Here is a 72,089-nt window from a genome sequence, read left to right on the forward strand (position 1 = left end):
TGATTTTCTGGATGAACCTTGCACTCATTCATGACTGTGAAGCAAATCCAAACATTATTCAAGTTTAATGTTCTTCCTCAAAACAAAACAAAACAACAACAAAAATGTAATTTCTGTCTAATTTTCTGAGAAATGTGTTAAAATAAAATGTTGTCTCTGAATCGAAAAAATACTGATTTTAAAAACACAGTTTGTGGTTGGAGATCGCCTTATTCTCCAAGTCCAGTGAAAAATAAAACAATCTCTCTTGCCTACATTAGTTCTTTCAAGTCCAGTGGTAAATTACTTTATTTGACCTAATCATTGTACACTGATGTTTTGCTAATGTAGTGGAACTGCATCAGTCATAACATCATAGCTTTTGTTTGGTAGTGCAGAATATTTACTCAAACCAATGGCTACTGATATCTGGGCAGCTTTACTGTTATTTGACTCAGTTTGTTGTGGTGCTAAGTACTTGAGTTTCACATCTTCTGTAACATCTTGTTTTCATCTTATGTTATTTTTTATGTTCGAACAGCTAAAGCAAGTAAAAGAAGTTTATAATGTGTTTTCTAGAGGATAGTTCATATGAATCATTCTACTATGCTACCATTGAAAAAATGAATTCTTGAATGGTACTGTATTTAGAGTTGAATTTTTCTTTCTGTTTTAGGATACATAAAGATGCAATAAAAAACAAAATCTGGTTGTCCCTGTTTTCAGGCAGCTGAAAATAACTGTGAAGGGTCCAACTAAAAGCATAACATAACTTTGCATTCATCTGTTTGGATTTTAGATATATCTGACTCAAAGATTGTGAAATGCAACACTATTTTTGGCATAAGCTGAAAATAAACATCTAGTGTGCAGGGTTCTGGTGCTGCATATCTGGAATTGACAGGAAATGCTAACTTGGCAGAGCAGAAAACAACTGTTGTCAAACACTTAAAAATATCTCAATCTTTAAAACATATTGATTAAATTTCAATACTATGATTTCCTCATTCCATAGTGTAAAATGTTTCAGTCAGAAATGCTGATCATAATGGATTGATTGAATCGGGAAGAGACAAAAACATAAATCAACAGATTTCAATCAACATATATAATATTGGATTGGACTCCTGTTCTGATCTGAGACACAATTAATAAAGGATACAAGTCAAGTCATAGAAAAAATACTAGTTAGAGCACGTGGATGGTAAACACATTTTAGCAAAATAATTGAAGCTTTTTCATGAAGCTGAAACTTTGACTGATAATACTGCTGTTATGAGATGTGTGAAAGATTTATGACCTAGGCAGGTCACCATTTATTTTTACCAAAGTACTAAAATCATAAAAAAGATAACCAAAAAAACAAACCAAACCAACCAACCAACCAAACAAACAAACAAAAACACCTTATCACTTAAGTTATACGTTAAGTCATATGTGATCACTTATGTTAAGTCATCATTTATGTTAAAGCTTATCAAAAGCAGACATCAAAACTCATTTTCAGGTGCAGAAATACCACCAAAGAGTTGTACTGTATGTATTAGGTTTTTAAAATAACTGGATGTTATGATTTTTAAACATTTTTATAGTCTGAAGGAAAATATAAGAATTTGTACTTTCTAAATATAAAAATACATGATAGTGAAACATTTATTTATTTATTTATTTATTTATTTATTTATTTATTTATTTAATTTTCAGCTTGTTTTAAGGTCATGTTTCAGTTCAAGAATTTCCTAGGGAAATAAAGTATACTTTTGGAAATAAATCACATATGATTCGATGAATTTAAAAATTTAAAAATCCTTATAAGCATCTTAGTACTAAAAGTATCTTCATAGAATCATAGAATATCTCAAGTTGGAAGAGACCTACAAGGATCATCAAGTCCAGCTCCTGGTTCCACACAGACCTACCCCAAAATTTAGACCATATGACTAAGGACACAGTCCAAACACTTCTTGAACTCTGATAGGCTTGGTGCTGTGACTACGTCCCTGGGAAGCCTGTTCCAGTGAGTGACAACTCTTTAAGTGAGGAATGTCTTCCTCATATCCAGCTTGAACCTCCCCTGTTGCAGCATGACACCATTCCCATGGAACATATCGCTTGCCACTAAAGAGAACAAATTGGTGCCTGCCTCTCCACGTCCCCTCGTGAGGAAGCTGCAAACCACAATGAGGTCTCCCCTCAGCCTCCTCTTTTCCAGGCTGAACAGGCCAAGTGACCTCAACCACTCCTCACATGTCTTCCCCTCTAGGCCCTTCACCATCTTAATAGCCCTTCTCTGGGCACTCTCCAATGTAAACACTGATGGATCATATTCAGCTTGCCACAGATCCCTCTCTGTGGGGCTGCTCTCCACCAGCCAGTCTGTACATATATCTAGGGTTGCCCCATCCCAGGTGCATGACCCAGAACTTGCTCTTGTTAATCTTCATGCAGTTGGTGATTGCCCAGCTCTCCAGTCTGTCCAGATCTCTCTGCAAGGCCTTTCCACCCTCAACAGAGTGAACAATTCCTCCCAGTTTAGTGTCATCAGCAAATGTGCTCAAAACACCTTCTAGTCTTACATCCAAATTGTTTATAAAAACATTGAAGAGAACTGCCCCTAAAATGGAGCCTTGGGGGACCCCATTGTTCACTGGCTGCCAGCCTGATGCAGACCCTTACCAGAACCCTTTGAGCCCTGCCAGTCAGCTAGTTATTCACCCATCCTATGATGCTTTTGTCCAGCTGTATGCTGGACATTCTTTCCAGTAGGATCCTATGGGAAACTGTGTCACAAGCTTTACTGAAATCCAAAAAGATCACATAAGCTGGTTTCCCTTGATCAACTAGATGGGTGATCTTATGATAAAAGGAAATCAAATTTGTCAAACTGGACCTACCTCTTGTGAACCCATGTTGGCTGGAGCCAATAGCTGCATTCTCCCCCAGGTGCGCTACAGTAGCTTCAAGGATCATCATCTCCATAATTTTACCAGGCACTGACATGAGACTGACAGGCCTGTAGTTGCCAGGGTCTTCTTTCTTGCCCTTCTTGAAAACTGGTACAACATTCACCAGTTTCCAGTCAATAGGGATCTCTCCAGATTCCCAAGACCATTGAAAAATAATTGAGAGTTCCCACAAAGACATCAGCCAGCTCTCTGAGCATGCTGGGATGAATCCCATCTGGATCTATGGACTTCTATGGATCCAGGTGGAGCAGCAAATCCAACACACATTCAGGGTTAGTTGGAAGTTTAACATTCCCACCATCATCGTCCTCCAGCTCAGGGTATCCAGGGTCTCAAAATCAGCATTGAAGACAGAGGCAAAGAATCATAGAATCATAGAATTATAGAATATCCTGAGTTGGAAGGGACCCTTAAGGATCATCAAGTCCAACTCTTGACACCGCACAGGTCTACCCAAAAGTTCAGACCATGTGACTAAGTGCACAGTCCAATCTCTTCTTAAATTCAGACAGGCTCGGTGCAGTGACCACTTCCCTGGGGAGCCTGTTCCAGTGTGCAACCACCCTCTCTGTGAAGAACCCCTCCTGATGTCAAGCCTAAATTTCCCCTGCCTCAGCTTAACCCCGTTCCCGCGGGTCCTGTCACTGGTGTTAATGGAGAAAAGGTCTCCTGCCTCTCGACACCCCCTTACGAGGAAGTTGTAGACTGCGATGAGGTCTCCCCTCAGCCTCCTCTTCTCCAGGCTGAACAGGCCCAGTGCCCTCAGCCGTTCCTCGTACGTCTTCCCCTCCAGGCCTTTCACCATCTTCGTAGCCCTCCTCTGGACACTCTCCAGTAGTTTCATGTCCTTTTTATACTGTGGTGCCCAGAACTGCACACAGTACTCGAGGTGAGGCCGCACCAGTGCAGAGTAGAGCGGGACAATCACCTCCCTCGACCTACTAGCGATGCCGTGCTTGATGCACCCCAGGACACGGTTGGCCCTCCTGGCTGCCAGGGCACACTGCCGGCTCATATTCAACTTGCTGTCTACCACGACCCCCAGATCCCTCCCTTCTAGGCTGCTCTCCAGCGTCTCATCGCCCAGTCTGTACGTGCAGCCAGGGTTTCCCCGTCCCAGGTGCAGGACCCGGCACTTGCTCTTATTGAACTTCATGCAGTTGGTGATTGCCCAGCTCTCCAACCTATCCAGATCCCTCTGCAAGGCCTTTCCACCCTCATCCGAGTCCACAACTCCTCCAAGTTTGGTGTCATCAGCAAACTTGCTCAAAATATCTTCTATTCCTACATCCAGGTCGTTTATAAAAATATTGAAAAGTACCGGCCCTAAAATGGAGCCTTGAGGGACCCCACTGGTGACCGCCCGCCAGCCTGACGCAGCCCCATTTACCATAACCCTTTGGGCCCTTCCCGTTAGCAAATTGCTCACCCATCGCATGATGTTTTTATTTAGCTGTATGGTGGACATTTTGTCCAGTAGGATCCTATGGGAAAGCGTGTCAAAAGCCTTGCTGAAGTCCAAAAAAATCACATCAGCTGGTTTCCCTTGGTCCACCATACGGGTGATCTTATCATAGAAGGAAATCAGGTTAGTTAGGCAGGACCTACCCTTCACAAACCCATGCTGGCTGGGACCAATGAATGCTTTGTCCCCCAGGTGCGCCTCAATAAGTTCGAGAACCATCTTCTCCATGATTTTACCAGGCACTGACGTGAGACTGACAGGCCTGTAATTGCTAGGGTCTTCTTTCTGACCCTTCTTGAAAATTGGCACAACATTTGCCAGCTTCCAGTCTACTGGGACCTCTCCAAATTCCCAGGATCGTTGAAAAATAATTGAGAGAGGTTCCGCGATGACGTCCGCCAGCTCCAGAAGACTTTAAATGTCTCTGCTTTGCCTATGTCCTTGCCTGTGAGGTGACCTTCCCCATCAAGTAGATAACCTAAGTTTTCTCTGGTCCTCTTTTTCTATTCATATAATTTAAAAATACCTTTTTATTGTCTTATAGCTAAAAGAACTCCTATACCATTGACAGCAAGATAAGAGTTTCTGTAAATTTTTTAAGATTTAGACAAGACAAAGACAAGAGCACTATGATACAGGAATCTAGACCAGATTCTATATTATATACTACTAGGAATGTAAGTTTACCATACATACTAGAATTTTTCTTCATAAGTCTGGAAAAAAAAAAATAGAAAGAAAAAAAAAAAGTAGTTGAGAATATTTTAAAATAGATTAAAAAGACAAATATGAGCTTCAGAGCACAGCTATGTCCTCAGTATGAGGTATATAATACTTCAAGCATCCTCTGTTGTAGGGAAGTATGTTTCTTCTGATGAAGGCCATAAAAAATTATTTTTTACTATATTTTCCCTCTCCTTCCTAGTATATTTGTTATCAAAACAATAGCAAAGAGTTTTCTTTTGAATTCAAATCACACTGCTCTGTTTCTGAATCAAATTCATTTTCTAGCTTCTTTATTAAATAACAACAAATTATTTTCTCAGTGAAATAGTTTTCAATCTCAAAGAAAGAAAGAAATGGGAAAGACTATAAATTCTTTAAAGAAGGTAGTTTCTAGGATAGTAGATCTAATTTTACATTGTAAGTAAATGTGGATGGAAATTAGTGAAGATAAAGTGAAGTAAGAATGTGAGAAAAATATTCCTGGATTAGATTGCAATATTGTATAAAGAAATCAATAGAAAATTGGTTTTGTGCACAAAAACAAAAAAAAAAAAACAAACAAAGAAAAAATAAAACAGTAAAGAGAGGAGAGGGAGAGGAGGAGGGAGAGGGAAAGGGAAAGAAAGAGGGAGAGGGGGAGAGAGAGGGAGAGGGAAAAGGGATTAAAGAAAAGTCCTTAAAAACACATATTAATCGATACATTTCCATTTAAAAAACAGTGGTCTGTTTTCCAAATCCCCTACATTTCTGGAATGAGAAACAAGTAGTATAGGTCTTGCAAAGATCCTATCTCATAAACAGAATGGAGGAAGCACTGAGTGTATTAATTCGTGATTGCCTCCGAAGATGTAAGTATAGTATATTTTCTCTTATTGTACTGGGTCTGTCTGGGATGGAGTCACCTTTCTCTGCAGCCATCCCACACAGTGCTGTACTCTGCACTTGTAGCTAGAACAGCATTGGTATCACACCAGTGTTGTGTCTATTGCTGAGCAGTGCTGGCACAGCATCAAGACTTCCTCCAAACACCTCCAGAGCCAGAAGGCTGTGCATGGGCAAGAGGAGTGGAGGGGATATCACCAAGGCCACTGACCTAAATCAATCAAAGAGAGATTCCGTACCGTATGGTGTCACACTCAGCAGTAGAAAGTGGGGAAGGTGAAGGAGGTGAGGAGCTCTTGTTATAGAGATATGTTTTTCCAGACAACCACTACATGTAGTGAGGCCCTGCTTCCCAACATGTGGCCAAACATTGCTTGTTGATGTAGAGAGTAATTTCTTTTCTCTCTGTTGTTCCATATAAACTTTTTTTTTTTTCCTCTTTATTTTCCCTTTAACTGAACTATCCTTATATCAACCCATGAGTTTTTGTTTGTTTGTTTGTTTGTTTTTCTCCTTTCCAGCATAATTTCTTCTTTTTCTCTTTTTCTAAGGAGGGGGAACGAGAAAGTGATTGTGGTGGAGTTCAGCTGCCCAGCAAGGTAAAAACACCACATTTAGATATAAGAAAGAGGCTTATTGAGTCTCTGCCTCTTTCAGGACAAAAAAGAAAGAATACATGTTTTGATGTTTGTAATAGCCATGATGGGCAGAACACATGAAGAACTATTTGTCCATAAAAACAGCCATTTAATTTAAATACATCAGCCACTGTAATGAAACTTACTCATTTTAATTGCTCTTCTTTTATTGCCATAGCATTTCATAACCTTATGGAGAAATACAGGTATTATATATTCCAAAGCATCATCTCTGCAGAGAAAAGGTAACCATTCAGCTATTAAAACAAGAGTTATATTTTCTGTAACTGTAAGTTTCTTAAGAAAATATTACACTATTAAATATGGACATTGTTTTTTAAAGAAAAATAAATTTCTGTCCCATTTTTTATTTGAGAAAATATTAACCTGCTTCTGAAAGCTGTCACTGTGATGGTAACAGACTGAAGATTAAAAACAAACTACATTATCCCAAACACATGCTTTGCTCTGTGGTTAACCTAGCCTGAGACGGTAGCTCTTCAATTTCATTCTTGGCACCCCAGCTGCCTCAGAGTTCATGCAGGCACACAGACATTCACAAGCCGAGATCATTATTGAACACATCCATGAACATCCTTTGATATTGATTAAAAAAGTGAACTTTTTCTCCTGTCTCAGGGCCAGGATTTTTAAACCGAAGGCCCTGCAAAAAAAAAAAATAATAATAAAAATAAATAAATCAATAAGGCTGAGTGCTTTGGAAGATCCATGTTTTTTCATGCCATTATTGTTCCCATGTGAACAAATAAAACCCATCAAAGCACAAATATCACGTTGTCTTCACCCTATTTGCACCTGTCTTTACAATCAATCAGCCAGGAAAAGCAAATATTTAAATGAATGGGTACAAAATGACCTGCTTGGAAAGCAATATAATAATATGCTGTTCTAAAAGTCCTGGATAATAATAATTAAAATAAATCACATGGAAAATATTAAGGAAATTATACACCTTGAGTATTTTTGTCTTTTCTGTGAATTCAATGCACATCCCACAACATTCTCCTCAAGAAACTGGCTGCTTGTGGCTTGGAATGGTGTACGCTTCATTGGGTTAAAAATGCTCTGGATAGCTGGGCCCAAAGAGTTGTGGTGAATGGAGTCAAATCCAGTTGGAGGCCGGTCACTAGTGGCGTTCCCCAGGGCTCGGTACTGGGGCCACTCCTCTTTAATATATTTATCGGTGATCTGGATGAGGGCATTGAGTGCATGCTCAGTAAGTTCGCAGATGACACCAAGTTAGGTGTGTCAATCTGCCCAAGGGTAGGAAGGCTCTGCAGAAGGATCTGGATAGGCTGGACCGATGGTCTGAGGTCAACTGTATGAAGTTCAACAAGGCCAAGTTCTGGGTCCTGCACCTGGGGCACAACAACCCCAAGCAGAGCTACAGGCTGGGAGATGAGTGATTGGAAAGCTGCCTGGTGGAGAAGGACCTGGGAGTATTGGTTGATAGTCAGCTGAATATGAGCCAGCAGTGTGCTCAGGTGGCCAAGAAGGCCAACAGCACCCTGGCTTATATAAGAAGCAGTGTGGCAAGCAGGTCTAGAGAAGTGATTATCCCCCTGTACTCAGCTCTGGTGAGGCTGCGGCTTGAGTACTGTGTTCAGTTTTGGGCCCCTCTCTACAAGAAGGACTTTGAGGTGCTCGAATGATTGCAGAGAAGGGTGATGAAGCTGGTGAGGGGTCTGGAGAACAAGTCTTAACGAGAAGCAGCTGAGGGAGCTGGGCTTGGTCAGCCTGGAGAAGAGGAGGCTCAGGGGCGACCTTATTGCTCTCTACAGATACCTTAAAGGAGGCTGTAGCCTCCTTTAAGGACGAGGGGGAATGGGCTAAAGTTGTGCCAGGGGAGTTTTAGGTTGGATCTTAGGAAGAACTTCTTTACCGAAAGGGTTGTTAGACATTGGAACAGGCTGCCCAGGGAAGTGGTTGAGTCACCATCCCTGGAGGTCTTTAAAAAATGCTTAGATGTAGAGCTTAGGGATATGGTTTAGTGGAGGACTGTTAGTGTTAGGTCAGATGTTGGACTCGATGATCTTGAGGTCTCTTCCAACCTAGAAATTCTGTGATTCTGTTATTCTGTGATAATTAAAACATATACATAAGAAATGTAAATCCACTGAAGTCAGGAGAAATTTTCCAGACTAATTCTCCTATAAGTGACCAAAAAGTAACTAAGGTTGCCTTATACAAAACCGACAGTAAACATTTCAATAAATTCATACAGAGGAAAAATACCCAATCTGTAGTGACATCCTTAAATGATTCTTGTAGTTGTCTTTCAAAAATATTCAGGAAATAATAAATTGCGAATAAAATCTCTTGAATCAGAAAATAAGGTCAGAGATATTTGGATATTATAACAATTTCCAAACTTTTACTAGCTATTGTGAAATAAGTTAAACAACCCAGATTTCAGAGAGGTGAGAGGCAGAGATCATCTTGTTATATTGTCAAAGGAATGATATATGCCATCGTCTCCCTTATTTTTATTTTTTTTTTCTTAATACGTGTGTGTATATGGATTGGTTTCCTGGTAATTATTTAACACCATCTGTTTATTAATATCTCCACTAGAAAAAAATAACTTTTATTTCTGCCCAGTTTTATGGATAGATGAAGGTCTTAGATCTTATTGCGTTTTTTAGCTTTTACAGAAATAAGCAGGAAATAAGGTTGACTGCAAATGCTTTAACTGTAAAGAAAGTTGAGCTCATATACTTCTGGAAATGAAAGAAAAGGAGACCTTATAATTGCATGACCCAAGAGTAAAACTTCAGTAGTACACTTCAACTGCTTAGACATAAAAATCAATCAGCTACAGTACCTCTATCCTTAGGAAAGCAGAGTTAATTATTTCTAGCTCTTATAGAACATTAATTCTCTGTAAGTCAGATTTACTGACTATACCTGTACTAATAAATAAAACCAGCCAAGACTTGTTCCCTGTCCATAAGGAACAAGTAGCACAGGTTTCATTGCTTATGACCACAGGTGTCATCAATTAAAAGTTATTTCTTCCCAAAACAGAGTGCCCTTGTGAATAATACTATCTACTGGGACTACTCTGTGCTTTTGAAATTTGTCCATCATCTGCCCAGTTCTGGCTGTCACAGAACAAAGCTGCGTCAGAAACCATGTCAAGAACTTAACAAATTATCCAAGTGCACAGTCATAATTGAGCTGTGTCCTTGGTCTTTATATATGCTGTATATATGCAGGTGTATAGGTTATACCACTGTGTCATACCATGGCAGGAGGGTCTGAAACACTCTATGAACTAATATAATTTCCACATGAGAAATTTGGTCAAATTACTGGATTCAGATTTGCATGAGATCATCTCTCCCAAGTTTAGTTACCTAAGCATAAACCTAACCTATATAAGATCTATCCCTTCTATATTAGAAGAAATTTAATCACTTGATCTAAACTTGTCACCTACAACTCTCCAGTGTTACAAGAAGCTTCAGCTTTTCAACCTTAACTTGCTGACTAATTCTCTTTGACACTTCCTTAAATAAGCCAGTAACATTTTTCCATCCTTAGTGTTTTCTGAGCACAGATGAAGAACATCTCTTCTTCATCATGTTCTTCAGCTTTTTAGAGTGTGCTTGAAGTTTCAAGAGGAATCCTTTTATTCCACATTTTGTCCCACGAATTCTAGAATTGTCTTCCTTCTTTCAAGTGAGATGACCCACCTATGTCTGACTAGTCCTGACTAGTCCTAAGTCTGCCTTTTTCATCCTTTCCCCTTTGCAGCTATAAATCCCCCCTTTAACATTCCCTCATACTTTAAACCCACCAGAAGGCTGTAATCATTAGCTCTTCCCTGTTTTGAAAGGCTGAGATTAACAGTTTTTGTTGTTGTTGTTGTTGTTGTTGTTTGGTTTGGTTTGGTTTGGTTTTGGCCTGCATTTGAAAAAAAAAATGTTTTCCAATTCCACACACAGCAGAGATGCTAATTTCAAGTGTTTCACTATTCTTTAGATGCCACATAGACCTACTTCTGACCTGTATGGGAATGAATTCCCCAAACTGTAGCAGTTACTGTTGTGGCAGTGGGAGTCCTGAAGTTTTCAGAGGTGACCTCAAGCAATGCTCTGTCCAACACCAATATTAGATTATCCGAGGTCTGGAAATACAGTCAGTGTGTCAATCTTCCTCTTCCACTGAAAACAAAGAGTCTTCCTGTGATATACAGGTGTGATTTCAGTTTAATTTAAGATAAAATTTGATGTCAAGTGTTGTGATTGCTTACACATGATCTGCGGTATATGCACATTAATTGTTCCCCTAAAATCCATAGAATGATTAAATGCAAGTATGCATGTGTGTGTTCACTCAGGTCCTTCAAAACATGTTAATTCCCAATTTATGTAAGTAACAATGGTTTTAGCAGAGCTTTTGACACATATTTTGAAAATAATATCTTTTAAAATACATTGGCCACAATTCACATGTAAATTTAGGCTTCTGCATAGTTGTACCTTATATAACATGTTTATACTTATGATTAGTGGCATGTCTGAATGCCTAGGACAGATGATAAAGTAAGAGAGATTCATAAATAATAAGAGAGATAAAGTAAGAGAGATTCAGACTACTTTAATTTCTTTTAAATAGAACCTTTTCTCAGCCCTAAATACATGGTTTAGGAGAATTGATTTTCTCTGGTAAAGTACATGGCTTGCCTCCTAGCAGTAGAAAAGCAGTGCTGAAGTGTAAATTATGGTGAATTACAGTTCTCATTGCCTTAATTGTTTTGGTCTTCTTCTTGAGATGATTTTCATCAATAAATCACTAATTTTGTTTTAATCAACATTTTACTAACCATTTTACCTTGTCTCTATTTAACATTCTATACATTTGCAATGTGAATTTAACTGTTTATTTTCACTACATTTTACATAATGTATTACTGAAGAAATTTTTATACAACAGATGCTTTTCTTCTGTGTGTTGATTAATCATATTTCATATTATCAGCTCCCCCAAAGCATTTCACACTTTATACTCAATAGATGCAGTATATAAACTGTGTTATTGGTGCTCAGATAAACATGTCTATCTTTTACTAGCTATACTATCAACATTTCTATTTGCATTTCTGCACTTATTAGTGCCATTATGAATATGTTTTCTGCTTTCATTGTAGTACTTTCCTTGATGATTTGGAGATATTTTATTTCAACAAGTTCGGATTGCCCCAGAAGTTAGTAGTTTAATGGTGTTTATCTAATTGGTTGTAAATTGTAATAGCATGGCATTTGTAAACATAAAGCTTCAGTGATCCCTAAACATGAACATTTAATGAACATTTAGTATATTCTTCTTTATTGCTGTTATTTTTGTAACTTTTAATAATTTTCCTCTCTTCTTACCCCAGTTTTTAATTTTGTATGATTTGGTAGCTTAGTTACACTTTTTTTTTTTTTTTTTTTTCCCCATCTTTTTAAAATGCTTGGATATGGGGGAAAAAAAAAAAAAAAAAAAAGATCAAATTTCCAAGGTAATATTGTTAGTTCGGGGGATCTTAATGTATTTATTTTGTCTAATAAATAAGTACAAATACTTTCTTTTTTAAAATCTTTACAGAATTTTTATGAGCTTGAGATATTCACCACAAAATATCCTAGGGAATTTCTACATCTGTCACTATGTATTTTGTCTGTTGTTTTTAGTAAGAAAAGAGAAAATGTTGGTTGTTTTTCAAAGTTTATTTTTAACATGCATTTATAATTTAACAAGTGAGCTTTCTTCAACTACAAGAGAGATTATTCAGACCTGCATGGTCTCTCTTACTTGCATTCTCCAGGTTTTGAGCTAAAGTCATTATACTATTATACTGTTAACAGTTATTTCATGGCTTTCAGTACCATTTGGACTAGAGACTAACCCTAGAATTTTTGTTGTTGTTATTTGTATTTTTCATCAAGTAAAGCATGAAAAACCTCATTTATCTATTCAGATATATCTTTTATATATCTGGGTTTATCAGTAAGTAGAAGATATAAGACAAACTGAGGCACACCTGGAGCTGAAATTGGTTACAGATGTAAAAAATAAGAATGATTACAGGCAATGTAGAGAGGCTGAGGTACTCAACAATTATTTCTCCTCAGTCTTCACTGTCAAGTATTCTAGCTACATTGGTCAATTCACAGAATCCAAAGGCAGAGATCCTTGACACCATCTAAGGAACCGAATATGCACAAGTCTATGTGACATGATGACATGCACCTGAAGCTCTGGAGGTAACTTGCAGATGAAATTGTTAAGACTTTATTTGTACTTAAAAGTTGTGGCAATTTGGTGAATTTCCCACTGCCTGGAAAAGAGGAAACATAAACCCTGTTTTTAAAAATGGAACAAGGAAGACCTGGGGTACTACAGGGTAATCATCTAATCTCTGTGTCTCACAAGGTCATGGAGTAAATCCTTCTGGAAATTGTGCTAAGACACATGGATTGACGAGACAAAGGAGGTCATTGGTGACAGCCAACATGGTTTCACTAAGCACAAAGTGAGTCTGACAATGCTGGTGGCCTTCTATGATGGGGTTACAACATTGGTGGATAAGGGAAGAACGACTGATGTCACCTACCTGGACTTGTGCAAAGCATTTGACACTGTCACCATGATATTCTTTTCTCTAAACTAGAGAGATATGTATCTAATGACTGTGCCATTTGGTGGATAAGGAATAGCATAGATCATTGCACTCAAAGACTTGTGGTCATTAGTTCAATGTTCAGGTGGACACTAGTGGTGAGTGGTGTTCCTCAGGGCTTGGTATTGTGACAAGCAATACTTAATCTCTTTGTCAGTGATGTGCATAATGGGACTGAGAGTATCTGTAAGTCTGTAGATGACACGAAGTAGACTGGTGCTGTATACATTCAAGAGGAAAGGGATGCCAACCAGAAGGACCCAGACAGACTTAAGAGGTGGACAAGTGGAAAACTCATTAAGTTCAACTAGTCCAAGTGAAAGCAATCACAAATATGTATACAGGCTTGGTGATGAGTGGATTGAGATCAGCCCCCCCCCCCCCCCCCCCAAAAAAAAAAAAAAAAAAAAGGACTTGGGGATATTGGTGAATGAAAAACCATGTGCTGGTAATTTTGCTTCCTCTTTTTGCTCTCACCACATGCTCAGGATCAGGCTGAGTAATTTTGACCATTCAGGTAGAAATTGCAATACCTGCTGGCTCCCTGGTGCCGTTCCTATGCTTCCAGACTGTTTCCCTGGAGCTACCTTGAACTTTTTCAGGCAGACACTTTGGCTTAATGTCTCTTAATACCAGTACAAGAAAGATAAAATGGGGCTGCAGTCTCTATTTTTTCTCTAAAAAAGTTAAGTTTCACTCCAGGGAAAAAAAGTTGGTAAACATCATAACAGGTACATATTAAACGTTTTTGGCATACCTTAATAAAGATTATTGTTCCTTTCCTTACAATAGAATTGGCATAAGAAACAGGTTGGAAAGAAACTGCTGTGCATGGCTTATATAGATAAAACACTTGCTAATTCAATTCCCTGTCAATTAAAAAGTAATTGTTGAAGGTACTAAAACTGTGAACTGAAGTAAAATAAAATCACTTATTAAATCGAAAGTATAATTGAAGTGACCAACTGACAACTGAATTAATCTGAGATTAGGTACATGCAACCTGACTAATATTTGTTGTTCTGACTAATTGAATTAAGTCACTACAAAAAGATCTAGAAATAATTCAAAAGTAATCAATACACAAAGTTAATATTATTTTCTACTAGAGTTAATGATGTTAACACAAAGCAATATTTTGCTAGCTTGTTGTGCATACAAGATTGTTCATACAATCTTATTGTTTTACAAAATTGGGGCATACAAGAAGATCTTAAAAAAAATCATGAGTACAGGTCCTAAATAAGGAAGTGCACTCTGAGAACTCGAACAATCTAATTTGTATAAATTATGTGCCTGTATTATTATCCCTTACAAAGTAAACAATCAATCAATCAAAAACAAACAAACAAAAACCAACTATTCAATAAATTCAGTTACTTCATTCAGTACTGTCAAGGCACATGCAAGACAAAGAGGTGATCCAAGCCCTTCACATGCTGAACTGTTTTTAGTTATTAAAAATAGTGATTGAACTGTTGTCTCTTCAAATGTGTCCATAAACCCCTTTTCAAAAATATTTAAGTACAAAATAAGTAAATATTATTTCATATGGTTTTTCTCTCTAAACTGTGAGAAGAAAGGAGGTCCCACTTCTCAAAGGGAAACTTTCCAGTATACTTGTGCAGAATAAGGGATTAGAATTTCTAAGACCACGCTGATTTGATTCTCCATGTCTGCTACCTTAACAACATGCCTTCTCTATGCCCTCCTTATGCAGTTTATACTGGACTCTTCCTGTGTTTTCACCTCAGTCATCTGTGTTTAACCTCAGTTGCTGCTTGACTATTTCTCCTTCATTTCTACTTCCCTTCCTTCATCTTGTCTTCTCTTTCATCCCCTTTCCCTTTTTTTCTTCTCCTCTGTGTCAGATCCCTAGCTGAGTTGAAGTGTTCTTTTAAACCCTTTTACAGCTATTTTCTCTCTGTATTGAGAACTATAATCAATCTTGGCTTACCTTAGTCTTATTCCTAAAATATCAGTAATTTTCTGCCGACAACTTTCCACAACTAGGTGGAAAGAAGAAGGATCATCTCTCTAAAAGAAGTAATTTGTCATGTTTTTTAAAAAAAAGACTTCAGTATTGCTCATGAATAGTACTAACAGTATTACATATTACATAGACTCTGAAAAAGGAAAAATAAATCAGTTAGCTTATGATTTACACAACTATTGAAGAAACAGTAAGTTTTCTATCTCTAGTAGAAACTTTTCTTGGAGATTTTGCACTTTGTTTTAGCAATATTTTTCCTACTGATTTTCTTCCCAGTATGTTTTCTATTTTGTAAACTTCACCTCTTGTAGGTCACAGAAGAGGAATCATTCCAGGCATGTAACTTGAGATCTATTATTAAAACAGTGTCTCCCAAAGCAATTTGTACCTTATGATGTGATATTTGGTGAATATGTTCAAACTTTCCACCTTCTTTCAATGCATTTGTTTGTTACACATCATCATTTATTTCCACTAAGAAAAATAAAATAAAATAAAATGCCTGTTCTCTATTTTCAGCTAGAGAGAATGGAGGAATGGAGTCAGGGCAGCCTGCTTTTTCATTGGAGGCATGAGATTCTTTGGGTGGTGTGGACAGTTTAGAGCTGCATTCTTCCTTTGAACAGTCTGAAAATAGATTATGCCAGGTGTTAGGGCTAGTACTAAGCATGTGGTACTCTTTGTACTAAGTAACCTACACTTTGGTCAGATGATTTGCTTTAAGTAACATCATCATGAGATAAGGGGGGAAGATACGGCTTACAAGTTCCTATTTCCTCCACTCCTACCTCTCCTATCTGTACCAAAATCAGACAAGCCATCTGAGGAAGTCTGCTTAGTTTAAGCAAAGTTAAGTATTTTCAGAGAAATAATTTCATATGTTTTTAAAATTGGTTGACTTTTAAAGGTCAAAAGTACAAGTCTCTGTCAAACAGTTGTTTAATTTCTGTTTCTGTTCACACGATTTTCATGAATATAATTAAAGATAGACAAAATGATTCCCTAACCCATGTGCCAGAGTTATGAGTTCTGTTGAATAAACCCATGAAGTTTTTGAGATGTGCACAGAGAATGAGTATAGGGAAATAGAGGAGGAACTAGAGTTCTTTCAGTTCTTCACGGTAGATGTGCTCCAGTCCTTCCATGATCTTTGTGACCCTCCATTAGACTTTTCCTAGTATGCCAATGTCCCTCTTGTACTGGAGCACCCAGCAGTGGACTCAGCACTCCTGGTGCAGTCTCACTAATGATGAGTGAAGAGGAAGGATCACCTCCTTTGACCTGCTGGCAATACTTTGCCTGATGCAGCCAAGAATACTGCAAGTCTTCTTAGGGACGAGGCCACATTGCTGACTCATGTTTAACTTGGTGTCCACCAGACCCCACAGGTACTTTTCTGCAAAGCTACTTTCTACCACCTGTGTATCCCTCAGCAGGTTCTGGTGGCTGTGTTTGCTTCTCCCCATTTGCGGGACTTTGTACTTTTCCTTCTTGAACTTCATGAGGTTCCTGTCAATCTATTTCTTCAGCCTTAGGAGGTTCATCTGGATGGTAGATCGACCATTTGGTATATCATGCATTCCACCCAGATTTTTATAATCAGCAAACTTTCAGAGACTGCACTCTACCCCATCATCCACGTCATTAGTGAAGATTGTAGCGTATGAAAGGTGAAGTAATGACACCAAATTTCCTCACATCCATAGCATTTTAGTCACTATATCTATGTCCGAACTTCACAGGACAGGAAGACATTTCCTATATTCAGAAATGACCTTAACATGTATAATCTGATCTTTGAGATCTGATTTCCGCAAGAAGAAAATATGATTCTAGGCTGGGAAAAGCCCAAATGTAGAGATTTTAACTTTTTTTGATTTGTTTATTTCTTTTTACATGGTATTATGCATACCAGTGTGGTAGTTTCACACAGATGGGCAGCTAAACACCACCACACCACTCTCTCATTCTCCCTCCTCAAAGGAAGAGGAAATAATGAAAAAGGGATCAAGGGTTAAGGACAAGAAGATCACTCACTATTTACCATCACAGGCAAAACAGACTCAGCTGAGGGATGTTAATATAATTTATTGCCTATCACTAGCAGACTAGAGCAGTGAGAACTAAAAGCAAACTAAAAACACTTCCCCACAATCCAACCTCTTCCACCTCTTTCTCCCAGGTGGAGCAGGCAAATAGGGAATGGGGCTGTGGTCAGTCCATAACACTTTGTCTCCATCTCTCCTTCACAGACATTCTCTAATAGAATCACAGTCATAGAATGGTTTGGGTTGGAAGGGACCCTAAAAATAATCTAATAACAATGGCCCTGCCATGGTCAGGGACACCTTCCACTAGAACAGGTGGCCCAAACCCATCCAACAAGGCCCTGAACACTTCCAGAGATGGAAGATCCACAGCGTCTTTGGGCAACTTGTACCAGTGACTCACTACCCACTGAGTAAATATTTATTCCAAATATCTAAACTAAGTCTACTCTTTCTTAGTTTTTAAAACCAATACTCTTTTTCCTATCCTTTCATTCCCTGACAAAGAGTCCCTCCCCAGCTTTCATGTACCCTTTAGGTATTGGAACACTGCCTGTTAGGTTCCCCCCTAGCCTTCTTTCCTCCAGACTGAAGAATTCCAGCTCGCCTAGTCTTCCTCCATAGGTGAGGTGCTCTCTTGATCATCTTTGTGGCCCTCCTCTAGACGTGCTCTAGCAGATACATATCTTTCTTGTGTTGGGGGTTCCAGAGCTGAGTGCAGGGCTCCATGTGGGGCCTCACAAGAGCAGAGTAGAGGGGGAGAATCACCTCCCTTGCCCTGCTGGGCATTCTGCTTTTGATGCAGCCCCAAGTATGGTTTGCTTTCTGGGTTATAAGTGAATATTGCTGGCTCATGTTGAACTTCTGGTCAACCAAATCCCTCATGCCCTGCACTTCAGGTCTGCTCTCCATCCATTCTCTGCCCAGCTCATATTTAGGTTTGGGACTGCCCCTGCCCAAGTGCAGGACCTTGCACTTGGCCTTGTTGACTTCATGAGTCTTGCACAGGCCCACCTCTTGAGCCTATCCAGGTCCCTCTGGATGGCGTCACTTCCCTCCAATGTGTAGACCACACCACATGGCTTGCTGTCATCATCAAATTTGCTGAGGGTGCACTTGATCCCTCTGATTGTGTCACCAAGAAAGATCATAGAATCATAGATCATTACAGTTGGAAAAGACCTTTAAGATCATCTGGTCCAACCATCACCCACAAAACCATATCCCTAAGCACCGCATCCAATCTTTCCTTGAACACCCCCAGGGAAGGTGACTCCACCACCACCCTGGGCATTCCATTCCAATATTAAACTACTCTTTCTGAGAAGAAATGTCTCCTAATTACTAACCTAAACCTCCCCTGGCGCAACTTGAGGCTATTCCCTCTAGTCCTATCACTAGTTACCTGCAAGAAGAGACAAACCTCCAGCTCCCCACACCTTCCTTTCAGGGAGTTGCAGAAAGCAATAAGGTCTCCCCTGAGCCTCCTCTTCTCCAGACTAAACAACCCCAGTTTCCTCAGCTGTTCCTCACACAACTTGTGTTCCAGGCCCTTCACCAGCTTCATGGCCCTTCACCTGCTTCGTAGCCGTTCTCTGGGCATGTTCAAGGGACTCGATGTCCTTCTTGTACTAAGGAGCCCCAAACTGAACACAGTGCTCGAGGTATGGTCTCACCAGAGCAGAGTGCAAGGGGACAATCACCTCCCTGGCCCTGCTCGCTACACTGTTACTGATACAAGCCAGGATGTCATTGGCCTTTTTTTGCTGGACACTCAGCAAAAGTTCCTTGTTCAGCCATGCCGCCCTTCCCTTTCAGCTCATCAGAGCCCATTCCAACATTGTCCCCTGAGGAACACCACTCATTACTTACTGATCTCCACCTGATCATTAAGCCATTGCCTGCAACTCTTTGAGTGTCACCTTCCAGCCAATTCCACCAAGTGGCACATTCATCATATTTACATATTTACATATTTACATCTCTCTAATTTAGAGAAAATATATCATGGGAACAGTGTAAAATATTTTGCAAAAGTCCGGATAGATGACAGCAGTTGCTCTTCCCATATCTACCAATGTTGTAACCCCATCAGAGAAGGCCACCAGTATTGTCAGACTCGCTTTGTGCTTAGTGAAGTCATGTTGGCTGTCATCAATCACCTCCTTATTAGCCATATGCCTTAGCACAGTTTCCAGGAGGAAATGCTCCATGCTTTTGTTAGGCACAGAACTGAGACAGACTGGCTTGTAGTTCCCTGGGTCTAACTTTTCTCCCTGTTCAAAAATGGCCCTTCAGTTAGTGGGAACTTCACAAGACTTCCATGACTTCTTCAGATAGGATGGATAATGGCTTAGCAACTACATCCACCAGTTCCCTCAGGACCAGCAGATGTGTCTCACCAGGTTTCATAGACTTGTGCACCTTTAGGTTCCTTAGCTGGTCTTGAGCCCGACCTTCTATTACAGAGGGCTTCTCCTCTTCTGCTCCAGCACTGTGTTCCTCCCATGGAATGTCATCCTTCCTAAACTAATCCCATGCAGGCATCCCACAGGCAGCAGCTCTTCAAGAACTGCTCTAATATGGATCCATAACATGTGGTCCATCCCCCAGGAGCAAACTGCTCCAGCACGGGTCCCCCAAGGGTGGGCGGCAGCTCCCCCTGCAACCACTGCTCCTGCATGGGCTCCTCTCCACGGGCTGCAGCTCTGGCCCGGGGCCTGCTCCTGCGGGGGCTCTCCATGGGCCGCAGCCTCCTCCACGCCACATCCACCTGCTCCACTGGGGGCTACTCCACCCATGGGGGGGCTGCAGCGTGGAGATCTGCTCCATGTGGGACCCATGGGCTGCAGGGGGACAGCCTGCTCCACCAGGGGCCTCTCCCTGCACAGCCCGCAGGGGAACTGCTGCTGCCTGCCTGCAGCACCTCCTGCCCTCCTGCTGCACTCACTTGGGGGCTGCAGGGCTGGCTCTCACCCCTTGTACTGGTTCTGGCTGGGATGTTAACTTTCTCTGCAGCAGTCCATACAGTGCTGTGCTCTGCACTTGTAGCTGGAACAGCAGTGTTATCACACCAGTGTTGTGTCTGCTGCTGAGCAATGCTGGCACACCATCAGGACTCTCTCTTACCCTCCTAGGGGGTGGACAAAAAAGTGAGAAGAGAAACATCACTAGGGCAGCTGACCTAAACCAACCAAAGGGATATTCCATACCATATGATGTCACACTCAACACTGAAAGGTGGAAACAGGAAGAAGAGGGGAGGGGTGGGTTCTCACTGCGAAAACGTCATTCATCCTCCCAAACACCAGCTACATGCATTGAAGCCCTGGTTCAAGGACGTGGTCAAGCATCGCTTATTTGTGGGAATTAGAGAGTAATTTCTTTCCTCTGCATTTCTACATACCCTTTATTTGTTTTGTTTGTTTGTTTTTCCATTTCCTCCTCCCTTTCCCCCTCTCCTTTTTTTTCCCCTTAGTTAAATTGTTTAGTTAATAATAATCATTCCTTAATAATAATATTTATGATTATTATATTTCCCTTTAATTAAATTATCATTATCTCAACCCATGAGTTGTTCTTTACTTTACTTCTTCCCCTCATCATCTAAGGAGGGGGAGTGAGAGAATGGTTGTGATGATTAGCTGCCTAGCACTGTAAAACCACCACACCCCTCTCTCCCAGCTGCCATAGCACAGAAGTTTTGTTTTCCCCTTTCTCCAATTTGCTCATCCAGAGGCCCAACCAGAGTTGCTCACAGCCCAGCTCTGGCCAGCAGCGGGTCCCTATTGGAGCAGCTGGATCTGGCTCCTCTCTAACATGGGGCAGCTGCTGGGCTCTGCTCACAGAGGCCACCCCTCCAGCCCATCTGCTACCAAAACCTTGATACACGAACCCAAAATAGTGGCATACGAACAGAACTGGAAAGCTCATCCAGAAGGAGCCTGTTCAGTTAATTTTTGAATTTGTAAAGATCATCCACTGAATAATCAAACCTTCTGTCAATTTTCCTCAGAGCTTTAATGCTCTGATTTTTACTGAGTGTAAACCTGTCTTTGCCTGTTCAATCTATTTCATGTACATGTGCATGTATACTCTATATATTTTAAATTCCAGATAGTAGATGTTGATAGAACTGCATATTTATTATTTCTCAATTTATTTGTTGTAAAATGTATTTACTTGGTTGGGCTTGCTGAGCAATGCATGAAGTGAGATTTGAGTAGGCACCTGGAACTTGTATTCCCATGCTATCTGAACTTCCAGTGCTTTGAGTTTTTCTGCTCAGAAATAGTTTCACTAATTCATGATCAAATTTTGCAAAAGTAACTACTTGCTCTGTAACCAATGTTGTACATTTCTATAAAAAGTGTCTATTTTCAAAAAGTGTTTTCTTTAAAAGGTGTATGTGCAGCTAAGTTCAAACAGGCATTATACTAAATGTCTCAGAAAACAACAAAGCTGTGTGACTGATGTTCACAAGTTTCATCTGTTGAATGACAAATATATAGACTGTGAGCTGTGTTAACTTTTTTCCACTTTTGGTTTTTATAGCATAGCAAACATCTCAGTGGTGCAAAGCACTTAAGACTAGTGAAAGGGGAAAAAGAATGCAATTACCATGGCTGACATCCTTGATCATACTGAAAGCTGGGAACATGTAATTGTTTAAGAGAAACTGCAAAAGGTCTGTACTACTTTGGACTTCCTTCAGTTGTAAGGTAGAAGAGAAGCAGCTGCAATGTCCAGCTCATGCTTTAAGCTTTACCAGTCGGGATCTGAAATGAACAAACTAGTAGTTTGGGGCTTTGGGGAGCAAGGTGGTTTATCTCAGTGAATACCAAAGACCTGTGAGAACCTTGCAGCAGGTGAATAATGTTCACTTAAACACACAGGCAGCAGGAAAGACTGTGTTGCTATTTGTTTCTTTTCCATTAGGGATTTTTGTCGGAGGTAGAAGTGCCTACAAAATTTATTATTTTTCATTAGCAAACTGCAGTGCAGGTGCTGAATTTGTAAGCAGAACAGCAGTTTCTGGAGGCATTTTCAATCTTGAATCCTTTTCTCTCTTATATAAGAATCTTAATATTTACTGTCCCCGAGCAACAAGGCTACAGATTTTTGCTTCTGATCTGAAGAGATGTTTATTTCAGTATTATAAAAATAAACTAAAACCCATATAAAAAGCATAACATCTATGCCATATTACGTCTGGAGTATAAATTTGCTTGTTCCCTTTTAAGTTGCAAGAAGCAGCAGAAAACCAGAAGCTTGCTGGTAGATGATAATTTATTAAACATAAGTGGTAACAATCCATATATTGCCTGGAAGAAAAAACCCAGACACACACAAAAAAAGTGCAGACATGGACAAATGGTTTTGTAACAAGGGCGCTTATGGCAATAACAATGCTCCAGAGCTGATTTTCTTTAGGGACAAGTGTCACAGTATTTATAAACTTTTAAAAAATGCCAGATGAAGCATTATGTGTTTGTGCATCAAAATATTGCCTTGTTGTATGGAACATCAGTCCCTACCTTGAAGTGTGTAGACTGCAGTGAGGAGGTCATACCAGGAACTGAACAAAATAACAGACAATGATTTTGTGGCTGACTGAGATCTCACACGACAACAAAGGGCAGAGACACAACTGTAAACAAAAATACAATTTACCAAATCCAACTTTCAGTAAATACTAAAGTGTAATATTTGTCTAGATGTTCTACATTAGCAGTGTTCTAATACTTTTGGAATTTGGATTTTTTTTTAATGTATATTTCTGTAAATATCAAGGAAGATATTACCTGAAAATAACTAAGACTAGCTATGGTGTTATGTTCTGGAAAGCTACAGGGGTAAAAAGAGGCGAAACAGATAAAAACACACAAAAAGAAAGACAGTTTACAAGGACTATAATATAAGGCCTAGATAAAGACCTTTTCTTCCCTCTCCTCAGGTGTATTTCTTATCAGACAATTTATCCTATGTTTATTTCTCAATATGGAACTATAGGTCTGTCCTAAAAGAACACATGCACTGACTGTTGTCACAAAGAGAATATCTGTAAGGTTACATCACTCTCTCTCTCTCCCTCTCTCTCAAATATCTGCTCTCATATGAGCAGGGCAAATAAATTATTTGAGATCTGTAGGCTTGGAAAAACTGATTCCAGTTCCTGCCACTCTTCTTCCAGCTTCTGGGGAGGACTTTTAAAGCAACAATATTCCTTTTATCATCCTGCCTTTGATACCATAAAGATCACAATCTCTCACTCCTGAGTCAATTTTACTTCTCTTCATTGCATGCCAACAGCACAAGTCCTCACAGGTCCTGGTTTTCTACCTAGAACTGAGGCTGCTGCTAATTTGAGACCTGCTCCTAAAAGGATCTGGCAGCTGCAACTCTCATTAATATAGAATAAGGCAGAAAACAAACAGAACTTTGAGACATTGCTGTTGTCATTTTGCAAGGGACCCTTAACAGGCCTGTCACATCCTCTTCTCTAACTATTATTTTCTTTTAGCAGCTATCATCCTGCTGCCATGTTCATGCACCAGAATATTAGAGTGCATTCTTCTGAGTATACACATGTCCAGACATCATCCAGGCTCCTGAAATGTCTTTCTCATATTTAGTTCTCGTTTGTGTATAAGCCAAGCAGCCTTCTGCACTCCAGTTATTTTAGTTTACATTGCTCAACTAGGTGATGTTTTGACAATGCTTGGGAATACTTTTCAAAATAAGTAATGTTCATTGCAGCTGATAATCTCAGGGAAAAAAAAAAAAAAAACCAACAAAAACAAAAACTAAAAGTTAACCCAAACTAGTTAATCTATTTCCCCATTTTGCCACCGACATGATGTCGTAGATCTCTAGTTTGTTTTGTTTCCTTAAGTATAGATTTTGAACTTGTGTGAGAAAGGATGATTCAATCTCTGCAGTTGCTTATGACTTTCTAACATCTTAGTAGGGTAAGGTTTATTGAGATGAAAGAGACTAAGAGAGATGTATCACCAGATGTATTTTCTGCTGAAGTTGAAGCACTATATATACTTCTCTGACCTTCAGAATATAATTGTGCTCAATGTTGTATAACATGCCTACCTATATTTTTCAACTTGTTATGAGGACAGGGAAGGCTTCCTGGCATATTTTAAAACATGTGTTTTGTTAAAGAAAATTCTACACAACCTGTTAGACAAAAAGATTAATATCAGTTAAAAAATAAGTAAGTCTCCTCAATCAATCTGCCATAAGAATTTGGATAAACACGATAGATTCCTATTGACAAACTCATAAACAAACAATGAATGATGAAGGAAAAAACAAACAAACAAACAAACCATTTTTATATGCACCCTTAGCAAAGTTCTGTGGAGGGTCCTGAAATTTTCCATATTTAATTAAATAGAAAATAATAGCTATAGTTTGTCCTTATTTCTATCCTGCTGTTCAAGGAATGCTTTGTTTAACAATTTGTGCACTAACAAATATTTTAAAGAATACCATACGTTAGCATTATGTACTGTACTAGAAAGTAAAGGAAAGCTAAACTCAAAAGGGCTTTGATTTTCTCCTAGTTCAAGGCATTACAAATCCAGAGTTTCTAATTCTTAGACCACAGCTTGATCCACTAGATTGTATTGTATGAAAAAAAAAACAAAACAACTCAAAGCAAATTAATGAAGTCCCATATAATGTCCTATGTTTTAGCAGTTATGCACTGCATGGTGATATATGGAAAAATAATTATAGGTTAAAATGTTTGTACTCTATTATTTGCAGATAGGTCAATGTACTGAATAATGCATGTTCTTTTGTATTTATCATCATGAAGTACCTGGAGTGTGCCTCTGGATAAATTAAGCACATATTAAAAGCCACAGAAATAAAAGATTAGGCAGCTGCTCTAGAACTAGTTTTCCTCAGAAATTCTTTTGGGGAAGAATAAAGATGACTGCATGAGATGGCTAAAAGCATTTCCCATTGGAAGATAAACTGTTTTTCATTCCAAAGTAGATTTTTCTGAAATTTGTTATGTGATTCTTTACATATTTTTGCTGTTGGGTGAGGAATAATTTCTCATAGTTATACGTGGTTTGTTTATTGATCACTGTTAATAAGTACATTCAAAATAAAATTTTGCAGAAGTATTTTGGAAGTATCAATTCTACATTGCCATGTACAAGGACAATATACCTGTATAAATAAATATATATGTACAGCTGAAATATGTAATATGTAGAAGTGACTTCAGTGGAGCTTTGTTCTGAAGGTCTTTGCTGGCATAATAATTAGTGTAAAGTTGAAGGCTACCACAAATAAGATCTTGATTGTGTTAGTCACAATGGCTCCCTGAAGGCCTTTGGTATTTGATCTGTAGAGGGTGATTTGCTTGTTCTTTTGAAAATAAAATAATAAATGAACAAATGAATGAAAGAAAGAAACTTCTGTGAGGAGAAATATCCCTGCAAGTAATGAGATTAGAGACTTTCTGTAAACCCCAAATTGCTGGATGTTTCCACAACACTGATCATTTACTGAAATAACTGTCAGAGCTGGATTTGTTGTCCCCGTTGTGACTGCAACATTAACATCCTGTTGAGAGACAGCAGTGAAGACAATATTGCCTTTGGATATGGATTAGAACATCATTTTGGGAGTTTCCTACAAGCTCTTCAGGCTAATGACTTGATATTTTAATAAAATCATACTTTAATGGGAACAACAGTTGGTGTGTGCAGAAGGCTTCACCTAAGCCTGGAAGAGCCATCTAGAGTCCATAAAAAGAAGACATTTGCTTTTGTGAGTCACTCTTTCCCAAGGTTTTAGCAGATTAAGGTGGGAGCTGGCTGCAGAGTATGTGGTTAATCTGTTCCTCTTGTTTTACATTTCCTTAAATTCACAGCAGCACTCCTCCATCAGTGTCAGTGGAAACACACAAATGTAGCTATCTTTCATCTGTGTAAAATGGTGTCTCAACCAACTCAGCAGGTGAGTTGATAAGACTTTAGGTCTGAAAGCATAAAGTGTCTTTCAGGGTCTCAACAAAGTTAAACTTTTACTGATAATTTACTGACGAATTTCTAGAGGCTTACCAAAAGGGCATCCATTCTAAATAAACCAAAAGAAGTATAGGGATAGAGAAAAATGGTAAAGAGATGGAAACAGAGATAAAGGGTATTACCACCTGTGTATGCCTCATTGTCTTGTCCTCATCAGGCTCTCAGGTGGTGGTGCACACCCAGCACTGAGGTTTTAAAGCTTACTCCTGCCTTTTTGGGTAGATCAAGGAGTCATAGGAAACCCTTCCACAGGCATGTGCATTTGAGAAATGAGTCTTGGGAATTTCTTGGGGTCCACAGAGGCCTCCCCGCACCCCAGTTTCAGGTGCAGTCTACCTGACATTTGCTGATGTGATGAAATGGGGAAGTAGGTCAAGCAAGACACTGTTCTGCCTTTACAAGGCCCACTCCCTCTCCTTAGTCCCCTTTAAAGGCAGGTGGTTAAGATATAATGAAAACAGCATTGCATTTGGTTGGGGGAGATGTACTACACAAATGCTAGTCAGAATCCTTGCTACTGCCAGCTACACTGTGATGATGAATGATGTTTGGAGCCCTCTTGCACTTTTACAAGTAAGTATGTGGTCTGTTTTAATCCCACTTATCAAACAAAAGAAGAAAAAAAAATCACTACTGGGAAAATCTATTTTTCCTATGCTTTGTTGTTATTCAAGACCATTTTTTATCCTACAATATGTTTTTGTTAACTACAATTCCAGATCTACCCTACTTGGTGTAGCATCAATAAGATTTTCTACCCTTCCTAGTCAACAAACTTGAACAAGAAACTGCATTTAAGAGAGAGATAAATTATTATGTTGAAGTGTGTGAGGAAATGTGTACATTCTTATAGGAATCATACATAAATGTCTGGCTTACTTTTGCATTAAAAATCTAAATAAGATATATAGAGAAGAAAATAAGATCAAAATGACAACAATAAAAATCAGTTTAACCCCACCATAGAATATGTTTATTTATTGGCATTCCTTAGTTCATCAATACTGCATTACTGTGCAATTGGACTTGAATTGTGTGTCATCAAAGATGTCTTTGAAGTATTCCAGATAACATGATAAAATAAATTCCCAGAGAAGTGCAATTAGACTACAAATATTATACAGATCAACTTCTAAAAAGGAATTATAGAGCAAAATGCTTCTTTCATTACAGTACATTGCTGAAATCTGTTCTACACTAAATTCTAGATTAAAGCTAGGGAATTTAAAATGTGAATAAATAATGAATAAATAAATATATTTTTTCCAATCTTTTAGGCTTTCTTAGGTTTTAGTAAAATGCAGTTTGAAGTTTTCCCTTCATACCTAGTAATCTATCTTCTCCTCCTCAAAATAGTGTTACTTATTGTACAGCAGTGATTTATTTAGTGTAATAATAATAATTTAAAAAGTAAATAGTAAAATTCCTGTTTAAAAAAAAAATCTTTAAAGTAATCTATGAAAAAAACAGTGGTAGCATAATAGTTTACTGTAAGAAATCTTGTTTCTCTTCAACTACTTTTAGTGAGCATAGGTACAACAAGAATTTTCACACACTTTTTTAATCATTTTAATGCCTAATATCAGCATGAAAATATGTTGTTAATTTGACCCTTAATGTGCAGGAACTGCTCCCTCCTGAATTATGTATTAGGGCTTCAGATTGGAATTTCAGTGGTTTTGGGCTTTCTTCGGACTTGAGCACGTTAAGAAGTACGAAGAGCAGTATCTTGGTGAAAACCAGGCAAGCTCTAGGTACTGACAGAACACAAAAATAAACCAATGATTTCAGTGCTGGCATACAATTATTGCTCCCAGTTTTGCAGATCATGAGCCAGCCGCAGTGCATCTATGTAACATATAGCACTTCTAAAACTACTGTATTTTACAGTCTTTCCTCTGGGCTATAAGGATGGAGTTTGGAAGGTGAGAATAAAATGACATGTCAGCCTCACATGGTAATCCGTATCAGTATGGTCTCTCCTACCCTCAAGACTGATTTTGCCAGACATGTACTGACTTAATAGGTCTGCCACTGGAAAGCTTCTTACTGAATGACTGAGCTGTTGCAAAAAATCTATCTTTCATAAAATGTACGAGTCAGCAAGCTGACTCCTTGCTTCTTGGGTAGAATGCATTTTGGTGATAAAATAGGTAGACGTCTGTTAGCTATTTTGTTTAACAACTTCATGCGCCAGATCTCCCAGCTAGACATCTGCTTTCATCTGTTACAAAATCCTTGATTCTGATCGACTGTTTGACACTTTATGGCCAAATAGAAGCCCTAAAGAAGAACATTAGGTGGAGATAAACAATTCACAGGCTGTGCACATACTTGAAGAAGATACTGCTCACTGTGAATACTCAGATAGAATATTTATCACCTTGTAGACTCTTCTGCCATGCTCAAGTAGGGTTTCTTCTAATACTCAGTAATCCCTGGTTTAAACTTGGATTGTTAAACCCAGGAAGTTAAAAGCATATTTAGGGCTTGATAAATGTCCTTACTGTATCTCAGCTTCTTAATTAAGTTTGGTGTTGTGATGCTCATCTTCAGAGAAACTATATACAACAGTGATACAACATATGACATCTGTCTTTCTGTGAGATTCTAGTAATTAGACTATTTATATTTTGCATTCATAATTACAGGTCCAGAGATAGTCACCTTGTTTTTTCAATGGTGGCTGAATTATGCCTATTAATTCCAACAGGCATATAAGGCAATTTGTTTTTTTTTTGTTTGTTTGTTTGTTTTCTTCAAGCAATGTTCTGCTTCTTTCCTTGTTGCCATCTCTGTTGTACTCAAACTGTCATAATTGCTCTCTCATTTGAACAGTTTCCTCTACGATTTTTTTTTTTTCAGTGACTTTTCCCTGCAGCTCTCTCATTCTTAGCTTAGCATTGGTAAGATTCTCCTTGCCCTTTCCTACTCCTAAAGCTGTAAAAGAAGCAATCAAACCTCACCCTTCTGTCATTCAGATCAGAAAAGCATGAGTAAGACTTGAAAAGAAAAAGTGGTATGAGCTTGCCCTTAGAGATCAAAGGTCTCAGACTGTGGATATTCTCAACCACCTTTCTCAGACCTGACATTTTTGTTATACACCAAAATAGACATCTTTGCTGTTCCTGTGTAGTTCTTTTGATACGTGAAATAGTTTCACTTAAATGATGCTGTAATTCTCAATTCTTACATGAAGCTTTTGAATAATTGAGTTCCTCCTGTTCAAAAATATGACAGCAATGGAGATATCTCAGAGCTCTGACTAATACAGAAATGAGAAAAAAAATCTGTGTAGCCAGAAATCAAAAATCTTCTATTACATTTTTCTTTGGCAAACTGAAATGACAGGACGGCAGCCTGAATAAGTTGCCTGTGGGCAGCAAAGTAGTGTACTTGGAACTAGATAGATACCCACTGTTGGCAAGACGTTAAGGAGGACATTTATACATTTTTGCTCAAACTATGGGGTCAGAGCTGAAGGTATTGTTGGTCATAATACCATGCTAGTTAGAGAAGTCCCTCAAAGACTGAAAGATTTGACCTGAAGACACTTCTACTTTCTTTCATGTTACATTTGTGCTTATAGGTCAAAACCTTCAATTATGGGCCACGCTCTGGATGTAGAGCAACCTCTGCATCTAGATCTGGAGCCCCCAGCACAAGAAGGATGTGGACCTGTTAGAGCTGGTCCAGAGGAGGACCATAAAGATGATTAAGGAACTGGAGCACCTCTCCTGTGAATAAAGGCTGAGACAGCTGGGGCTGTTCAGCCTAAAGAAGAGAAAGCTCTGGGGTGACCTCATTGTAACTTTTCAGTACCTGAAGGGGGCTTATAAAAAAGATGGAGAGCAAGTCTTTTCTCAATCAGATAATGAGAAGACAGAGAAGGCTGATTTTTAACTAAAAGAGGGGAGATTTGGATTGGAAGTTATGAGGAAATTCTTCACTCAGAGGGTAGTGAGGCACTGGAACAGGTTGCCCAGAGAGGTTTGTGATGCCCCATCCCTGGAGGTGTTCAAGACCAGGTTGGATGAGGCCCTGAGCAACCTGATCTAGTGGGTGGCATCCCTGCCTATGGCAGGGAGGTTGGAACTGGGTGATCTTTGAAGTCCCTTCCAACCCATGGCATTCTCTGATTCTATGATATGTAGTACTGGGTGACTCAGAGCTGGAAATTAAGAAATCCAGGAGTTACATCCAGACTTTATAAGCCCTGTGATCAGGGAAGTGCAAAAGTAAGCTCTTCCAGAAGGATATCTTAATAATTTAATATGAGGTAACCATTGGATTAAACTCTGAGAAATAAAGTGAGCATTAAGTTCTGTTTCTCCCCACATGACTGAGAGCATGTAAATTTCTCTTATATGCTTATTCTCACATCCCAGCTCTTCTACTGACAATACAGTTACCTGCAGCACTATAATTGCAAGGATACTACAGCTAAGATATAAGTCTCTCTTATATGAATGACTTCTGTTTGGTTAGTCATCTCTCCTCAGAAGGGAATTTTAGCTAAACTGAATTGCAGCTGCTAGAGATGACTGTGCCCTGGAGCCTGAGGCAGGACTGTATTCCTTCTGCCTACAGCAGACAGGATTTAATTGGTGTCCGTCTGCTTTCCTGCTGTTGCGTACATAAACTTAGATATCTGTTGTGTTCTAAACAGAAGAGCTCTGGTTAACTGAAACTCTGCAGTGGTCTGAAACCACAACTTTTTCATATGACTTTATAAACATTTGTTCACTTCATTGGGTTTGTGTGAATTTCCCTGCAGGGACTGTACATCTGATCTTTTTTTCAGATCCAAAATACATTTCTGAATTATGTATTTTATGAATTATAGAATCATAGAGTGGTTTGAGTTGGAAGGGACCTTAAAAATCCTCTCATTCCAACCCTCCTGCCATGGGCACAGACACCTTCCACTAGACATGGTTGCTGAAAGCCCCATCCAGCCTGGCCCTGAACACTTCCAGAGATAGAGAATCCACACCTTCTCTGGACAATCTGTTCTAGTGTTTTACCACACTCATAATGAAGACATTCTTATTAATATCTAATCTAAACCTAACATTTTAGTTTAAAGCCAATCCCTCTTGTCCTATCCCTTTGCTCCCTTACCAGCTTTCATGTAGCCACCTTTAGGTATTGGAAGACCACCATAAGGTGTCCCTGGAGCCTTCTCTTCTCCAGGTTGAAAACACCCAACTTCTTCCGCCTGTCTTCATAGCAGAGGTGCTCCAGCCCTCTTATCATTTTTGTGGTCTTCCTCTGGACTCAGCCTAATACTAACATGACCTTCTTGTGCTGGGGACCCTAAATCTGAATGCAGCACTGTACGTGGGGTCTCATAAGAGCAGAGCGGAGGGGAAGAATCCCTTCGGCCTGCTAGCCATGCTACTTTTGGTGCAGCTTTTTGGTTGGCTTTATGAGCTGCAAGTGCACATTGTTGGCTCGTGTTGAGATTCTCATGAATCCATACTCCCAGGTCCTTCTCAGGGCTGCTATCAATCCATTCTCCCCAGCCTGTATTTGTGTTTGGGATTGCCCTGGCCCAGATACAGGACTTTCCATTTTTGAACTTCATGATACTGTTGCAGACAAATACCCATTTAAAACTGTGTATCATAGAATCAGAGAATGGCTTAGGTTGGAAGGGACTTCAAAGATCACCCAGTTCCAACCCCTCCCCTGCTATAGACAGAGATGTCACCCACTAGATCAGGTTGCTCATTCAATCTGATATTGAACACCTCCAGGGATGGGGCATCACAAACCTCTCTGGGCAACCTGTTCCAGTGCCTCACTACCCTCTGAGTGAAGAATTTCCTCCTAATCTCCAGTCCAAATCTCCCCTCTTTTAGTTTAAAACCGTTCCCCTTTGTCTTGTCATTATCCGACTGAGCAAAAAGTTCTTCTTTTTTTAAGCCCCTGTCGTGGTTTAACCCGGCCGGCAGCTAAACACCACGCAGCCGTTCGCTCACCCTCCCCCTCCCTCTCTGGGACGGGGGAGAGAAATGGAAAGTGAAGCCTGTGAGTTGAGATAAAGACAGTTTAATAAGACAGGAAAATAATAATAACAATAATAATAATACAATGGTGATAATAGTACTACTACTAATAATATGTACAAACAAGTGATGCACAATGCAATTGCTCACCACTCGCTGACCGATGCCCAGCCTAAGCCCGAGCAGTCCGGCCCCCTCCCCCGGCTAGCCACCCCTATATATTGTTTAGCATGACGTCAGATGGTATGGAATACCCCTTTGGCTAGTTTGGGTCACCTGTCCCGAGTCTGTCCCCTCCCAGCTCTTACTGCACCCCTAGCCTGCCTGTTGGCAGGACAGAGCAAAAGGCTGAGATGTCCTTGGCTTGGTATAAGCACTGCGCTGCAACAATTAAAACATCGGGGTGTTATCAGCACTCTTCTCATCCCAAGCCAAAACACAGCATCCCACCAGCTACCAGGAAGAAAATTCTGTTCTAACTGAAACCAGGACAGCCCCCTTTAAACATTGAAAAGCTGCAATAAGGTCACCTCAGAGCTTTCTCTTCTTTAGGCTGAACAGCCCCAGCTGTCTCAGCCTTTATTCACAGGAGAGGTGCTCCAGTCCCTTGATCATTTTTGTGGCCCTCCTCTGGACAGCTCTAACAGGTCCACATCCTTCTTGTGCTGAGGCTCCAGACCTGGATGCAGGACTCCAAGTGGTGTCTCACCAGGGCTGAGCAGAGGGGCGCAACCCCCTCCCTCGCCCTGCTGCCCACGCTTCTGTTGATGCAGCTCACGATGCAGTTGGCCTTCTGGACTGCAAGCACGCGCTGCCGGCTCATGTCGAGCTTTTCGTCCACCAGAACCCCCAAGTCCTTCTCTGCAGGGCTGCTATCTATGAGTACTTCTCCCAGTCTGGATTCATGCCTGGGATTGTCCCAACCCAGGTAGAGCATCTTGCACTTGGATTTGTTGAACCTCATTAGGTTCACATGGGCCTAATTCTCAGGTTTGCCCAGATGCCTTTGGTTGGCTTCTCCTTCTTCTCCTGTATCAGCTACACCACTCAGATTGGTGTCATCTGCAAACTTGCTGAGGGTGCACTCAATCCCACTGTCTATGTCACTGATAAAGATATTAAATGGTACCAGTCCCAGGACAGGCCCCTGAGGTACAATGCTCATCACTGGCCTCCCCTTGGACATAAAGCCATTGACCAGCACTCCCTGTGTGCGACCTTCAAGCCAACTCCTTATCCACTGAATGGTCTAACCATCAAATCCATATCTCTCCAATTTGGAGACAAGGATGTCATGTGGGACCATGCCAAAGGCCTTGCAGAAGACTATGTAGGTGACATCAATCAGTCTTTGTCAACTGATGCAGTCACTCCATTCTAGAAGGCCACCAGATTGGTCATGCAAGATTTGCCTTTGGTGAAGCCATGCTAGCTGTCTTGGATCACCTCTTTGTCTTGCATGTGCCTTGACATTGCTTCCAGGAGGATCTGTTCCATGATCTTGCAAGGCACAGAGGTGAGGCTCACTGGTCCTTAGGTGAGGACCCAGGTGATTCCCCAGGTCCTCGGGTGATTCCCTAGGTCCTCCTTTCTACCATTTAAAAAAAAAAAAAGGGGGGGGGGGGAGGGGGGGAGTGATGTTTCCCTTTTTCCAGTCATTGGGGACTTTGCCTGACTGTCAGGACTTCTCAAATGTGACTGAGAGAGGCTTGGAGACTACATCAACCAATTCCTTCAGCACTCTGGGATGCATGGGCCCCATAGGCTTGTACCTGTTCAGTTTCATCAGGTAGTCTCGAACCTGATCTTCACTTAGAGTGAGTGAGACTTTGCTCTGGCAGCTTCCACCTACAGGTTCAGTGAAATGAAAGAATTGGGAATCCCGACTATCACTGAAGACCAAAGCAAAGAAGTAGCTCAGTACCTCAGCCTTCTCCATGTCTGTCATTACCAGTTTTCCGTCTTCATTTGTCAGAGTTGGTACACTCTCATTAGTCTTTCTTTTGCAGCCATTGTGCCTACAGAACCTCTTCTTATTCTTTGCATCCCTTGACAAGCTCAGTTCCATACATGCCTTGGATTTCCTTATTCCTTCCCTGCGCACTCAGGTTGTATTCCTCTGCATTCCTCTTCCCAGGCCACATGTCCCTGCTTCAACTGCCTGTGCATTTCCTTTTTGTGCCTCAGTTTGACCAGCAGGTCCTTGCTCAGCCAACATGGTTTTCGGTCCTCCCTGTCCACTTTTTTATGCAGGGGGATGGAGAGTTCTTGTGCGCTAAAGAAAAACATTCTCAAAGAGTCTCCAGCTCTTCTCAGCTCCTTTGTCCCTAAGAAAAGTGTTCCAGGGGATCTCATCTACTAGGTCTTTAAAGAGCTTGAAGTTTGCTTGGAAGTTCAGGTTGCTGACTTTGTGCTTTTCCAGGCCCATATCCATTGAGATAATAAATTCAACCAGGGCATGTTCACTGCAACCCAGACCACCTCCAGTCTTGACCTCTTCATTGAGTTCATCCACATTGGTGAGCGCCAGGTCCAGTTGGTTCATCTAATACCTGGACCAGAAAGATACACTCAACACACTCTAGGAATCTCCTGGATTGCTTGCCTGCTGTGTCGTTTTCCAAGGAGACATCTGGGTGTTTGAAGTCCCCCATTAGTATGAGAGCATGTAAGCGTGATGCTTATTGTAGTGGAAGCCAGAAAGTCTCATCCACAGGCTATTCTATTCTAACTTCCAAGTTATGTAATCCATCCCACCATGTTTCCATGATACCAATCAGGTCATGTCTGTACAATTGCATGGGACCTGCAATTTCTGAATTAGGCACATTATCATTTATGAATGTAGACAGTGCATGTACTGTTAAAGGTTTGGCTCAAGTATTTTGTTTGACAGGAAATTTCTAAAATTCCAAAAATGTTAGGCATAGCAGTTTAAGAAACAGTGGATTTATCTACTGTTATATTTACCTAGTCTTACAACTTGTTGTAATAGACAAAAGTGAGTTCTGATGTGTTCTGAGTCTGTGGAAATGTTACAATAAACTTTTGTCCTACTTATTCATGGTCTGCTGCTGTGGATAGTTATGTATGTGTAAAGAATCTTGCTTGTTTGCTAGCAAAATCAATAGGCACAGTCAGAGACTGTGGATTGCACAGCCATTTTCTCCTCCAAGCAGTACTTATCTAAAGCACAACTTTAAGCTCAACAATTAAAGCAAAGTTTTAAAAGTTTGCTAATTGCATTCACTATCCTTAAATTCCATGGAAAATTTGCCCTAGCAGTAGCTAGCAAGAGTGTTTTTTGTGTTTTTTTTTTTTTTTTTTTTTTTTTTTTTTTGCCTCATTGGTCTTTGCCACAGCTACAGAAAAGTGGCCTGGGAATGTGGTGTACTATTGTGAAATCCATGGCAAAATCCCCTAAGTCCTGTGATTACCCGGTCTTTATATCTCATGTCATCACAAACACAGATATACAGCATGACTTCAATTTTTAAAGGCATTTAAAATATAAGGTCTTATCGGTGGTTTCAGCAGCAATATTAAGTCAAAGCAAAAGACAAAGTTGTAGTAACTACAGACAATGAATAAAAGAGAAATCAATAAGACATGCTTTTCATTATTAAATTTATTTACCAAATTCAAGTAAATCCCAGGTTTATTTGTTTCCAACAAAGAACAGAAGGACCTCAGGTATTCCTGGCTTCACACAGTGCTGAGTGTCAGTGGAAAAAATGAATGGTTTTCGTCTTTGATTTTCAGAATTCATTAAAGTAATCAAAACCAGTTCTGGGCTCAACTCATGATCTGTATCAAATAACATGTCTATAGCATATTAGAGAATTACAGAGTCACAGACTATCCTGAGTTGGAGGGACCTATGCAGATCCTTGAGTCCAACTCCTGGACCACCCAAAAATCAGACTGTATGTCTGAGTGTTGTCCAAACACTTCTTGTACTCTGGCAGGCTAGGTGTTGTGACCACTTCCCAGGGGAGCCTGTACCAGTGCCCAACCACCCTCCCAGTGAAGAATGTCTTCATTACGTTCAGTCCAAACTTCCCCTGTCACAGCTCCATGCCATTCCCTTGAGTTTTGTTGCTGTCCCCAGAGAGCAGAGCTCAGAGCCAGCCCCTCTGCTGCCCTCATGAGGAAGCTGCATGCCACCATGAGGCCTCTCCTCAGTCTTCTACAGGCTGAACAAATGCAGGGACCTCAGCCGCTCTTCATCTGTCTTGCCCTCCAGACCCTTCACCACTTTGAAGCCCTCCTTTGGACACTCTCCAATAGTTTTATGTCCTTCTGATATTGTGGTGCCCAGAAGTGCACACAGGACTTGAGGTGATGCTGAAAGAGCGCAAAGCACAGCAATCCCTTCCCTTGACCGGCTAGCAATGCTGTGCTGGAGGCACACCAGGATGTGGTTGCCCCTCCTGGCTGCCAGTGCCCGCGGTTGACTCACATTCAACATGCCATCAACTAAAAGCCCCAGAGGCCTTTCTGCAGAGCTTCTTTCCAGCCTCTCATCCCTCAGATGAATTTCTTTGGATCATAAACTTCCATGCATCCAATGGAGCAACATGTCCTGCACAAGTTGAGGCTTGTCTGGGAGTTTATTGCTCCCACAGTCACAGTCCTCTGACTCAGGGGGTCCAAGAGCCTCATAGGTCTTTCTCTCCAGATCCTTCATCAGCCCTATAAACCTCCTTTAGACACTCTCTAATAGTCTTATGTCCTTCTTATGTTGTGGTACCACAAACTGCATGCAGAACTTGAAGTGAGGCTGCACTAGCACAGAATAGAGTGGGATGTATGTGATTAAAGGAACAGTCTCTTTGCTTTTGAGTCTGCAAGGCTGCTACAAGCTCAAGCTATCAAACTGTGAAATTGTAATCCAAAATGTGTATGGATTTTGTGGCACTTTTATTTCATCTTAGACATTCATGGGTAAAATTATGGACATTCATATCTGTTATTATGTTGTGAGCAAATGCAAATAATTATCTGACAGATTTGCAATGAAATCTTGATGTAGTATTCCTCCTAGATTCTTACCAGAAATCAAGACACATCTGATGACTTTTGCTCCGGATTCATGTTTTAAATACTTAAGTGAGTAGTTTATTAACATGGTTAATTTTAATTAATATACAATATTAAATTTTGAACAAGTAAACCAAGCATTGGGTTTACTGTGCCAAGGCTAATTGATTATTCAGGTCTGCTGTTTTGTACAAATGAACAAAAATTAACCATGAGACTAGAATATGGTATTGGAAAATCCCCTCCTGATATAAATGCAGCGATTAGACTCCGCAGGAGAGTACAAACACACGCTGACAAGTATTCCCCTTCTAAAATGTTGTTCAAGCATTTAGTTTCATGCTACAGTCTTGTGCTTTAACCCTATCAGGCCACTAAGTGCCACACAGGTGCTGGCTCACTCTCCCCAGATGGGATGTGGGAGAGAATTGGAAAGGTTAAAGTGCAAGATCTCATGGGTTAAGATAAAGACAGTTTACTTTGTAAAGCAAAGCTGCACACACAAGCAAAGCAAAACAAGGAATTCATTTGCTACTCCCCTTCAGCCACTTCCAGGAAACAGGGCTCATCATGCATAACAGTTTCTTGGGTAGACAAATGCCATCACTCCCAATGTCCACCCCTTCCTCCTTTAAACTCAACTTTTATTAACTTTTATTGCTGAGCATGATGTCATATGGTATGGGACATCCCTTTACCCATTTTGTGTCAGCTGTCCTACTTCTGTTGCCTCCTGTCTCCTTGTGCACCCCCAGCCTCCTTGCTGGCAGAGCAGAGTGATATGCTGAAATGTTCTTGGCTTAGTGTAAGCACTGCTCAGCAACAATTAAAACATCAGTATGTTATCAACATCATTCTCTTCGTAAATTCAGAATACAGCACCATACAAGCCTCTACAAAGAAAATTAACTCTTTCCCAGCCAAACCCATAACAAATCCTTATCTCTTAGTTTTTATAAAATGATTATTGTGTGTATATTAGTTCTATCTCTGTCTCAAATCAATGTTTTCTGCACATTAAGCATAATATCATACTGAACTGAACAGAAAAGCCTCATTAGACATAGAGTCAACCAGAAATTAGGAGGGAAGAAGACATTTGGGCTTTAACCTTACCATAACACTAGCACTTACCTGAAGAGACCATTAGCAAAATTGAGCTGCAATAAATATGAAAATGCTGAAAGAAATTATATTTTATACATTTTTAAATGTCTAACTCATTATGGTATGAAAATAGTACATACAAGTGTTCAGAGAAACTCAGTCTAGGATCAGACACTTACAAGGATGACAATTTACATAGAATTTAGAATTTACATAGAATAAATACATGGTTGTACTTCAAGAAAACCCAGTCAAGAATTAATAGGATTTATAAAGTCATGTCAACTGAAACTAATCTCTCTTCTTTTTGTTAATTATGAGGGATTTTGCAGCTTCAATATATGCCTCTGTTATCAGCTCAATTTGAAAAGAAGGTAAATGGGAATAGAGCTTGTACTGTGAACAGATCTCCCATTTCAAATTTCAAGATATCTTCAAAACAGCTTTGACTCTGTCTCCTTGGATTGTTTAACTCACTTTCAGACCTTAAAGGTTTCTCAAGAAACAGTTTTTATCCAAAAATAAAGGTCTGTATCTTATTAATATCTTGATTCTAACATTTGAGCTCTTTATTTTCACTTATATCAGTCATTTTCTCACAGGTATATAGAAGTACTCAGAAATGTCACAGTTTCACACCAAGTGAATTTATGTTCTGGAACAATGTTGCAGATCCATTTTAAGTCCTTGTTAATTAAATAAAAAATAAATAGATAATGTTGTATATATTTCATTCCTTCTGCTTTTAAGATACCATCAGAACAACTTGCCATCAATGCATTATGGGGAAAGGTGAGAGAAGTCTGGAGACATGAATACAGAATATGCTGTAAAATAGAGCTGACATCTAATGTGAATTTTTTGAGTTCAATCACTTATATGCATGTCACTGTAGTAAATGTTTTAGGGACAAGTTTGTGGTAAATGTTTTAGGAAGAAGTATAGCACATTATGCATTTAAATGTCTAAAACTTTTTCAAGTTTGGTAATCTACAGCAGCCAATGTTATATATGTATGTATGTATCTATCTATTTATCTATGTTTATTTCTCTCTCATTTTTAACATATATATAAAAGGTCTCATATGCCTTGGCATATGCAACCAATTGACATTTAAATCTGCAATTCCCCGTGAAAGGTATTACAGTTAAAAACTGCAGAAATAAAGAATGCTCAACATCTGACTAGTAGAAGATCTATAGAGTAAGAGTAATAACAACAATAACAATAATAATAATAAAATTTACATTATAATGACTTCCATTCAGGAGAACAGTCAACTTTTTCATGCCGTTAAACTAATCAGAAATGAAATTACCGTGTGACAGATAAAGGATCAGAGACTGCTAGACAGGAGAAAAGGACCTAGTGGACTTGGCCCACTTGTACTGGAGTGTGGTGTCCTGTTCTGGACACCTCACTCAAGCAGGATTGGACCAAATGAAATGAAATAAGACCTTGTAGTTGAAAGAAACAATGGGAAGGAGTTGTCTTGCTGTTACAAACATCTGCTCCTGGTAAATCGGGGAAGAACAAATCCCCAAAAGTAGTGAAGGTTATTTACAATGGACATCAGGAGAGGGAAAGAAAGGTTTTTGCAGTTATTGCTGGGGAGATACCAAAATAAGTGGGGAGTGGCTGAGGACCTCTCATCACTGTAGTCATAAGCAAAACTGAGTCTTCACAGGAAAAAGAGCCAGTTGGTTTCTCTGCTTCCCTGAGTTTTCATAATAACATTGGGTAGAAAGCCCAGAGGAACAGAACATGCTTTCTTGTTCTGCTTTCATTAAATTAGCATATATTCAAAATTACTCTCGCATTCTTTGCTAGTAGCTTTAAGTAATACCATGCATAGTAAGATAATATTCTGTAACTTTATAAGAAAGAAAAAATCAACTCACTTTTTTTTTTTTTTGTATAAAAATCAGTATCTCTTTGTCACAGCCACTGTCAAATACAGTTAACTTATTCAAAACACAGAATATGAGAGAAACTATGAAAGCATGTACTGATTGCATTTTATATCAAAGCAAGATGCTTACACATGAAAATAATATTCTTTTTATATTTGTTCTCATATATTGGGTATGATCAGGGTGTGCTATGATGAAGCAGTTTCATTTTAATCTATTTCATGTCACCATTTAGATTAGTTGATTAGAAATATTTATTTTGTTATGTTGAAAGAGACTAAGGAATCCTAAATAATAGCTGCTTTTAGGTAAAAAACTAGATAGAAAGGACAGATGTTGATATGTAAATGTCCTTTTCCTCTCCTTTTTGAGACATGGATGATTTAGAGATCTACCTAATTTAGAATTGTGATTGTAAAGGACAAGTTTTAGGATTGTAAAGGACAAGTTTTAGGACAAGTTTAGGACAAACAATTGTGAAATGGATTGGAAGTCTTTTTTTCCTAAAGAAATTTGGAGTCCAGGTTACTTTTCTTCTTCCCGAACTAATTCCTTCAAAACCATGGAGATGTAGGGGTTATTACTGACATTGTCTATCCATGGAATTTTCATATATCAAAAGAATCCTTGGTTGCCTCTTGGTTGCACTGAGTTTTGCAGTGCTCTGCTGGCTGTGGCAGAGAGAAGTGCCTGGAGTTTTCTGGTTTTTGAGCCTTGTTCCTGCTGTTTATTATTGCAATGAAAGACTACAAAGCCTGAAATCATTGTCTTCCTCTGTCAGTTTGTTCAAGCCGCACTAATAAAACCAGAGTATTCTTTGAACAAGCTATGTGAATATAACTAAGATTTCATACTTCTGAGAACTGTGTCATTATATGTTTAACAAAAGGACTGTTATTACTAGTATTAGCTGAATACAATGGCTAATGTGAGGAATTTCTTGGTTATTTCTTCACTTTAGAGCTGATGAAGCTGATTTGAAAGTAAATATTCTTACTCCTCCCCTTTTCCACCTCTAAAATACAGACTTGAGTAGCATCCCTGCTGTGTGAATACTACCATAGTTATGCAAGTTCAAAGAAAATATCAGTATTTCCATAATTCTAATAGGGTAATTTGGAAAACAGAAAAAGAAAATAGAATTGGCTTTAATATTCTCTTCTAATATTAATTCTAATATCCATTTTTATCCCACAGCTTCCAAATAAATAAATAAATGAATATGCAGGAAATACAAAAAGTTGTCCCTGCATAGTTGTAAGGATGAAAACTAAGATACAAAAATAAGAAATCATCCATTATGGGGAGAAACCATGTAAGATTAACAATACTTAAGAATTCTATATTATCTCCATAAATTATACAGTGTATTTTTTCACCATGTAGAGTGAGAAAATTTATATTTTTAGTGGAAAGAAGATGTTTCCCTAGCTGTTATATAATTTCAGAATGTCCTGTAATCAAGGACATTCTGAACTTCAAGGACATTCAACTTCATAGTTTTCATAATATTTTTTGATAAATTTTACTTCCCTTGTTCTTGATTATTATTATAATTATTTTCATCTACTTATATTATAGTTTTACCTGTAAGTCATGAGTATTGAGCTCTGCTTTTCTGTGGGACACTATCCTCATGCAAATATGAAAGTTTTGATATGTCCATAGTAATCTGTTTTAAATTATTACACTTCTCTGTCTTTGCCTTCCATCCTATTTCTCTATTCTACATTCTCTATTCTCTACAAAAAAAATAAGGAAAATGGATGACTGAAATTCTGGGATATAATGTGAGTCATAAAATTTATGCGGATAAAATAATTGTCAGATATAGCTTCATGCATTGAACGGATAAACTCAAAAAGTGATCGAGTGAGCAATAAAATGAATTTATTTATCTAATTAATATTTTTCTATTTCAAACAAAAAACCCTAGAGCCTACCTGACATCCAATTCTGTCCTCCTGAAAACAAATCCTCATAATAAATCCTTGTTTTAGTATACAACATTATTTTCCCATTTTAGCTCAAGAAAAATAAAGTAAAATAAAAATGAAAAATAAAATCACAAAGAGGCTTAGAGTGGTTTGTGATGAACATTTTGTTACTTGGGACAGTTGAAGTCTATGAAGACTAAACTAGACAAAACTCCCTAGCAAAACATAAAATATAATTTAGTGGAGACTGGAGTCACTCACGGAGACTGGAGTCTCCACATACTCTAGAGCATGCTCCTGCTGTTTTTGAGGACATGAACTAAAGAATCTGTGAGTGGCAAGTGCAAAACTTTTTTTTTTTTTTTTTTTGTTTTTAATCAAAAATATAGAATTCAAGACTCTATGGCCTGAGAAATAACATTAACATCCCTCCTAAAGCAATACTTTTATTTACAGAAATAAGAATTTTGTTTCCTTGTATTAGAATTACTTTTTTTCCTGACAAGTGGAAATTAAATTTTTTTTCAAAGAAAAATGAGAACATCTACATTTTGAAAAACAAACAAACAAACAAACAAGCAACAAAAACATTTTGCTTCAGCTACAAAATATAGTGTTAAAATGACTGAAGCAGATAATGAAGTACTGATAATAAGGTGGAGAGGAATTTTTATTTGTTTTAATTTCTGCTTCTGGTATTTGTGTCAATATTTACATGCATTGACTACTTAAATATTTTTAAGCTGTGTTTGTATTGCTCTTCACCTCATAGGTTCAGCAAAATATTTATTTAATCGATTTTGGTAAACTGTTATAAATTCAGTGGTAGCAATGGCACTGTTACCATGTGACACAAGAATTACCTGAGAACAGAAGGAAAAATTATTATCTTTAAATATGCATGACTGTAAAGAAACGCGTGCCATTGGTCTTCTTCCCAAAAACAATTATCAATACATTGTTATTCTAAACATTCCCTAAGAAGCATTGTACAACACTTTAGACTGCAAAACTTTTTGCAAGTCAGGTATGGTATGTAAGTTGAAGGCAATCAGTTCTCAGCTGTCCTTCATTCGTTGAAATCCAAGGAACTGTGCTCTTTTAAAGATCTGTCCACTAGTCTTTTTCAATATGACTATCATAGAATCATTAAGGTTGGAAAAGACCTCCAAGATCATCTGGTCCAGCCATCACCTTATACGAACATCACCCACTAAACCTTGTCCAACCTTTCCTTAAACACCTTTAGGGCTGGTGACTCTACCACTTCCCCGGGCAACCTGTTCCAGTGCTTGACCATGCCACAGTAGCCACAAAGTAATTTTCACCATGAATTTCCATGCTTTCTTGCTGTGACGAATGTGTCAAATATCCCTGAAGAATGATATGTGTTTATGTCTTCAAGTTAAAATTGGGGTGATACTGAGAACTGAGAGCTCCCTTAAGATCTACAGATGCTGATAAAAGTTTGCTGTAGACAAACACAGCTCTTAATTCATCATCTCTTCTCATGAAAAAAAAAAAAAAAATCACTTTTTTTTTTATTTTATAATTCAGAGACTAAAAAATAATTCTCCTTCTTCAAGGGTACTGCACAGCAAAGGAAGAAATGCTTTAAAATGCCCTAAATGTTTCCATGTATCTCTTTTAAGTAATTGAGAGAGGTCCCGTGATGACGTCAGCCAGCTCTCTAAGCACACTGTGATGATTCCCATCCAGACCCATGGACTTGTATGGATCCAGGTGAAGAAGCAAATCCCGCACACATTCAGGGTCAGTTGGGAGTTTGTCATTCCCACCGTCATGGTCCTCCAGCTCAGGGCACCTGTGGTCCCAAAGCCCACCATCAGCATTGAAGACAGAGGCAAAGAAGGCATTAAACATCTTTGCTTTGCCTACATCCTTTATTGTGAAGTGACCTTCCCCATCAAGTAATGGACCTATGTTTTCTCTAGTCCTTTTTCTATTCACATATTTAAAAATGCCCTTTTCATGTCTCCCACAGACCTGGCCAGCTTCAACTCTAATTGGACTTTGGACACATGAATTTTCTCCCTACAAACATTGTAGTCCTTCCACATTACCTGACCCTGCTTCCAGCAGCCATACACTTTCTTTTTCTGCCTAAGCTCCGGAAGAATAACCGTGGCTAGCCAAGCCAGCCTTCTGCCCCACCTGCTTGATTTCCAGTATTTTGGAATTGCCTGATCCTGTGCTTTTAGAAGGCAGTGCTTAAAGACTGACCTGCACTGATGGACACCAATGCCTTCAAAAGCAGATTTCCAGAGGACCTTGCTAACTAGTCCCCTGCGCAGACTGAAGTCTGCTCTCCCCATATCCAGGGCTGAAGTTTTGGTGGCAATTTTCCTCCTGTCAACAAAAATTTCAAACTCAAACATATCATGGTCACTATGACCAAGACAGACACCAATTGCCACATCCCCCATGAGACCCTCTCTGTTCTCCAGTAACAGATCAGGGAGAGCACCTTTCCTAGTTGGTTCCCTGAGAAACTGCACCAAGAAGTTATCATCAAGGTGCTTTAGGAACCTTCTGGACCTGCTTATGTCAGCTGTGTGGTAATCCCAGTTTACATCTGGCAAGTTGAAGTCCCCCGTAAGGACAAGGGCAGTTGATCTTGAGGTATTTCTTAGTTCCTCAAAAAAGAATTCATCAGTGTCATCATTCTGGCCAGGTGGTCTGTAATAGACTTCCACAAAGACATCCCCTTTACTTGTTTGTCCCTTAAGCCTTACCCAGAGGTTCTCAACTTTGCCATCTCCAACTTCAAGTTCCACACAGTCCAGCCCCTCCTTCACATACATCACCCCCCCCTTCCCTCCCCACCTTGCCTGCCCTGCGTTTCCCTCCTGAGGAGACTGTAACCATCTATTGCAGCACAGGGCTCATCTCACCAGGCTTTGCTTATGCCGACGTGGGTTTGGCTTTTAACTGCATTCGTCATGTAACTTAGTCCATTAATAAGTAAATCTTTTTCTCCTTTTGCCTAACTTGTAAATTTTAAGAAGTTATAATCTGCGAACTGTGTGATCTTATGAACCCAGAAAGTGATATCAATACAATGCAATTATCTCATTAGCAGAAATACCATTACATCAAAATGTTGTTTTTTTTTTTTTTTTCATTTGTTTGTTAGATTTTATTTCACAGTATTCATTAGCTGACAATAATGTATTGAAATGTGTGCATATTAACAGCCCTATTCTGTTTCAAAGATAACACTCTCACTTAAATGTTTGATACATTAAACAATCCTAAATTGCAAATATTTATATGTCAGCCTTAAGACAATGTCTTTGCTAATGAAGAAGACTTTGAGTCAAAAGTATTCAAAGGCTGGAAATAAACAGGATATTTTTGAACTGAAACTCTGTTTTTATTGAGACATTATGTCAAACAGCTGTCTACATAGTTTCTAGGCATTTGTTTTATGAATCACCATTTCATGTAATGGATATTTTACTATCAGATCCGAAGGATTTTTAAGTTGTTTGTCTCATGTAATAAAATTAAGTTCTGGTAAATTTTGTTGCAAAGTCATTCAAAGCTTTTTTTTTTTTTTTTTTTTTTTCTTCCTGTGACTCAGTAAAACACTTGTTCCTGTGAAGAGAAGTATGAAGGATGTTGAGATTATGGAGTAAAGGGCAACAGTCTGGAGGCAAACAGGGGATGATAATAAATAGCTGTGTAGTGAGTATGTGTATTTGATGACAATGAAAGCTGGCTCTTCTGCAGAAAAACAAAAAACAAACAAGCAAACAAAAAAAACAACTACATCACCCTACATCAGTATTAATAAACCTTGTAAACCTAACCCAAAAAGAACTGTGAAAGCTGCATATTTTCTAAATACTGGTATGTACTCACTACTTTTCAATAGAATATAAGTTTGTATGGCCCTTAAAAGATTTTAAATAGAATATTAAGGTACCACTTTGTACTAAAAATAAAGGGGAGAGGAGAGGAGAGGAGAGGAGAGGAGAGGAGAGGAGAGGAGAGGAGAGGAGAGGAGAGGAGAGGAGAGGAGAGGAGAGGAGAGGAGAGGAGAGGAGAGGAGAGGAGAGGAGAGGAGAGGAGAGGAGAGGAGAGGAGAGGAGAGGAGAGGAGAGGAGAGGAGAGGAGAGGAGAGGAGAGGAGAGGAGAGGAGAGGAGAGGAGAGGAGAGGAGAGGAGAGGAGAGGAGAGGAGAGGAGAGGAGAGGAGAGGAGAGGAGAGGAGAGGAGAGGAGAGGAGAGGAGAGGAGAGGAGAGGAGAGGAGAGGAGAGGAGAGGAGAGGAGAGGAGAGGAGAGGAGAGGAGAGGAGAGGAGAGGAGAGGAGAGGAGAGGAGAGGAGAGGAGAGGAGAGGAGAGGAGAGGAGAGGAGAGGAGAGGAAAAAATCAACAGTTTTGTTAAAAATATCTCAAATCAAATTAAATTGACATGAAATCATAGAATCACAGAATCACAGAATGTTAGGAATTGGAGGGGACCTTGAAAGATCTTCTAGTCCGATCCCCTTGCTGGTGCAGGAACACCTAGATCAGGTCACACAGGACCATGTCCAGACAGGCCTTGAATATCTCCAGAGAAGGGGACTCTACAACCCCCTGGGCAGCCTGTTGCAGTGCTCTGTCACCCTCACTGTGAATAAGTTTCTTCTCATATTTAAGCAGAACCTCCTATGTTCCTGTTTGCACCCATTGCCCCTTGTCTTATCATCAGATGTCACTGAGAAGAGCCTGGCTCTGTCCTGCTGAGGACAGAGGATATGATAATAATATAATAAATATAATATGATATGATATATGATACGATATTATATAATTACAATACAATCATCCTCACAATCTCATTTATAAATAACAACTTCTGTTGTGAAAATAATTTATTTGGTAAATAGTGACAAAGCAAGAATTAAGATTGTATTTTCCTCGGGAGGGAGGAGAGGGAAGAGCAAAACAAAACAAAAAAACTATTAACCTAGGAAACTGTGAAGTGAAATAATTTGCCTCTCAGAACTACATGCATAGTTTTACATACCTATTTAACTTTGTAGCAAATGACATGAAAAAAATTTTGCATATATAAAACAATATGCAATACAAGAACATAAAGACTGGGAAGCATATGAGGTGTCATTTGCTTAACCTGGACCAGGTGGAATAGGAAGTTGAGACTCTTTTATATTACATTTTTATCTGTCATGTTTTAAAGTGCTTTGTAAAACAACATTTATGATTCCTACCTGTAAAGAAATACATTCTGTAGAATGATGCTTTCAAAAGAAATGAAAATCAGTTTCCAATTAAGACTAAGTGCCATCAAAGACCTCTCCAGAGATGCTCTCTTTGTATAATTGATGCACTTCAGATGTTCTTCTCAGGCTATGGAAAGGGTGGAAAACACAGATAATTTCCCACACCGTTGTTACTGCCAGTTTTTCCTATATTTTTAAAGGCTAACATTGCCTTCTTATTACCTGCATTTTCCATAGAGAGAGGGAAAATATTTAAATGGCTTCTTTTAAAAAGGGAGAGAAAAAAAAAGTAAAGAAACAAAAAGAAAATTTATCATAAGTGGAGAGTTTTTGTCCCAGGAGAGCTTTACATGTTAAAAGTGACTTATATTGCTTTTAAAGTGGAGAAATGTAACACAGTATTTCAAACTTCATGGTTCATATTTTCTCAAAATCCTGGCAAAGTGCACAAAATAAATATGAAAGGTCAGTACAACACATCTGGGATTAGAATATTTACACTTATGAAATTGGTACTAGGAGTCTGGCCTGCACTGGACACAAAATTATTTTATATCTCCCCAGACAATATTCATTCAAGATAATTGCATGTACTTCAGCTTCACTCAGAAAAAAGCTGATCCCTAAACCAAGCTAATCAAAATTCTGTAATTGTACAAAACAACTTATAAGGGGCCTCGTTAGAAATTCAGTTTGTTCATAAATTGGCTTGAAAATTCCCTACTTCTTTGGAGGTTCTTAGTGATGTGGTGTACAATACAACCCTTATGATACAGAATTGCAAACTTCCAACTTAGAATACTTTCAAACAAAATGTATTAGTTGTGGTGTTCTCTGTTACTCAAATTCTGAGTTTGGTTCACTAGTTTTATGGGATTAAGTAAAGATTTAGATATCCATACTGTAGCACTGATATTTTCCAGGTATTCTAGTCAACCAGCTGTTCTTAGCCCATTCTTTTCAAATTCAGACACTATATATGGTGCCTGTAAAGACAATTCTGATACTTGCCAACTAGCTGAAAGATGTTTTTTTGAAGTTCTACTTGCTTTGTGGGCTTTCTTTTACACACTAATTTTTCACTTTTTATCTGAACTCTGTTCTGTGGTGATCTGTCAATGGCTGCTACTAAATGCATCTTTTCTACAAGGACAGTCACAGACATTATAAAATTTAATGTGTGTTCAAGGCTCTTTCCAAGTAGCTTTTTTACTAGATCCAAGCATTTCCATGGTTAACATGCAGTCAGGTTTGGTTTTATCATTGATATGGTTGTATATTTAATGTCACAGTCTACATTTGCCTCCATTTTCACACAACCAGTGCCAGGCAGACAAGTCAGATAAAAAGTTTTAAGAGCAGCATGCAGACTGAGCCAAAATAATTGTTTAATACAAGAGTTTACCAAACCAAAAGTGGAAGTTTCTGCACCAAGCAAACGTAGACTTACCAATTCTGTTGTTTCTGATGGCAGTCTACCATATCTGGACATCTGACTGTCCAGATGGAGATACTGGAAGAATGGCTAATCCATACAAGTTAAGTGCACAGCATATGTGCAATAGTACCAAGTGAAATGGAGCGGTGATGTGAGATGGCTTAATACTTCCCAGTGTTGGCATTTGTGAAAATGGCCTCCTGTTTGTTTTAATTCTATTCATAAAAATAAAACTTAATATTCTATAAATTTAATAATAATAACAACAATAAAGTCAAAAATAAAACTACATGGTCATCTTGAGTTTTAAGAGTGCAAAGATTTTTTAACATCATGAACACTAGTTACCCTAAATAAAAAATGAAGAGCCTCTTAATGTGGCCGTAGGTAATTCTCAAGCACAATAAAAATAATTAATTTTCTTTTCAAACATCTACCAGTGTAAACTTCAATATACTTCCACTTCAGATGTTTTTGTGAAGTTACCTTGACAAGTGTCTACAACAAATAATTGCAGATATCTTTAACATGGATAAGTATATCTAATGTATTCTAGACTCTACCCAGTATCAGTATGGTAAAGGTGGCATTTTCAAGGTGCAATTCTGGTGGTTATGATAAAAGGAAAACAAAGTAAAACAAAAGGCACTTATTTTATGCTAACTTTCATTGATTATATTACTTTCTAAGAAATCTGGAAAACAAAGCAAACAAACAAACAAAAAACAAAAACAGGTGGTATTACAGCAATTTAAGACCACATCTAGATGAAAAGTATTCTCTGTGGCTGGAAATTGTGTGTGCATGAGTAACAAGTAGCATCATTTCATGGGCTCAGATAAATTTATATATAAGACGACTTGCTTCACACCACTATTTATGTCTTGATTTTATTTTTGAAGTGAAACAAAAACTAAGGAAAAGACAATATTATTTTTAAAAGAAAAACATTACTTTCTGAGGAGGTTTCAATCACCCTTAAAAGAAATTCCAACAACTTACCCAAGTTTGTAACTAGATTATGAAAATAAAACAAGACAAAAATATTTTCCTTTAATTTTGAGAAAACTTCACTCAGCTATACAACCACACATTTGAAGACCTGCTCTCTACAAATTGCTCGTCTCTTCTCTTGCAGCTGTAAGAAATTTTGCCACAGATCTGCACATTGGTTGGTCTGCACTGGTGATCTTGAAAATCAAAACAAAACAAAACAAAACAAAACAAATTGGCTTTAAAAAACTGGAACAAATATGAACACTAGCAGAGGCTGATTGCCAAATACAGACTGGTTTACAGCTTATCACAACTACGTTGCCAAAACTTTAGCTGCCAAGATACATAAGTTGTGTTCCAGGCTCAACTGATGAATTTTATGTCAGACTGGGCCAGCTGTCTTAGTGAAACATCCTAACTGGATGCAATGCCCAGATCATCATTCTCAAAGGACTGAGCATTGACATTTTTGTTTGGAAACATAAAGGCCATCAAAGCCTGGCAGAGTGCTGCATATTGAAACTAGAACTCCGGATGGGGATATGGCCCATGTGCTCTCATGCGTCAGTAAATGGGAACTTGTGAAATACTCTGAATAAGCAAAGCTTTCATGTAACACCACAATAGGCAGAGGGTGTCAGTGACTCATTTCCAGATATCTGTCTATGTACATGTTACAATTTTAAGAAGCAGAGAAGCATGGTATCATTATATTATGCTAGAATGAAAGTCCATCCAGCCCAGCATCAACTCTCCAGAAGGTGATGGCAGATATCAGAAGGAGGATGTGAGAACAGTCAGCTGTTATACAACAGAGATGCTAAGTGTATTTGTGTTCCACAAGTAAATTCAGTCACTTTTTCACTTTTGCCGTCCACATTTTCTTTCAGGGATATGAATAAGTTTCATGGTGTATTACATTTGCATGCATTTTAAAATGTTTATGCCTGGTTCCATTGTGCAACATTTTAGTCATTAAATAAAACCTTTAAATTTATTGCAGAAAAAAAAAAAAAAAGAAAATAAAAGTTCTAATTTTTCTAGTTTTCACCATATAACACCATAGAATGAAACTGAGAGCCTAGACTTAGTTTGCCATACCCTGTACAAGTACCCTAATCTAGACATTCAGAAGTATTTTTGAAATAATGTAGATGTTATTAAATGTATTTTTAATTGTTCCTTTTATTTATGATCAATGCTTCTAAACACAGGTTTAAATTGCAATAATACTGATCCTATAACATGCTTTCTTATTGAATGTGAACAATATTCTCAGTTTTTATTGTACTTGTATTGTCTGTGATTTGGATTATACAAAGAGGTATTTACCTGCTCACTTTAATGCCTACGACACTTAAAATATCAAGTAAAATGCAAATATCCAACAACCTTACTCACCAAAATCATCCTTAACTAGAAAAAGAAGAAAGAAAATATCTATGAAGCTGTTTGAATGGATGATGAAAATTTGTGTCTCTTTTTAACAATTCGAGGAACACTGTATATGATGAAACTATCATTAGAAAATGCCTGCTGAAATTAGAAGAAAACACACTGGTGAGAAAAACTGACTTGGAGAAATATTTTAGTTTGCTGTCACATTAAGTGTGGTCTGTTCAGACCTCTAATAGGTTGAATGCACCAATTAACCTTCCCCCTGCCTCATCTGAAAGAAAGAAGCTTGAAGGACTGGGGCCATCTGTTCACAAGTAAAGCACGTCTTTAAGTTTATAAAGAAATTCACTGTGAGTGACTTCTAACTTTGAGCTGATGCCTGTTCCTATGACAATACATTTTTTTTGTTGTTTTTGTTTTTGTTTGTCAAAACAAAAGCACTGTGTGTTATGCCTCATTGGTGTTCAGTACTATATGTTCTTCATGAAATAGTTTATTTGCTACTTGCTCCCTCTTCCCTACAAAGGTGCACTGAATAAAAACTACTGTGGAGCCCTGCAGCTCCCAATAACTTCATATATCTTATTTATTATCTGTTAAGGCACCTGCATTGTAAAGCTGCATTTCATGTTGTTATCCATTAATAGTGTTATTCTTTTGCAAAGTGATAAAATAGAGTGAACTATTCTTCTACTTCCTTTTGCATAATTCCCATAAGTATGTGTCATAAATGTGTTAAAAAATGTTTTTAACACATTTAAAGTTAAGGGGGGGGAGAGGCAAATCCATGTTCCTGGTGATACCATGACAGTATTAGTTAGAAGCACTACTTTTACTTCACTAAATGCCACCAGAGGTGAAAGACACTCATGAAATCCTCCTCTAAGTGAGTTTTCTTAACCAGTTTTTAGATTACCATTCCAGATATGAATGAAAATGTACCTATTGTAAATAATAGCTCCTCTGCCTTTCCTGGGCAAAACAGAAGATTTATAATTTGATTCAGAGTAGAAACAAGCATGGATATGAAAACTGTTATTTAGAGGAGGTAGAATCACTCTGGATACTGACCAACAAAAGGTCAGTGATGGTGCTGTTTTGCCAACCACACTTTAACTAATCTGATAACAAAGCATTACAAACTGGCAGTTTTACAATAGGGGAAACGACAATTGCACAGAACGATTTCACACAGGAAATACAAAAAACTGAATGCTAGAAGGTCTCTAGTAGAGGAGGTAACATAAAGATTTAGGAAAGAGCAACACTACCGAGTGATCTCAAGGGCAACTAGACCACCCCCCCCAAAAAAACAAACAAACAAACAAACAAAAACAAGCAAACAAACAAAACAAAACAAAACAAAACAAAACACAACAGAATTTTGATGTACTCCAAGTAGGTCACTGTGATTTAAGAGTGGAGTTGCTATGTATGACAACAACACAAGTAGTGGCTGAATTCAACAGATATTGGGAATATCCATGGTAGAATGTAAGATGGAGGATGAATAAGGACGTCCATATTCTGTTTGGAAATACTCTGAACTAGCAACTGTAGATAGGGAAAAAATGAAAAAATACATAAATAAAATCAAGCTGTTCACCATGTAGCTTGTCCTTTTTAAGACTTCCTACATTTTCTCAAATCTCCAATCACCAAGTTAAAAATGTTTATTTTTAGAATATATACAAATTTTAAAAAGTTACTATTTATAGGCAAATTGCATAATTATAGTATGGTTTGGGTTGGAAGGGACCAATAAGGATCATTGAATTCGAATACCCTTGCCATTAGTAGAAACAATTCCCACTGGACCAGGTTGCTTAAAGCCTCATCCAGCTTGGCCTTGAACGCTTCCAGAGATGGAGCATCCACAGCTTCTCTGGGCAGCCATTCTCCCTTGTCCTATCCCGTCACTCCCTGACAAAGAGTCTCTCACCAGTTTTCCTGCATCCTCCTTTAGGCAATGGAAGTCCACTGTAAGGTCTCCCTGGAGCCTTCTCTTCTCCAGGTTGAAAACCTCCACCTGTCTTCATAGGAGAGGTGGTCCAGTCTTCTGATCATCTTTGTGGCCCTTCTCTGGAATCAGTCTAATACATCCATGGCCTCATGCTGGGGGCCCCAGAGCTGAGTGCAGGGCTCCAGGTGGGGTCTCACAGCGCAGAGCAGAGGGGGACAATCCCCTCCCTCGCCCTGCTGCCCACACTGCTGTTGGTGCAGCCCAGGATACGGGTGGCTTTCTGGGCTACAAGCACACATTGCTGGCTAATGTTGATCTGTTGATCAACTCCCCACATAAGTCATGTTACCTGGTGAATGGAAAGATTATTTTTTAGACCATGGTCACTACTGATGTTTTCAGTCACCCAAAATTTTTCACAAGCTTTTGAAGCTAATGAACACCTTCATGTCTTAGTATAATACCTATTAAGGCAAGTGGAACATTTTGCAAACCAAGGCAAATGCCAGAGAAACCTGAAAATGCAACTTGAAGGTTTGGGATCTTATCGATGGAAAGATACTGGAAATGGAGTTTAAACGACATTATGTGAAAAATAGAAAAAAAAAATAAAATAAGAAAGTAAAATAAAGTATAATGTCTTACTTGTTCTTATAGATAAAGGGCAAATTGTGTAATTGTTAATATTTATACTCAGTTATCTGCTAGTCACCTAATCTGACATTAAATGAAAGACCAAGATACTACAGAGCACATGCTAAAGCTTTAAAACTTTATTTCTATATTTTAATTTAATTGGTTATATGTGTTCTAGATTATTCAAAAAGAGTTTTAGCTTATCTCAGTTGTCTTTGAGACATTTTTTACCATAACAAAACCATGCCAAGACAAACATGCCACCTGGAATATATTGTTTTTAAAAACAGAATTCATAAGCAAATTTTTAAGAAATCACGTATCAGTTCAGAATTGTTGATAGATGAAACATCCTAGAGGTTTCTAAAAAGAAGCATTTTAAAATTTGCTATGATTTTGACTCAAAAGGATTTTTTTTTCCCCACATAAGGGAAAAAAAGGGAATTGAAAGAGAACTACCTATGAATCACACACTGTACAGGCCTTACAGAGAGCCACAATATCTGAGTGCATTAAAAGCAGACTTATTTATCATGCTTGACAACCAGCTCAATAAATAGGAACATCTAGGGATCCATTTAAATATCATGCTGTATATGAGATAATATGTAATTATCCAAGAGCATAAACTAACAGGACAGTACTTTCTCTATCAAGATAACATAGTATTGAATAAAAAGGGGAAAAATAAAAATAAAAATAAAAAATAAAAAAGTTGTTGTTTTTAAGGTTTAAGAAAGTGTGTCAACAGGAGAGCTAAAGTAGAAAAAATTATAATGGATTACAGAAATTACTTTTCGTAATAATAGTGATTATATACTTTTCTAGGCTATTGTATTTTTATGGCTATAAAAAAATGTAAAAAAAAAAAAGGGAAGAGGACCACTCAACAAAGTACTAGAGGTTTGGTTTTTATTATTATTATTATTATTATTATTATTATTACCTTAGAGAGTAAAAGAAAGATGATTAATGCTATTTTAAGCATAAGTTATTTATAAGGTCTTTTCTGATATAACAGATTAACAAAGATTTCCTAAATCGTCTCTTCCCAAATGATGCATCAAATGCTTTCCTCAGCAACGCCTTTACAAAAGACATAATTTTCTGTAAAAAGAAGCTGCTTTATTTTCTTCTTTTTGAACACTGGTGTTAATACAATTTCTTTGAAAATGCATGGTTTTAAGCTGAAAAAATAAGGGCAGATTTGTGGCAGAACATCTGAGCTGTCTGAAGACATATACTATGGTGTGCTGAACCAACTACATGTACAGAACATGGAAATGTCTTACCCTCTATCTTCACAAAATGTCTGTGATTTGTATCTTCTTTCTGTTTTTGCATGCAGTATTTTATGTTTCCAAGACCTTAGCTTAACATTTACATATTTCAAACCTTATTGGCAGCTTTGCACAGTAGCCAAAGCACTAAAAAAATTGTATGTGCAATATATGCTACTGTCTTCCAATATAGTGTGGTTGTCATCAGTGGTTGTTTTATAATGTACATTTCCAATTCCAATTCATATGGTATACCTATGTTATTGGATAAATATAATTATCAAGGTACACTGCAACCCTACCTATGTTATTGGATAAATATAATTATCAAGGTACACTGCAACCCTGAAACCCTATTTTCTCATTTCCACTGTGACAGGCATAAGGTGCATTGTGTTTTAATTTCTAGAGGGACAAGGGAAATGTAATTATTGAATGTTGCTTTACCTTGACACTACTTGCAAATATGAATATAGGTACATACAGTCTTGATGAAAAAAAATCAGTCTGTGAGACTAATTGATAAATCATTTTATTTTATTTTATTTTATTTTATTTTATTTTATTTTATTTTATTTTATTTTATTTTATTTTATTTTATTTTACTTTACTTTACTTTACTTTACTTTTTATTTTATTTATTCTGGAAAACTGTGAAGTCAGGAATTGCTTTTAAATATAAATGATCATTCTCTATATAGTAGTTCGAGCTTGTGCATACTATTCAGTACATTGAGAACAATACAGTAGTGCGAGGAGTTCACATACTCACCCCAAAATGTAGCTTCTCCTCCCACAAATTTTATTCTATCTTTTTTATTTGTTATCTGTCTGTTACAACTTTAATGATGATATGCACCCACTGAGGAATTTCTTAGGTTTTTGTGGCAAATTAAACATCTGGCTCTGCTGACTTCACAAGAATATTGCAGTCAATGTCATTTTGAAGACAAGAGAGTATAATTTCTGGAAATGAACATGCTGTACATTTTAAAAAGCTAAACAAAATAGTTGGAGTAGCAGGAAAATGGATACTGGGTTGCCTGACATGCACTACCATTCCTCCTGGGGAGCAGTTTAATGCCTACAAAATAAACCATAGCTGGATAAGCTGAGAGTTAATACCAGGCATATGAGATAGATAAGACACCACTTATGGGGGAATGCACTGGCTTGTATTTAAGTAACCTGGTGTGAACCAATGGTAGTATTCACTGCGTAAAGTAGTTCTCAGAATTTGCTCTCTAATGACATGCCCTGTTCAAGGAGCTACATTCTCCTGGATAAATGATAAATGGTATTTTAGCCTTTGGTCAGTTTTGCCACAGTCACTTATCAGTGCTAATGAAGAAATAATTTTTTAGCTATGCAGTTGTGTACGAGAGCTGAATAATATGGTTCTGTGAGTTACATCTGAGGAACACACATTATATTTCTGTTCGTGGATTTCATGAATATTGCCACATCCATTATTATTATTTTACAAATTGCTTAGGATTCTAGGATTTATTGTCTCCTGCTTTTTTTTTTTCTTTTTTTTTTTTCTTTCTTTTTTTTTTTTTTTTTAGTGGAAAAGTAATTAAAATGACAGCTTTAATTTTGTTCAATCCCATACCCCTCCCTGGGAAAAGCTTAAATGGGAATGGGCAAAAGAGAATAGCACCCATCACATATAATTTTTGTATGAACCTCTGAAAAGCTCTGTAAATTAATCTATTTATTTACTTCTTAGAATATCCTTAACATGTGGTTAATGTTAATGTGGCTAACATTTGTATGTGGCTAATTTACATGACTCACTTTCAAAAGTTATCCTTAGAATACTTACATTGTTTAGACATGTAGACAAGTGTTCGTCTGAGCAGTAGGTTAGTGCATTCCAATGAACAAAATGACTAAGTAAAACTGTTTTCAACTGCATCAAGTAACAACATTTTGTGTTGTAGGATAGCCTTCAGTGATGTGCACAAAGCAGTGGGAAAAATAAATAAATAAAAAAAAAACAAAAACAAAAACAAAAAAAAAACAAAAACAAACAAAAAAAAATAAAAAACAACAACAACAAAAAAAAAAAAAAAGAGAGAAAGAGAGAGAGAAGAGAGAGAGGTGCCTAACTTGTATTGTTAATGAGATGTCAGATGTTCCTGAAAACAGTGGAATGCAAAGAATAGTCGTGGTTTTCCTGGTTGTGTATTCCAGAATATGGTACCAAGAAAAAATGTGGGATGTTAATTCCAATATCTCCATATATGTTAAAAAGACAGTGAAAGAAGACTCCTACATTTAAGTTGTATTTTGAATGTTTAATGTTCTTCAAGCATCAAATTTATTTACAACACTTATTTTATAAAATAGATTGTTTTGTCTTTCATGAATGCAAGCATTTCTCATAATGGAAGTGTGATTAATTCACTACTTCATATTTTAATGTGCAAATCAAGGATGTAATCCTAGTCTTTCTGAACCAAAATAATTACAGTTATCTAAACAACTAAACTAAGCAAAAGTGGGTTGAGGGAACGGAGACATAATTGTGATGTTGCCTTTTGATGACAAGTAAAGTTCCTGGTACTTTCCAATCAAAACAACCTGCAAAGTCTTAGGTGGACAGTAGGAGGCAGTGTAGTCACCATGTTAGTTATAACAAGTCATGCTGAGGGAGTTACTGTATTGAATTTACATAGCAACGTTTTTGCAGCCGGGGAGCTGCAGGAGTGGTCTCTGAGCAGAGCCCAGCAGCTGCTCCATGCCAGATAAGAGCCAGCTCTATCGGCTCCAAAGGGGACCTGCTGCTGGCCAGAGCTGGACCATGAGCAGTGCTGGTTGGGCCTCTGGGAGAGCAGATGGAAGAAAAATAACTTCTGCACAACAGCAGCTGGGAGAGTGAGGAGTGCGAAGCAGCCCTGCAGCCCCCAGGTGAGTGCAGCAGGAGGGCAGGAGGTGCTGCAGGCAGGCAGCAGCAGTTCCCCTGCGGGCTGTGCAGGGAGAGGCCCCCGGTGGAGCAGGCTGTCCCCCTGCAGCCCATGGGTCCCCCATGGAGCAGATCTCCACGCTGCAGCCCCCCCATGGGTGGAGGAGCCCCCGGTGGAGCAGGTGGATGTGGCCTGGAGGAGGCTGCGGCCCATGGAGAGCCCCCGCAGGAGCAGGCCCCGGGCCGGAGCTGCAGCCCGTGGAGAGGAGCCCACGTGGAGCAGGGGCAGAGAGGGACCGAGAAGGAGTGGTGGAGATGAAGTGCTACAGACTGACCACAACCCCCAGTCCCCCTGTTCCCCTGCGCTGCACGGGGGGAGGAGCTGGAAGAGGTCAGATGGGGGGAAGGAAGGTGTTTTTGGTTTCTTTCCTTTGGTTCTCACTTGTCTAGCCTGGTAGTAGTAGTAGTTAGGCAGGAAATCTTACTGTCTCCCTATGCTGAGTCTGCTTTGCCCATCACGATCCTTGTTGAGCGATCTCCCTGTCCTTGTCTCAACCCTTGAGCCCTTTGCATCGTATTTTCTCTCCCTTTCGCTTTGAGGAGGGAGAGGGAGAGAGTGGCCGTGATGGAGCTCGGCTGCCCACCCACCGAAAAGCACTGCAGCTGCAAAGTACTGGAAAAGTTTTCAGAAGCAACAAGGTGTTTAACAAGGAAATGTATGTTATAAGTTGCCCCCTTAATTAATTTTCAGAGAGCATTGCATTAATAATAGAAAGGAATTTATTGAGTAAGCAACAGCAAGCAAAACAGCGCTGGGCGGCCGGGGAGTCTCAGCTCCGCCAACGGCGCACGCGTCCCGCAGGAGCAGGGGGTTTAGGGGGAGCTGCCGCCCACCCGTGGGGGACCCGTGCTGGAGCAGTTTACTGCTGGGGGATGGATGGACCCTGGGGGACGTATCCGTGTGGGAGCAGTTCCTGAAGAGCTGCTGCCTGTGGGCAGCCCCCACAGGCTCAGTTCAGTTCAGGAAGGCATCCTGTGGGAGGGACCCCATGGAGAGCAAGGGTAGAGAGGGACCATGAAGGAGCGGCGGAGATGAAGCATCAGGGTCTGACCGCAGCCCCCATTCCCCATTCCCCTGCATCATTTCGGGGGAGAAAGTGGAAGAGAGTGGGTGGGGTGAAGGTGGTTTTAATTTGCTCTTAGTTTCTCACATCTTTAGTCTGCTAGTGACAGGCAATAAACAACATTAATCTCCCTATCCTGTCTGTTTTGCCCATAACAAGAATTGTTATAGGATCTTTCTGCCCCTATCTCAACCCTTAAGCCCTTTCCATCATATTTTCTTGTTTCCTTTTGAGGAGGGGGAGTGTGAGAGTGGTTGTGGTGAAGCCCAGCTGCCCACCTGAGTAAAACCACCACATTCCTAAATAGACAGCTGAAAGATATTTTATATTTTATACTTCTTTTCTAGAGACTGCATGCATACTGTTTTGTTAAGAACAGAAAGAACTTTAAAAATATTTTATGAAGTTGAAGAAATGTGGAAGAAAGCAAAAGTTTCAGCCTTATGTGTTTTAAATGGTTTAGATTTTGCTGTACAACTGCACAGTTTTTGAAGGAGGGAATTTCACACTAGTGAAGTTCAACACCAATCACACCAATCCAGACAGGTGTAGATTATTTATTTATTTATTTATTTATTGAACAATTAAGAGGAAAACAACAATAGTAGAGAAGAAAGTAAATGACTGCCACTTTCCCATTTTGAGACTCCCAAGGAAATGGGTGATGAGAACAATGCATATTTGCTACCTTAGTACAGAAGTCTTAGAAAACTGAAGTCTTTCTGGGAAATAAACTTAAAATACACATTCACATAAATTTATTTAAGAATAAGAAACTATAGCCAAGATTCTTCTATCTAGGCTATCTTTATCAACTTTATGGTTCTAGAAAGACTCGGAATATAAAAAGAGTTGAAAAAATATCATACAGCCATGACCAATCTCTTGGCACTAATACCAGTATTATAAAATGCAGCAAAAATGGGGAGACTGGCAGACTGTGCTGGAATCCAGCAGAGTCCTCATCAGTTTCAAGGTTCAAGCTTCCTTGATCCAAAAAATAAATAAATAAAAAAGGGTATATATATATATTATATAAAACTATACATTATATATATAATACTATATTATATATATATAATTAATAATTCTATACTTCTAATATCTGACTTAGATCTTCTTGTGAACTAATTGAAGAGGCAATGGTAAAAATACATTTTGATTAGTTTGTGGCAACATGAGGGTAATTTTGCATTTCCCTGCTATACTTTAAAATTAAGATCATAAAGATAGATATTTGTTATAAAAAGAAAAATAAAAAGGAAAAAAGAAAGAAAAACTGTTGAACTCAGAAAGACAAGTCTGCTTACTATGCTCTAATTATTTGGACTTCTAAGTTTGCTGTTGGTCTAACACTTTCAATGTACAAATACCTTGAGTATAAAAGGAAAGATTTCAACTCTTAACATTGGCTTTGAACAGGGCCCAGAGAACTAATATTAGGTTCTTTCAAACAGGATGTGTCCAGAACTTCTGAAAAAAATAAAGTTGTTTATGTAGGCACTGTTGAACATTAAAGGCATCATTCTTTGTAAATTTATTCTTGGCAGTTTAGAAACTTTTGCCATTCCAAATCCAAATTGTCTTGGCAAGCAGGAGACTACAGAATGACAGCTTCTTGCTGAAATCCTTTCAGTGCACCACAGGTTTCTTTCAGTATTCTGAGAATGTTTGTGCGCTTTGAAAAATCTACTCATATACATTTATTTCCAACATTAATAGCCCTCCTGAACTGACATTTAGCTCCCAAATTGTGGGTTTTCAAAGATAATAGTGTGAGAAGAATATAATCATACTTTTTCATTGTGTTACATAACTTCAATTTCAGGCTTTCTGGCTTTTCTAATTCCTAAGCCATAGACATTCCTAAACTAGGTGAAATGATTTCTTCCACAATGTTACTGTTGAAATGGAACACAGTGTTTTCACTGCAGACTTTATCTTGCTAAAATAAAGAATTGATGGTTTGTTTGTTACTTTATTCTTAGACGATCTTTATTTTCAGGACAGTTGTCTGAACTGGATCTCAGAAAAGGCAAACTGGAAGAATAGCAGTAGTATTGACACTTTGAACTTGCACTCAGAAGAAGGAGTCTTCAGAACAGCTGAAGCTGGAAGAGATGTCTGGAGATGGAGAGCATTTGAAGACCTTGCTCCAGACTGTGCCTAGTTGCATTCTGAATATCTCAAGGGACAGAGAGTCCATAACTTCTCTGGGCAGCATGCTCTTCTATTCAACCACCTTCAGAGTAAAAACAAAGCCTTTACTTACATTTAAAAAATAAACTTCTGTTTCAATGGTAGCCCATTGTCACTTGGTCTATCACTGGTAACAGTGATAAGAATCTTACTCTGTCTTCTTTACGTCCTTTCAGGTACTGATACACAGTGACACATTCCTCTCTGAGCTTACTTTTCTTGAGGATAGTCAGTAATCAGTTTCATAAAATTCAGTGCCATCTACCAAAATCCAAGTATTTTGGAGATCAAGATAACTGGATTTACAGATAAAGACAAATGAGTTAAAAGCTACCAAATGCTTTAGTTAGGCACTAGTATAGATATTTTTCCTAATATGAGTTGCAGGTTAGGAGCATAGTGCATATATTGTGCCTCCAATTTTTTTCTTTTTGAGATGTTTGTAAGTTATCCTTTGCTCATCTTTCTATATGAAATTATATTCTTCATAACCAGAAAAGCATGTTTAATATTGTCACGGTCATGACTGTACATACCTGGAAATTACCATATTTTTTTTCAAGATTTCATCATGCAAATCAGCACAGGAAATTTGCTCCACTTCATTCACTCATGTCTTGTGAAAAAAAAAAAAAAAAAAGAAGGACATGAATGATAGATAGATCTGAATAGGGTAGACAAATGGGCTCAGGCCAACTGTATGAAGTTCAACAAAGTTAAGTGCTGGGTCCTGCACTCCGGGCACAACGCCATACAGCACAACAGGATGGGGGGAGAGTGGCTGGAAAACTGCCCAGTAGAAAGGGACCTGGGGGTATTGGTCAATAGCTGGCTGAATATGAGCCAGTGGTGTGCTCAGGTGGCCAAGGGTGCTAACAGCATCCTGTCTTGTATCTGGAATAGCATGGTTAACAGGACTGGGGAAGTGTTTGTCCCCCTGTACTAGGCTCTCAAGAGGCTTCACCTCAAACACTGTGTTCAGTTTTGGACCTCTCACTACAAGAAGGATGTTGAGGTGCTGGAGCATGTCCAGAGAAGGGCAATGGAGCTGGTGGGAGGGTCAAGAGAACAAGTCTTAGGAGGAGTGGCGGAGGGAGCTGGGTGTTTTTAGCTTGGAGAAAAGGAGATTCAGAGGAGACTTTATTGTATTTTACAATTACCTTAAAGGAGGTTGTAGCAAAGTGGGGATCGTGCACTTCTCCCAAACACTGAGTAATAAGACAAGGGGAAATGGCCTCAAATTATACCAGGGGAAGTTTAGGTTGGATATTAGGACTTTTTTTTTTTTTTTTTTTTTTTTTTACTGAAAGGGTTGTGTGGCATTAGAATAGTCTGCCTGTGGAACTAGTTGAGTCACTATCCCTGGAGTTCTTCAAAAAACATGCAGATGTTGAACGTAGTAGCATGGTTTAGTGGTGGGCTTTTGTACTAGATTAAAGGTTGGACTAGGAGATCTTAGAGGTCTTTTCCAATCTCAGTGATTCTGTGATTCTAAGGAACAGAACAGGGAAACTACATGCTTGGATGACTTCAGAAATAAAGTCTATTTCTGTCCACAACATTTATGGCTGCCCTATTGTGACTGATGAAGCTGCTTGAACTGATACAGTCTTCTGGGGTAAGACAGGTTTGTGAAAAAAGTTGTTTCCTGTGGAGTTACGATTCTCTACTGTGGGTCTGGTTAAGGAGGGAACCATTAGTCCTCACTTTCAAGGCTAAGAGCTTTTCTGCTCTTTTTCAAAGGATCAGGCAAGCATACTTAATATCACCACAGGAAACACTTACACTAAGACAAGCCTTCCCTAATATAAGTGTTTTCAGCTTGGATTTCACGTGAAGATTTTTCTTGCCTTAGGTAAACTGACTAAAACTGAACTAAAGCAACAGTACAGGCCTGCTGTTACCGAACTGGAGCTGAATGAGTTGGTTTGAAATTCTGTGGCAGAGGAAACGACCTGAATATGGGATTTCAAACTTTGCCAGATTCTGCTTAGAACAGAAGTTCAAGTCCTACACTGCCTTCCACTGGCTGTGGAAGATTTCATGTCAGCTGCAAAACTGTGAAGAATCATTTCTTCTTAACTTCTGCCTCTTGTTTTTTATGGGAAGGGAAGGGAAGGGAAGGGAAGGGAAGGGAAGGGAAGGGAAGGGAAGGGAAGGGAAGGGAAGGGAAGGGAAGGGAAGGGAAGGGAAGGGAAGGGAAGGGAAGGGAAGGGAAGGGAAGGGAAGGGAAGGGAAGGGAAGGGAAGGGAAGGGAAGGGAAGGGAAGGGAAGGGAAGGGAAGGGAAGGGAAGGGAAGGGAAGGGAAGGGAAGGGAAGGGAAGGGAATGTGGGCTTTAACATAATGGAATTGAGCTTTTGGGATATTGTATTAGACTACTATGGCAAGAAAGATCTGGTACAGTAAGATTTGATTGATATTCACTTCATAGCTGAAAAATTGAACTAAATATAGAAAAGTTTCATGGAATATCACAACTGATATAAGTTGCAAGCACCATAAGCTTCCAGATTGTGCCTGGCTATGTTTAACCAGCTGAAGTCTGTCAACCTGAAACTGAATTGAGGAGTCTATTTGAAAAGTAGAGAAATGGAGAAATTGGAAAGATGTCTGCCTTTACATGAATGTCAGAGGCAACATTTAAAATTTGATTTGGCACAAAACTGTAGCTGAATGTATTACAACAATAATAAAAGGGGGTGTGGGGGGGAAGATCTATCCACACAGTTTCTTCCTTTGCAGTAAAATCTATACCACTTTCATTGTGGTGAATAGTCATGGGGATGCTAGAGATAATCACCTAGAAAGTCCTCTAGATAACATACTTGGAAATGTACACAGTGAACATTTAGTTGCATTAAAACAGGATTATGTCTCGTTCTGTAGCATATTCACAAAGGCTAAAATGAACAAAGGTCTAGGTCAGTGGTCTTATATATTAGAAAATAAAAATAGACCTCTACCATTCTCCCAAGTGGCAGAATCGCTGGCCAGCAGGGTTTTGTTGTTGTTGTTGTTGCTTTGTTTCTGTTTGTTTTGTTTTTCTTTTTTCACTTTGCTTATAAAAGTGCCAGTACATGCTAAGTATCACAGATTGCCACCAGCAACCTGCAATGTTCAGAGCAGTCCCTTGAAAGTAATGGTGATGAGTAAGTAGGACAGAGAATCTCTTTCACACCAAGCCATCTTTTACACGAACTAGATTTTGAGACATCTATAAAATACAATATTCAAAATAGTTAATAGAAATATATATATGAAACATAAAATATACCTTTTTGCCCTTGAAAATGTATCAGAGTTGCTACGATTTTATCTGGTAAAGAATGACTTCAAATGCATTTTTAAAAAGTCACATGAACCCCTACTAAGAGAACTGCAGATAAGAAGAGCAGGCGTAAAACCACCAACCAGACAAACAGAAATAATCAGAATAGCAAAAAAGTATTAGTTATCTGTTTCTTAGTCAACAAACTAATCCTATCCTATCCTATCCTATCCTATCCTATCCTATCCTATCCTATCCTATCCTATCCTATCCTATCCTATCAAGTTTGCATCTTTCACCTGCAAAAGTAATTACCAGTAGTGGCAATTACCAGTCTTCTGGTTTGAAACTCTTGAGGGGACAGTAGTTCTTTTAGGAAAACTCCCAAATACCTTATCTGTCTGCTTCTTGATAACCTCTTAAGCAGAGTCTTTAAACACAGTTTCAGAGCAACGCAAACAGTAGTATATCAAAGGATTGGAGAAGAGTGTACTGCACATAAAACACAGCTTGGAACTGACAGAGAGAAAAATTGAAAACAACGATTCTCTGAGGCAAATAATCTCAAGTCATGTTGTTTTCCACCCCTGCAGTTCTCATTTGGGAAGAAGCCAAACAAGCTAATCTAACAGATGTCTGTGCCACTGATTTAAAGTCAAAGGTAGGACACTTCCAATATCCATCTAATTCAAACAAGGAAGTCTTCTACTGATAGGAACAAACCAGCACTGAACCAATACTCTCTTTCTAAACCAAAGGTCAGAGTCTATTGCTCCTACAAAAGGACTGGCTTGTGTAATTTTGAGTGATTGAATGATTGCCATCCTAAGCAAAACAGCACAATAGCAGGGATAAACTACAGTTTAATATTATCCATTATAAAATAAATAAATAAATAAATAAATAAATAAATATATAAATTGAAATAATGAAGAAAATTAGTGCTGGCTATTTGTCAAGTTAGCATTGAGAAAGGCATCTTTCAAAAGTCATCTAAAATACACTGGTATTCGTGGTTTAGACATTGAACTCTGTTACAAGGCTATTTTAACTAAGGTTATGTTAACTATAGTTATAAACAAAACATGTACGTTTCTGCTGTAGGGCAGCAGTTTAATTTAGGCTGACTGGCCACAACTTGTCAAACCATTTGTCTGGTGGCGGAATCTAAATTTTATATTAAAACAACATAATGCTTGAGGACCTTGCTTGTGAGCAAAGCCTTTGAGATGTAAATCAAATACAAACTCAGCTGAGCATGCATTTCTGACTTCTGTACCTTGAAATCACAGCTCTAAGAAAACGTTCATGTTTGTTTGGGAAGGCTAAGATTTGAAACTAAGCATAACAAAACAAGCAAGAACATTATGCATTCTTTCTTGATCAAGGCACACAATGAGGAAAAAAGGTGCCTGTGCAACAAAGAGAGGAGTAGCACTTGATATTCACATTAGAGTTAGGCATGGCTAAAATACACATTCTGTTTGGAGATGGAAACTGACACTTATTTTCCTGTATTCCTTCTCCCCTACACATACTGGCAATCTTGATTTTTGTTTGTTTGTGCCCTGATATCTTATTTATTTTTCTTCACCCTATTTATTGAACTTGTCATTTAGTTTCATTTGTTTGAAAAAAGTCATAAACGATGTCCCATTAGAAAGAAAATTTTGTAGCTCTGTATGAACCTGTATGGACAGTGCACATATGGCTCTAATAATCAACTACATTAAGTTACACAAAATCTATTACCTGCACCCAACAGCCCACTAGAACCCTAAAGCTGATTATGTGTTCAGATTTTCTTAGTAAGGCTGAAATGTTGTTTTGTACCTTAGCTGTCATATGTATTAATTAGTGTTATAGCAATCAAGAATTATAATACCTGACTTTAAGAAAGCTTTATTCTTGACAGAATTCACTGTAGAGTTCGTTAATGACAACTTACATGTACCTGTGCTGTATATGGAAGGAATTACTACCTGAAAAGGCTGATATGAAAGTTTGAACATTCATCTGTTTCACCAGCCAGTGGGACATGCTTAGGACATATGATACCAGTCCTAAGGCAGACAAAACTTTAGGCATTAACAAGAGTTTTGGAACCATTTTTTTTTTTTTTTTTTTTTTTCTCCTCCCAGTTTAACAAGGAAGCACTGTCCCTTTGATGTTCATTATCTCCTCACATGAAACACCTGAAGTGGGATAAGTGGCAGTTGGGCTTAGAAGCTCAGAGGTAAGCTCCAGTCCATCCAGTGATGAGATCCAATCTATGCCACATGCCTTGAGGGAATGAGCATGCTGGCTTCCTGGCACAACAATTGCTCCTGATAATAGAAACATCTTAGATGGCAAGTCCTGGAAGATATATCAGTGCTTGAGATTATGTGTTTCCAAGGTTAAGATGGCAAAGAAGAAGGGATTTGTCAATATAAATCTTGAATTTAGGTGTTTCTTCACACCTCAGTAATTCTGTGGATCCAGCCCCTGTTGCTTTAAACCTGGATACCTTCCAAATCAGACAAGCACATACTTCTACTGTATTTTGCTGCAAATAATGTTCAGATGTAAATATATTAGTTCTTAATAAATATATTAAGTGGTAGTGACTACCAAATCTAGTAGAATAAACAGTCTCATTTATGCTACACCAATGTCAGAGAACCATAGAATGTCATCAGTTGGAAGGAACAGGAAAGGCCGTCTAGTTCCAGCCCCCCTGCCATAGGCAGGGATGCCACCCACTAGATCAGGCTGGCCAAGGCCCCATCCAGCCAGTCCTTGAACACCTCGAGGGGTGGAGCATCTACAATTTCTCTAGGCAACCTGTTCCAGTGCCTCACCTCTCTCTGAGTGAAGAATTTCATTCTAACATCTAATCTAAATCTTTTTTTAGTTTAAAATCATTCCCCCTTGTCCTGTCATTGTGTGCCCATGTAAAAGTTGTTCTCCATCTTTTTTATAAGCCTTCTTTCAGTACTGAAAGGCTACAACAAGATCTCCTTGGAGCCTTTTCTTCAGGCTGAACAAACCCAGCTCCAGCCCTCAAATCATCTTTGTTTCTCTTCTTTGGACCTGCTCTAATATGTCCATGTCTTTCTTGTGGTGGGGCCCCCAGATCTGGATACAGTACTACAAGTACTACAAGTACTTCATGGGGCAAAGTAGAGCGGGACAATCAGCCCTCCTCCCCTCCTTGCAGACGTCTGGGTTGCAAGCACACACTGCTGCTTCATGTCAAACATTTCATCCACCAGGACCCCCATGTCCTTCTCCACCAGGCATCTCTCAATCAATTCTTCCCCCAGTCTGGAATTGCTCCAACCCTGGTGCAGTATCTTGTTCTTGGACTTGTTGAATCTCTTTAGGTTTAGTTGGGCCCACTTGTCTAGCTTGTCCCAGTGTCTTTGGATGGCTTCCCTTCCTTCTGTTGTATCAACTGTACCTCTCAGCTTGGTGTCATCTGCAAACTTGTTGAAGGTTGTCCAGCAGAGATAGCTTTCATTTTTTTTCCTTTTTCTCTTTTTTTTTTTTTTTTTCTTACAACAATGAAGTTAGGTGGGATACTAATTAATACTACCTGGGAACTGCAAAATTATAAAATTGCCTTTCAAAGAAGGAAGAGGACTATCTGTTTAACAGTGGACACCTCACTTCTTGAAAAGCACTGGCTTCCATAAGTATTAGTAAGAGAAAATTCTAGCACTGCATATGAAACTGAGAAAGAATCTGCAACTAATTCAGACATTGGAATTAGGCCATTGCATCATTTTTTTTTTTTTTTCCTTTGTTTATGTAAACTTTCCTTTGCTTATATTGTTTCCTTAATATATGACGTGCAAAACAAGAAAATGTAATTAAAATAAAAGATTTTTCAGGGGTAGGAAAAAAACAAAACAAAACAAAACAAAACAAAAAAAAAACTGCATGACCTTTAAAAGATATTTTTGCCTCCAAAGCTGAAAAGCTAAAAAACAAAATGTTCTTGCATTCTTATACATTCAGAGGGCCTCAGGCAGTTCCAATACAGATTTTCCTGTACTGTGTGCTTTCCTACAAATCAGTAATTGAGAGTTGTTGCAATGTACAACGTCCCAGTAATTTAACATTTTCTGTAAATGTCAGTAGAGGGCTATTCAGTTTTTGCAGGTCTCAAGGTCTTTTATACACCATCTAGTCTAAATTGGTGATGTTATAAGAAATGAAAAGGCAAAATAACAGAAAGCCTCCTGTTTGTTCTAAAACTAAGGAAAGCTTCTTTGACATATATTTACATAAAAATTGTTTGACCAAATAACAATAAAAGCTTCTCTGGGCAACCTGTTCCAGTGCCCCACCACCCTCAGAGTGAAAAACAAAACAAAAAAAAACCAAAAAACCAAAAAAAAAAAAAAAAAAACCAGAAAAACACCTTCCTAGTGTCTTATCTAAATCTAACCTTTTTAAATTTAAAACCATTCTGCCTTGTCCTACCCCTTCACTCCCTGACAGAGTCCCTCCCCAGCTTTCCTGTAGGCCTCCTTTAGGTATTGGGAAGTAGTTATAAGATCTCTGCAGAGCCTTTTCTTCTCCAGGCTGAACAACCCCAACTCCCTCAGGCAGTCTTCATATGATAGGTACTCCAGCACCTTGATCATCTTCATGACCCTCCTCTGGACTTGCTCTAACAGGTCACTGTCCTTGTGCTGGGACCCCAGAGCTGAGCACAGGCTCCAGGTGGGGTCTCATGAGAGCAGAGCAGAGGGGAACAATCCCTTCCCTCGCCCTGCTGCCCACGCTGCTGTTGGTGCAGCCCAGGATACGGGTAGCTTTCTGGGCTGCAAGTGCTCATTGCTGGCTTATGTCAATCTTCTCACCCACCAAATCCCCCACATCTTGCTCCTCAGGGCTGCTCTCAGTTCATTCTCCCCTCAGCTTGTATTTGGTCTTGGGATTTCCCCAGCCCAGGTGCAGGGCCTTGCACTTGGCCTTGTTGAAATCCGTGAGGTTCACACAGGCCCACCTCTCAGGCCTGACCAAGTCCCTCTGGATGGCATCCATTCTTTCCCTCCAGTGTGTCAACTGCACCACACAGCTCAGTGTCATCAGCAAACTTGCTGAGGGTGCTCTCAGTCCCAGTGTTCATGTCACCAACAAAGATGCTAAACAGCATCAGCCCCAGCACTGACCCCCTGAAGAATATCACTCATTACTGATCTCCTATATTGGGTTTATGTGTCAAGGTTTTGGTAGCAGGGGGCTGCAGGTTTGGCCTTTTTGGAGCCCAGAAGCTGCCCCATGATAGAGAAGAGCCAGCTCCAGAGCTGGGCCATGAGCAGTGCTGGTTGGGCCTCTGGGAGAGCAGATGGAAGAAAAATAACTTCTGCACAACAGCAGCTGGGAGAGTGAGGAGTGCGAAGCAGCCCTGCAGCCCCCAGGTGGGTGCAGCAGGAGGGCAGGAGGTGCTGCAGGCAAGCAGCAGCAGCAGGCTGTCCCCCGGCAGCCCATGGGTCCCCCATGGAGCAGATCTCCACGCTGCAGCCCCCCCATGGGTGGAGGAGCCCCCGGTGGAGCAGGTGGATGTGGCCTGGAGGAGGCTGCGGCCCATGGAGAGCCCCCGCAGGAGCAGGCCCCAGGCTGGAGCTGCAGCCTGTGGAGAGGAGCCCCCGCAGGAGCAGGGGGTCTGGGGGGAGCTGCCGCCTACCCTTGCGGACCCGTGCTGGAGCAGTTTGCTCCTGGGGGATGGATGGACCCTGTGGGACGGATCCGTGTGGGAGCAGTTCCTGAAGAGCTTCTACCTGTGGGCAGCCCCCGCAGGCTCAGTTTGGGAAGGATGGCATCCCATGGGAGGGACCCCACGGAGAACAAGGGCAGAGAGGGACCATGAAGGAGCGGCGGAGACAAAGCATCAGGGGCTGACCGCAGCCCCCATTCCCCATTCCCTTGCATCGTTTCGGGGGAGAAAGTGGAAGAGAGTGGGTGGGGTGTCCCATGGTACTCTACCAAGCAGATCTCTGAAGAGGGTAAGGTCTGCTCTCCCAAAGTCCAGGACAATGAGCTTGCTGTCCTCCATCCTTGTAGCCCTCTGGATCCCAAACTTCACTATTTCGTGGTTGCTGCAGCCAAGGCTGCCCTTGAGCTTCACATTACCCATCAGTGCCTCCTTGGTGAGAATGAGGTCCAGCACAGCACCTCTCCTTGTTGTTTCCTCTATCACTTCAAGAAGGAAATTGTCATCACGGCATTCCAGGAACCTCCTGGATTGCCTATGCCCTGCTGTGCTGTCCTTCTAGCAGATGTCAGGGTGATTGAAGTCCCCCATGAGGACTAGGGCTTGTGAAAACGATGCTGCTTCTATCTGTTTATGGAGGGCCTTGTCTGTTTGTTCTTCTAGTGGTCTGCAGCTCATAACTATAACATCACCTGACCCTGCCCTGTCCATAATCCTGACCCACAAGCTCTTGGTTAGTTCCTCATCTACCCCCAGGAAGAGCTCCATGCACTCCAGCTACTAATTGACATAGGGGGTGATACCCCCTCATTGTGTCCCCTGCCTGCACTTCCAATTGCATGAAATTAACTACTGTTTCCTGTAAGGACACTTGTTAGTGGGTATGACATGAGGAGGAAGAGTTTGAGGTTGTAGTCATCTATCTAACTGCATCACTGAACAATGAGTTAAACTTTATGATGGTTGAGAAGAATAATTAGACAACCCAGAAATTTGTCTTCACCCTTTGAACAGACAATTATCCAGGCTTTCAGAGACAAAATAAAGCATAGAAAGTCAACTGTGTGAATTGGGAATATAAAAGCACAAAAATAAAACTAAAAATGTAGCATCAACAGCATTAAAACAGAAATAGAGTGGAGAGACAGTGTTTACAAGTATGGTTTATGTAATTGTAAGTTTTAATAGACATTTGTGTGGAAAACATACAATTAGTTCTGTAATATTGCTTTCCTTTTTAACCAATTAAACAGGGCCTTCCTTGAAGCTGAAGATGGGAACTGGTGAAGAATGGACCATTTCACACAGGACATAGTCTGGTGCTGTCAGTAATTCCTCCATTGCTTACTATAAGACTCCACTTTTCAGGCAGATACAATTGCAGAAATTATGAATAATTTAGGTACAGTGCAGCCTGGTCCCAAGGATGGCAAACATCTG

The sequence above is a fragment of the Anas acuta genome, chromosome Z (genome assembly GCF_963932015.1).
Source record: "Anas acuta chromosome Z, bAnaAcu1.1, whole genome shotgun sequence".
In the NCBI taxonomy this organism is placed as follows: Eukaryota; Metazoa; Chordata; class Aves; order Anseriformes; family Anatidae; genus Anas; species Anas acuta.